Source organism: Sylvia atricapilla, chromosome 14 (assembly GCF_009819655.1).
Source record: "Sylvia atricapilla isolate bSylAtr1 chromosome 14, bSylAtr1.pri, whole genome shotgun sequence".
In the NCBI taxonomy this organism is placed as follows: domain Eukaryota; kingdom Metazoa; phylum Chordata; class Aves; order Passeriformes; family Sylviidae; genus Sylvia; species Sylvia atricapilla.
Genome location: NC_089153.1, coordinates 7528513 through 7600601, shown reverse-complemented (window position 1 = coordinate 7600601; position 72089 = coordinate 7528513). Strand labels below are relative to the sequence as shown.

The 72089-nt window shown below is 40.0% G+C and overlaps 1 protein-coding gene across 1 annotated transcript; it reads right to left on the bottom strand.

Moving 5' to 3' along the window:
• Positions 1–24999: 24999 nt before the first annotated feature.
• Positions 25000–71052, bottom strand: ATP10B (ATPase phospholipid transporting 10B (putative)). Its single transcript, XM_066328966.1, has 21 exons — positions 70188–71052; positions 59564–59768; positions 57097–57182; positions 54776–54882; positions 51118–51249; positions 48614–48741; positions 47219–47471; positions 46023–46258; positions 42163–42342; positions 41022–41607; positions 40405–40511; positions 39626–39752; positions 37944–38128; positions 34354–34666; positions 33108–33184; positions 32433–32558; positions 31113–31313; positions 30436–30516; positions 30224–30328; positions 29585–29772; positions 25000–26684 (listed from the first exon to the last, which is right to left on the bottom strand). Exons 1-21 carry the CDS (start codon positions 70688–70690, stop codon positions 26186–26188), a joined length of 4425 nt encoding a protein of 1474 aa, XP_066185063.1. The 5' UTR covers positions 70691–71052; the 3' UTR covers positions 25000–26185.
• Positions 71053–72089: the final 1037 nt, after the last annotated feature.

Here is a 72089-nt window from a genome sequence, read left to right as displayed (position 1 = left end):
ACACGGACAGTGGCCCTGAGGGCGCCCTCAGCGGGTCCCTGAGCTGGGCACAGGCTGCGGGAAGGGATGGCAGCCAGAGGGACCTTGGCAGGCTGCAGAGTGCTGTGAGAACCTCCTGGGCCTCAGCGGGGCCAAGTGGAGGGTCCTGCATGTACAATCCCAAGCATAAACACAGGCTGGGTGAAAGATGCATTGAGACTGAGATGAAAGACTGGGGAGTGTGGTTTGACGAGTTTAACGTGACCCAGCAATGTTTACTTAGAGCCCAGAAAGCCGGATATGTCCTGGGCTGCATCACAAGCACAGTGGCCAGCAGATGGGGGGGAATTCTGCCCCTTTGCTCCATTTTTGTGACACCCCACCTGGCGTGCTGTGTCTGGCTCTGGGGTCCCCATCAGAAGAAGGACATGGACTTACTGGGTTCAGAGGAGGCCACAAAGATACTCCAAGGCCTGGAGAACCTCTGCTATGGAGACAGGTTGGGAAAGCTGGGGACCTTCAATCTGGAGAAGAGAAGGCTCCAGGGAGACCTTAGATCACCTTTCAGTACCTAAAAGGGCTTCAAGAGGGTTGGAGAGAAATATTGGACAAGAGCATAGAGTGATAGAAAAAGAGGAGTGACTTTAGTCTGAAAGAGAGTAGGTTTGGATTAGATGTTAGGAAGAAATTTCTCCCTCTGAGGGTGGTGAGGCCCTGGCTCAGAGAAGCTGTGAGTGCCCTATCCCTGGAAGTGTTCAAGGCCAGGCTGGATAGGGCTTTGAGCAACCTGGTCTAGTGGAAGGTGTCCCTGCCCATGGCAGGGGGTTACAACTGGATGATCTTTAAGGTCCCTCCCAACACAAACCGTTTTATGTTTTCATGATTTTACTTTAAAAATACTAAATTTAGCAAAGAATTTATGGGTGTAGTGGAACAAGGGATAAAGTCAAAAGGGGGATGTTCTCAAAACTGTTACTTTCACGGCTGGGTGAAAGTACTGGGCATTTTCCCCATTCCTTTCTAGAACGCAGCAAGAAGAAAAATTCTGTGATCTCAGGCTTATTTAGTCAAAATAGCTCTGTGGTTGCCTTGGCTTCAGGAATTGTCTGTTTGCAAAGAAGATTCCTGAGCTGAACCTGAGAAACATTTGCTTCATCTCCTTCCCCCTTCCCTGAAGACTCCTGATTTGTCAGTCCCTTTTGTGAAGCTGCCTGCAGAGCTGCTTGGGAAGCCAAACACAACTCTTCAGATTTATCAAAATGCATTGCTTGCTTTTTGTCAACACTGCTGGTGTCTGTACGAACAACAGGGCAGAAATATTAATATTAGGCAAGCCAAGTCTGTGTGTCTATCTCACACACACACAGTTTGGATTTGGCTCAGCTACTGCTGTACAGGCAGTGGTGGTATTAGTCTATAATGGTGTTGGAATTAAGGGTAGAAGTCTAGGTGGCTGCTGGGCTTAATACTGAGGCAATTGTCTCCAGGGCTGAACCCTGACCCAGTGCTGAGCATTCCTACAAGTGCAGATCTTTGGGGCAGCTCTGCAGCTAAGGAAAGCTTTTATCTGGCTCAGGCTGGACACAGAGTGAAAGACCCTGTCACCACGGAGTGCTGTGAGGGCTGGCACTGTGTCTGCCGCTCTCCATACACAATGACAATATAAAAGAGAAAGAGGCAGCTCTTCAGGTGCTGTGCTGGGAGAGCATATTACAGAAATAGAAACAGTTGATCTAGCACTGCCCTCCTGTGGGTAGAGCTGCCTTTCCACAATGCACAGAAGCACCAAACTGCTTCTTCACACATGGGAGAGAGAGTAGTCTCCTCTTCTGCCATTACTGAAGAACTGCTCAAATTAGTTAATAATTTTAATGATAAAGCTATTTGTTTTTTCATCTGGAAAGCTATGGCTGCTGTCCAAATCATCAAGGTCTTTTTTATCTGAGTAAATACTACAGATACATGATAAAAAGATAGTCTCACTGAATACTGTCACAAAGAGGCTGAAAGATAGCACTGAATTACTGAAATAAAATGCATCAGTGGATGTAAATGGATCTCACCTGTGAGAATTGAAATTCCTTTTGTCTGAATTTCAGTTGTGACCAGCCAGGGTTTGCAACCCATCTCAGGCAAGGTGGAACTATTTCTTTAAAATGCTTTGCTTTTGTATAGGAGTTGCTCCAGTAATGACTCAGGAGGAGATTGCAGTGAATTGAATCACTACTTAAATTGTCTAATGTGTGAGAAATTCAGCTGCAGAAAAAAGGTCAGTGAAAAGCCTCCAAAGTGTAAGGTGATCACAGCCCAAACTGCTCGGATCATTTTAACCTGGCAACTGCTGCAGTCTGGGCTGAGCCTCACCGCTGATGACATTTTTCTCTGCAGGACTCTTCTCCTGCTTTTCTTTGGATTATATTGGTATTGCCTAGTGTCCAAATACAGGGAGTGTTTCCATTCAGTGCTTTTTGTATGTAAAATGAGTTAATCTGCTCTAAGCAGCAGAGCATCTTCCATAAGCTGATATTTTGACACTTCTTTTGGTCCATAGCTACTTCAGTTTTCTTGAACTCTTTGAAGGGGAAACATGTCTTGGCACAGAAAGCAGAGCTGCAGAGGTTACCCTGCTTAAAGGAACTGAGGCACCTTCAGCTGATGAAACTCTTCTGTCAGAGGAGTCCAGGTCTACACAGACATACTGAAACTGTGGTGAAAATCTTGCAGATGTGATTTCCTTTCTCAAAAGGAGGTGCTTTCTTCCTATCAGGTCAGGAACTGGATCAGAAAGGTGACACCTTTCTCAGAAGGTAGAAATTTTACTCTTTAAGGAGAACAACTTCTATGGAGAAGATAAGGGTGGCAAAGGGATATTTGTGAGCAGTGTCACCAGAGGGTATCCAGGATTGACAGTGACTCCAATCAGGCATGGGCACTACTGCTCACTGATAAGCCAGTTCTCAGCTTTCTGCCCAGCAGAACTTACCCATCCTCCAGCACCTGCATTTGTACCCAAAGAGATGTGCAGCCTTAGAAGCTGTGAGGATGGGAATCAGCAGCCAGCTCTGTCTGCTGTGGGCAGAGCTCCTGGTCCCTGCCCTGCAGCCCAGTCAGCCAGTGCCTATTGTGGCTGTGGGAAGGATCTGCACACAGGCTGTCCTGCTCCTGTATTCCATGGACTTACAGAAGCCTGAGCATTAGCCATCTAAACTTGTTCAAGCCAGGGAGAGTCTTACAGCTCCAAAATAATTTAATGTGGAGACCAAGCATTTTGTGGGAGTCTGAGTAACCTGTTGGATGGCCAGGGGTTGGAAAAATCGCATTTTCCCACAGTGAATAATGAAATAATTATTTCATTATGGACAGAGTTGCTGATTTTAAAGAGATTCTGTTTCCCAAGGGTAATACTATGCTGACAAGCTTTTCCCTCTGGTGTGACACTTACTGCTCTTCCCTGTGTGGTATTTCATAGCAGTTTCTATGGAGCAAGTGGCTACTTAGCAAAAGTAATATGTCAGTATGAGAACTTTATATGGGGTCTGGGATATCATCCCTGAGCTTTTAATGCATTTAAAAAAAAACATAATAATGTCAGGAGAGATCATTTATCTATTGCTTATTAGTTTGCTTCCTAGACCACGCCATGAGACTTATATCCAGAGGTTCTTGCATTGCTCCCAGGAGTTATTGGCAGAAGCAGCTCCCTGGGGCTAAAGTGGAGAAGACAATTTAATGTGACTAAAGTTTTAAAAATGCTTCTCTGCTTTCTAATTCAAACTATATATGATGAATTATCACTCCTCTTTGGGTTAAAATATAAGCCCATGATCTTACACCTGGAAATATTTAATGGCTGCGTGTGTGCAGCCTGTTTGCTCTGTGACCCAGGAGAATGGCTTCTTAATATTTCTCTTAAAGACTAAGTGTTTGTGTTGGCTCTCTTCTAAATTCATAGTATTTCATTAGCAGCTAAACTGCAACAAACCTCACATAACTATTAGAAAGTCTTGCATGTAGATAGGGAAAATGTCGTCACAAGATTGCTAAACAGAAATTGCTCAGTCTTTAAATGATCATGGGCTCTCAGCTGTTCCTTTGTTCAGATTATTATAGACACACATAAAACATTTGATTGAATGCTCAAGTTTTCCCCAGCTAGAATCCAGACGGATGTCTGACAAAATAACAAACACACCCCACTCACCCCTCCCCAAAATCCCCTTCCTGCTTTGCCTGCATTTCTCCCTGTATTGAAGCCAGTATTTCAGGGACTAAATTGGACAAAGCAAGCAAACAACCTCCTTCCTATTGATTTCCAAATCAAATCATTGTTAATCACATCAATATTCCCAGGTGGTTCAACAGCCTTGGAGTCCAGTTTTCTGGCTCAAAAAGCTCCCCTGCATGGATGCCACAGAGCCCCCCTCTGTGTGTGTTGCCCAGGTTAGCTGGTAACTTTTGTTGGAAGCATTCAGATCTGAGTCTTCCACCTCTTCAATTCTGCATGAGACATTGGATTTCAAATCTCTCTGTGAAGGGAAGGGGACACCTGCCTTGTACTGCAGTAGTGATCCAGGGCACTATTGACTCACTTAAAAGGAACCACAATTCCTCAGTCACTGAGAAGTGTGACAAATGTTTCAGCACAGTGACCTGCTAATTTCTGGGGCTAAACTCTACTCTTTTGGAGTGCAGCTCTGTTGGTGAAGGTGACATCTTAGATGGTGTCAGTCTGCCTCCTCAGACTGTGCTGACTATAGGCCAAAAGCCTCCTCTTGCCAACGTTTGTCCAAAGGATTAATTTCAACCCCCTGTGCGTCTCTTTATGTTCAATGAGATGCCTCCCATGCTTTAAATGAAGCGAGTTCCTCTTTGGGGAGGATGGTGATCAGAGCAGAGACAGTGGAGCTGTGTCTGACTGGCTGGTGCAGCATTGGTCCTGGCACTGTGGGAGCTCAGAATCAGCAGATCTGCCCGAGGTCAGGTTTCAAAAGAAGGAAGAGAAGGTGGGAGACACAAACATGAGTGTTTCCAGCAATAACAAGAAACCACAGCTGTGTGCACACACCGGCAAACAAGCACACACAGAGCACACTCCAGTCTCACTTAGAAATGCCTGTCAGGATTAATAGGACAGTCTGAATAGGAGAGGATGAGTCTTGGAGCTCTAAATGCCTTCTCCCAGTTTGACACAGCTCATAGGAGCTCTGTCTGTTCACACCTGGGCACAGCTGGCTGGGAAAACATATGCTGCCCATAAATTTACCCTGTCAGATAAGCAAGACTTCAGGACTATATCTGTAACATCCATTAGCAATGGCAAGGTGTGAACTAATTAACCTTGTTGCTCTCTGCTGGTTCCTTTGCCAGTGCAGTAGGGCTCAGGCAGCCCTGGTTCTGTTGAAGCCCATGTGCTGCTCTCCTGGTCGGAGGACTGAGGTGCCCTCTGCTTAATGAGGCCACTGACAGTTTGATTTTGCTTTCTGTGACAGACTCCCCTGTGCCTGCACTGAAATTGCCTGGGAGTGGGCTGACATGTGGCCCCAGGCTGGTGTCTGAGCTTTAGCGCAGGATCACCAGCTGAGGCTGAGATTGGAATTGGGCTTGAAAGGGTCTCTGCCTTCAAAATGGAAACTGAAGAGGTGACAATGTTCTAAAAGGAGACTTAAATGTCTCTTAAGATGGTTGAGCTGATCTTAGAGAGTATTGGTGTAACATAGAGCCCTTTGAACTATGCTTTAGCAGAGGCTGTGTAGCCTCAAGGAAGCTTTCTTTAACCAAGGGGAAATCGGGGCTAATTTCAACCCTGCCATGGTAAATCTGCCAGAGAGAGACCACAGTGTCCTCTGCCAAAGCCTGCAGGAGCTGCTCAGCACTATAGGACACTCTGCACCATCAGCCCACCTGTGGTGGGTTCAGCCCCTCAGGGCTTGTTTTTGTTCTCTTGCTGTCACATTTCCATGTCTGTAAATCAAACTCCTATGTTCTCTGCTGATAATGTTTTACTCTTCCGAAAATTGCTGTTTGCACAGTGGCATCTGTAGAATCCTGTTTTCCCCTCTGAATAATCATTTTCATTATCTGAAACCAAAAAGAAAACCTAAACATGGAAGAAAGGAAAATTCTCGTGGAATAAATTTCCTTGTAAATGCATATTACTTCTGGATATTTCCATGACAGCAGCAATGAGTTTCAACTCTGTTTTTACCACTGACCCTACAAAACAGTTTCCTCAGCTTACTTTTCAGCATGGCTGCTGCCCTTTTTCCTCCTGGCCTGGTCCTACACCAGCCCTTTCCTCAGGGTAGCTGTGTGATCCTGTTCACAATGCCCATAAATGTCTCCCTCAGTGTTTCCCCTGCTCAGAAATAAGTCAAGAGGCTGGAAAAAAAATTCTCTATTGCAACAGGAGTCAGAGGGTTCCCCTGGGCAGGACTCCCCTGTTGCGTGTGGGTAAAGCCTTATAAAACAAGGGCCTTGTTACCCTTGTAAAATCATAGTTCAGGCTGCTACTTAGGCTAAGTAAAAGGGAGCTGTGGGAGAGTGACTCAGCTGGAATAGGGATGTGAGAGGTGTGAGAGATGTGCTGTGTGACTGCTGCATGTCCACATCGTGGTGCTGGGTTGGCTTGGGCTTGTTGTGCCTTAAAACCAGGTAAACTGATAACTGGCTAACTGCTGAAAAAGGCCTGGTTTTTGCAATAAAGGGCTTTCCTTTGCACCTGCCTTGGGACTCTGAGTCGCTTTGCTTCGTACACTTTCCAGCAGCATACAGGGAAGATAGGAGACCTTTTAAGGAGGGAACATTTGAGAGTATTTCTGCAAAAAAAAAGGAAAATATTTTATTTTTAAAGCCTTGTTCAGAAAATTTGGCTTCCTCTGAAATGGGAAATTGTCTCACAGCAATAAATGCTAATTCATTAGACAATTTTCATTCATGGAAATGGGAACTACAGAAATATCTTCCTACTTTTGTTTGCCAATTGCAATTCAGCCCTAACTATGGCAATATTCCAATTACATGAGGTTGAAGAGTGAGTATAATGTTTATTCTTGCCTTTAACTTTGTAAAAGCTTTTCTCAATAAGCTTCATCTGACCCGCTTCCAGATTTGCACCAGGGTGTAACAGCACCACCAGGGCTGAAACTCTCTCAGACACCTGAGGAGTCCAATTTGTGATTTACAGTTCCTGAGTTTTTTTGTTCCCAGGGAAATTGGGTCTGTCCAGCTTGCAGCAGAGCAGGGGACTTCTGAGACATAACCAATAGCTGTCTTATTCTCACTTTGGTTTAAATTACCAGTTTTTGTGCTGCCTATCTCTGCAGGGACCATGGCACTGAAGCCTCCTGCAGTCCTGGGAATCGACACCTCCATGTTGTGGGCATTTCTCCAGAGATGTGGGAAGAGGAAAGCTCCCCCATGGGGCTGCAGTGATTGCTGGCAGAAGACAAACTATTCCTTTTTGGTTCCTTTTCACCCAAATTGAACTTCTGCCTTGTATCTTAGTTCAGGAAATGGGAAAATTTGCTTGCATTCTGGTTTGTAGTTTGGATTATTAATTGTTCCACTATAAATAAACTCCCCAAATAATAATCTATTTATAACATCAGAACTTCTCATTGGACTGCTTATGAAAATACTGCATAAACTCCTTCACTGCCGAACTCATGTTGAGTAGCATAACCCCTGAAAGGAAAACTAGAAAGAGGGAGAGAGAGTAGTGTTCACTTTCATCCATACATTACACTGTTTCTTAAAAATCCTTTCGATAACACTTCTCCTGCTCAGGGTAGTCTTACCTGTGTATTTATGTGTGTCATTCTCTCTGTTTGAGGCTAATGCCTGCCTGAAATCAGTCACTGAAAGCAATTGTTTTGACATCCCTCCATGTACTTTAAAAGGTGATAAAGTGTGAGGGTTTCTTTATTGCTCAGCTCACACCTAGGTCAGCTCCAGCTCGTGGCTGGCACACCAACCTCACTCTATAATTCACTCGCATTTTTTTCTTCCCTGAGCTCATTCTGTCTGACTTTATCCTGCCAGGTGGGGCAGTCCCAGAAGGAAGGATGTGCAGGGGAGGGCACTCAGGTTTGGTGGTAGAAGATGGTGTGAGGAATTAAAGGTGCTGTTGTGAAAGGGATGGCAACAAAAGCAGAAAACTCCCTCGTGCAGGAGGAGAAACAATCAACTGAGGTATTCGAAGGTGACACATAGGTGTCAAACAGTGACTTTCACACTAAGTTCCAAAGTGCAGTTAATGTCAGCCTAGATCAGAACTGGAAGCTTCTTCACCAAAGCTGCCTGGCAAGGTTCTTCCCATGGATTTGTCCCCATCTGCACTTTAGCATACTGAGCACATAAAGAACAGCTAGGAGGAAACAAATCTTAATGCCTTGCCCTGCCATTCCAAGACCCTGGGGATTTATTGTGCCAGTTCTACATCGTAAAGAAACCCACCACCAGCTTCTCCATGGCAGAGACCATCAGAGCCATGCTCTTGTCAGGCACTGGGAGCTGCCTGCTGGACAAGGTGATTTCCCCACCCTGTAACAACATTGCCCCTGCAGCTGTCACCTGTCTCCAAAGGGCTGTCACTGCCCAGCCTGTGGATGCTGGGTGTAGGCAAATATTTCAAGCTGAGAACTCTGCTATTGGTACAAGAGAATCCCTCAACCTTAAAACTGCTTATGGTAAAAAGCTCTAATTTGCAGATATCACTGTCTAACAGTTCAAACAATCTCAGGCATTTAGTTATAAACCTGGCACACATTGGTGTGACTGTTTATGGAGTAAGGCAAGAGAGGCATAAAATATAAAGAAGCTGTATAAGAGGCATTTTAATGAGCAGTCTTAACCTTTAAGTATTTGTCACAGTGAAGCTTCCTACCATTATTAGAGCAATTAAAATCCAATTACTTTTTCATCTTTACTTCAGTTCTTGAATAATTAAAGCCACTCCACTTCAAAGGTGATCCAAAAAGGAGAGAATTTTGCATGTGAAAAGCTTCAGAGGGTGGGAGACTTTGGGGTTTGGGCACTCAGCTGCCAAGCTGGGACTGCTGACTCTGCATCCAGCTGCATCCTCTGCACATCCCTACAGGATCAAGGAAAGAGGCCAGTTGCCACCATCAGAGTGCTGGTGACATTTGCCTGGCTCCCCAAGCTGTGGTGGGTCACTTGTCCCAGCCCAGGCTCCAGGTGAAGCCACCACCCCAGTGCTGGGAGGTGTCCTGGGACACACTGGGCAGGTTGAGCCCCTGAGGGGGACACAGGCAGGAGTAACAGGACACAGGCACTGGTTCAATAAATCTCCAAAATGGACATGGGCAAGCAATGCAATTGATGCATTGATGCCTAAAGCAATATGGGAGCTTAAAAAATACCTTGAAATGCAATTGTTGGAGCTGTAGCCAGTTCTGGCACATTTCTTAAATGAGAAACATCTTTTTTGCTGGGATAATCTATCATGCTTGAAACATTCTGAAAGGCTGTATCTTTCCCCTAACTATCTTTACCATTTTAATTTAAAAGCTTTTAAAAATTATCACCCAAATGAATGATAAGTAGTGAGAGGGTAAACTGCTCTGAGCTCTCCATTAGTGCAAACAATGCAAAGTGACTCTGCTCTATTTACAGAAAATTAATGAACTTAAAAAAGATGAACTGCATGTCATTCTAGTGATCATAAGTTGTTTTTCATGCAAGAAGGTTTGCAGATTTATACATTAAATGCTGGGACAAGAGAAACATCTGCAATATTAATAATTGTAATAGATGATTGTATGTTGAGGGAATAGAAATAATATTAATTTTCTTTAATGAAGACTAATGAAATTGTTCTGATCTTTCCATTACAGTTTCAACAAGTTTTTCTAATCAAGAAGATTCTGCTTTTTGAAAGCTAATTTTTCATTTTTAACTCCTGAAATGTCAGCGGAACACTAAAATGTAAAGGCAATATCGTAGGATGTTAGTACATTTCCAGTTCTGATGGGAAATTGATGCATTTCAGGGGTTTTGTTTTGCTTTTGATTAAAGTAAGAACCTCAGGCTATTACAGAAAAGTATGTTTTTCTGTCACAGTCCTTTATCTATAGACTGACATGGTAGATACTCTTCCCTGAGCTTATAAACAGCTGGATGGACAAAGTGCCTTTTCCCTGACCCTGACTAGGGCAGGATACCATGCACTTTAAGTTAAAGGATGCAGTCTTGAGGGGTAGGGAGAGGGAAAGAGAATTCACTGAAACCCACAGATAGCACCACAGTCAGCACAGATAGATCATCTTTGAGAAGAACCCCTAGCTCATCAAGCCTGGTTACAGACACTGGATAAAAAGCAGAACCTGACTTTTTTGGGGGTGTCCATGTTCATATTCACAAAGGAACATGGCTGTAGGAGCTCACTTGTCTTTGGGATGAGACAGCTCTGCTCCCAGAACCCCTGTGGGACTGCCTGGGGGTCCTTACTGCTGACCAGGCTCTCTGTCCAGGTGGACCTGGACCTGCCCCATATCCTCTCTACCAGCCGCTGGGTATCAGCACTAATTCTAGAAGGAAAAAATTTGGGGTGTCTGCACAGGATTTTCTTAATTTCTGTCATATATATCTTTTACTGTGCAGTTGCTGCTACGTAAATCTGCTGTCTAACATTTTTCATATCATTAATACCTTTGTTGAGCCTTCAGTATTTTTCACACCTGACAGTTTCTTAGAATGCATCAATTATTTTCCTACCTGTGTTCACAGTTGTGTTGTCATTTAAAAAAAAGTAAAAAGGAACTTTTTGTTTCAACAGAAGAACTGAATTTGTTCATAATCTTTATATAAAGCACAAACCTGATAACTTCCAAAGCTATTGATGCAATCTGAACAGGTGAACTGCCGTTTTCAGGGCAGTAGGTGTGAAGAAGAAACAGGATAAGCAAGTCATACTGAAAATCACTACTGATTAGTGTGATCTTAGTGCTGTTTCTAGCTGCATTTATGTCCCAAAGCACATGTAAACACAGATACAGAAAGTATTTCTTTCCTAAAATGTTTCATTTCTGTGCACTGGGAAAAATTTCCTGGTATCATGCATCTTGGGCTGAGAAACAACTGGCTTCTCCGCTTCCACTTTTCCTTCCTTCCTCAGCAATTCAGCTTTGTTTTGCCACCTGCTTTGTGCCCCAGTCCCTCTCCCCAGCCTTAGTTTATTGTTTTTTCCCTGGTTTCACAGTTAGACACCATGCCTCCCCTAGCTTAATGCTGGAATGATGCCCCAAAGTTTCCAGGTTGCTGAGACCTTCATGGCCTATTCTGCTGACTTGGGTGCTTCTGGAACAGTCCCACAGCACCCAGGGAAGGCAGATTCTTGACAGATGCAGGAGCTTTGATGTCATACTCTCTTTTTATTAAAAAACAGAAAGGCCAAAAGGACTTTTGTGTCCGTGTACTCTGTGCTATCTCTCAGTGGTGTCCTGCACACATTTATTTGACCTGTCCCTTTCCCTTACACATATCAAATTCCAAGACTGCAATTACAATAAGTCTAGACCTTTCTGCCTAATTGAGATTAACACACACAGTTAGAGCATTAGCCCTGGAGCTGGACCTTGGGGCCTTCCAGCAATTGCTTATCTATTTGCTGTGTCAGGTTCTGATTAGTTATTTTAATGGTTACATATTTGCAGTGCTTTGCCATGCGAGAGACCTGCTCAGGCCCTTCAGTGCAGCCAGAGGCCCTCCCAGGTGCCCATGCACACAGATGTCCATGCTGTGTCAAGCTGCCCCTGCTCCCAGTGGTTTACACTTTTTGCATGTGGTCTCAGCTAGCATCACACGTTCTTGTGTGGGCAGCAAACACCAGCCTGCCCATGGGCAGCCCCAGCTTTTCCTCCTGCCTCTGTGTGTGACTCGAGATGCTGCTGCCCACGCTGCTCTCTGGGTGAAATGGAGCCATAAAATGACAGCTATGATACGAAATTTGCAGTGGTTGCAACCCCAAGTAACAGCTGGGCTAATAGCCTTGAGCAAGTCACCTTCATCTGTGCTTCTGCTTTCCCCAGAAACTGTGGGTTCTGGAAGACTCTGCTGACTGTGAAGTCTAAGAGGCAGAGGTGGATTCTTCTAGGGTGTTTTGGTACTTCTGTGCTTTGCAGGTGAACCAGGGTACTGAGAGAGTTCTTGTGCACCCACCACACTGTCTGCAGCTTGACTGGGGGAAGCAGGGCAAAGGGCTGAGATTGCTCAGCCTGTGGCCACAGGGAACAGCAGAGAGGGGACATTTCAAACCCTGCTTTCTGCTGGTTCCTGTTCTGCCTTGCTGGATCCTTCCAGCAGAAACCCAGCCTGGCAGGAGCCTTGAGCTTTTCCAGTGAGTGTCAGCCAGAGGTGGCTGAATACTCCTCATCCTGCTGTGCCTGGCACTGCCTGGTGTAAATCCAGACAAATCAAACCTGACACCCTATCAAACCCCACAGCTCTGCTGGGTTTACCATGAGGTAGTTCTGTCTCCAGCTACCCTTGTGCTTCTCCTTCTTTCTTCCTTTCTCTCAGTTTTGGGAGTGTAGAGGTCTCTGCTCACTCTTCCCATCACGATTTATATAAAATAAGCCCATTTTGCAGTGGAAGCAATTCAATACATGATATAAACCATCAGGAGCAGGATTCAGCACTTGGGAAACTGGGGCCCATCTGCAGCTCCAGCCAGCCTGGCTGCTTCCCTGGAGCTCAGCACAGCTGGGACTGCAGGAGCAGGGGGAAAAAAACCCAAGGCAGTTATTTATTTGACTTTTGTTTTCTGCACAAATCTCGCTCTAAAAAGGGCACAGCTGTCACTCCGTTTGTCAACATCAGCAAGCAAAGAAAAACATCATTGTGTTCTGACTCAGGTGCTTGCTCTGGCAGGCAGAGCCCAATAGGTGGACCACTTGGATCGTGTGAGGAATGGCACAGTGTGTTGTGCAAAGCTGGAAGGGTTCCTCCAGCTAAGCTTGTTATTTTTTTCCCCAATAAAAGAGTGAGAATTGAGAAAAAGGCAGAAAATCAGCAGTAGAAAAATCAGCTCCTCCTTTTTGAATAGAAAATTGAATTTTTTTCCTGAGCACAATGTACCTGAAGAATGATAAGAAACAACTTTGATATCAAGCTATTTATGAAATAAATAAAAAAGATGTTATAAAACCTAATTTTCTGCGGGTCTTACAGCAGTCTCTAATTTATGAGCTTTCATTTAACCAGAGCAAAATTAATGAGAAAAGTAGAGCTATCTGTGATACTACAAGATTTCTTGAAAAGAAAAAGAAAATGTCTGTGAGCTAATTTTTTTGTCTGCAAGTCGCTGTGTGGGAATTCAGAAGGGCTGACCTTCAGGTGAAGCTGCTGGTGGGTGAATGGCAGTGAGGGCAGGGGCCCATGGTCCCCAGGCTGGTGTTTGCTGGCAGAAAACTGGCTTCACACGTGGGAATTTGAACAGTGCTGGGGCTGCCTGGGCTGCTTGGGCTTGGCACACAGCTGTCTGTGCCTTGGAGGCTGGGGAGCAGGGGAGGGGAGGAGGCCATGTGTGCCTCAGCCACACTGACTGGAAGCTCAAGACTCTTGCTGCCATTTAAGGTTTTTTTAATTTTTTTTTTAATTTTTTTTATTATTATTTTCTTTTTTTAAATTTTTTTTTTCTCTTTCCCCCACACTCAAACTTATTCCTCTTTTTTTGGCTCAGATTTGATTTAAATCATTGTAGACATCTTGGATGTATTCTGGAATAGCCTGTTTAGACAAGCCTGCAGGCAGATCCCATTAACACCTGCTCTTTCCCCCACCTTGGAGCAGTCCCTTTGTGTGACCTGGAGGGTGACAAATGTCTGCAAGTACAAACTCAGAGAAAAGCAGACTGCAGGGGTGAGCTGTAGGGACCAGCTAATTCACCTGCAGACTCTGTGTGGGTGAACAGCAATCACAAGTAGCCAGACAATGCAAGGCAATGTGCACCCACCCCTGTTTCTTTCTAGATTTGCTGTTTCCCTTATTTTTAGCAAATGCCCTGGTGCATTACAAGTCTGAAAAGTCTTAGGAAATTTTCATTTTTTGGTCTTCTCTGAAAGCTTTTAATAATTAAAATATAACCTAGAAAATCACTGCAAGGGACACATTTTATTATCAGCTGTGCAGAGGAATACCTAGACTGCTTCATGTAGAACTACTCTAAATACCCTACTAAAATTATTTTAAGCCTGAATTAATTTTACTAATTCTAGTTTTTCGTAGTTTAAGTTCATAGACTACGGACTGGGTGTTTGACTTGATCCTCACCATAGCTGATCCATCAGCCGAAGTCAGCCTAAGTTTTGCTGACCACCATGCCTCTTCGTTTTGGCTGTACTCTTCCACACAAAAAGATTTATCTCCTCCATCAGTCTTGGCCGTGCCAGTGCCATGGGAAGTGACTGGATTTTAACAGTACAGCCCACCATGGTGCTCCATGCCTTGATCTTCATGTGAGCAGAGAGCAGTTCAGTATAAACTTACTGATGAATAAGGGATTGTACATACAAGCCAGTATTAAATACTTTAGACAAAATTTCACAAATGTAATCTTTCCTCTTTGTTGATAAAAGTACCTGGAAAACCATGAAGCTTATCTAAAGTGGTCTACATAGATACATTAATGCATAAATCTTCTGGTGTGCATGTGCACCTTTCAGAGGAGAGACTTTGGAAATGTTCACCTTTACTTCCCAGGGTTACAGCATTTCATTAGTTCAACTCCTCCCACTGCATTATGCCAGCATGGCAATTTTTTGAATTTATTTCTTTCCTCCTGTTTAATATCAAATGTGATGCTTTTGACAAATTTATCAAAAGTATTTAATTTGTAAATTAATGTGTACAGGCTTTTCTGTGTAGTTCAGTATGGTCAAGTCTGAATGCCCTTCAAAAGTTGCTAGGTGACTGTCATACCTCAGTCTGTTGAACAAATGAGAGCTCGTAGTGTTGATGCAGTGTGTTCAACCAAACATCCTGCATTCATTTTGACGGAGGCTTTTTTCCTTTCTGCAAATCATTGTATATATTTTATGAACTGCAAGCAAGTTCAGATTGTATTTTTTACCAGTTGTGATTTAGTTCCTAAAGCAAATGCAGTCTTTCCATGCTGCTTTCATGGAAATCAGAGAAAATTCAGATATTTGCATGAGCAACAACATAGAGTGATTCAGAAAATTTAACAAATTTCACAGCTTCGACCTGAGCTGCATTTATTCTTGTTTTGCTGCCTGCACTGAAATGCAAAGCAGCTGAGCTGAAGTGCAACCTCCTCCACACTCAGAGCACTTGCAAACCCACATGAACCCAGTCTGTGTCACACAAACATATGTATGTGCATTATGTGCATCCAGGACAGATGAGTCAATGCTGCAAATATATACATATTAAACTTATATACATGTAACCATATTAATCCTAACCAGAACAAGCATAGATTTTTCTGGCTCCTTCCCAGTAGCTGGAACAATAATACCTAATACTAGAACTTTATGACAGTGAAAAGGAGGAAAAGAGCAAAAGTCCTTTTAATTTTTCTCTTTGTTTTCCTTTTTTACTTATCTTTTAAACAAATGTTTCCTGATTTCTTTCTTCCCTGTTTTGAAATAGTAATCATGCTGCACTGACTCAGACTGTTCACAAGGTGATTTCACTTACCTGGAATTGGTGAGAAAAGCGTTTCTAAAAATTTTCCTCCAGGCAGGGACCTATGGAGTCAGGAAATGTCTCTTCGTGGACTCCTCTGAATCCAAGTGGTGAGTTTGAAAAGAGAGTGTCAACAATGAGCTTTCAAGGCTTTGGCCAGCATAATTTTTGTGATCCAAACTGGCATTGATTTAAGATGTGTTTCTGTGCAGGGTAAATATAATAGCTTAGAGCAGCTGTTAATTAGCTCAGCTCTGTTCCATTCTTGCTTGTCATGTTTATATGTCTCCTTGAGAAATAAGAAACAGAAGGAAAACATCCAAGAAGAAGAAGAAGAAGAAGAAGCAGCAAGAAGGCAAAGGAAAAAAAGTGGATGGGGATTGCAAATGGAAACTCATTTCATAAAACTTTACATAAATCTGGGCTGCATCCATGCAAGGAACAGTGACTTAGAGAAACCTGTCAATATCTGGGGCAAGGTGCAAAATTTGGTAACTCTTTACTTGTTTATGGCCATTGTGTGGCCATAATTCTCCTCTGAATTCTCTACCTCATCTTCCCTGCCCTAGGTGGGGCTGGGGAAGCCCAGGCACTCTCAGCACCCTCTGGGAGGGTTGAGTCTGAGTGTGAGTGCAGAGAAAACACAGCGTGGGCTCAGCAGGCATTATCTCACACTTACCTGGGGATAGCAAGCTGCCATGTCCGGCCATTATCTTTCCATCCATTCTTCATATACAAACATGTATACCTTATATATATACATATATACACATACATAGATAACTAAAAGCATTCAGCTCCTGGCCAAGAGGAAACTAGCTGTAGCACTAGCTTCCACTAGTGCTTGGAACTACTTCCCCACTTGACTGCCTGGTAAGGATTGACTTTCTGGGAACCTTGGGATCATTTCCAGCATAAGCAAGCAGGTGAAAATTTGTGTCTGCAGAAAGCCATTGCTGCTGAAAAAAAAGCAAAATAAAAAATGCTACCTGTATAGTACAAAAACCAATGGGGAATATTTCTCATTCAGACTTTCAGTTATTGGGTATTGCTTTTCATAGACATTCTCAGAAGAAAAAGATCATTTGTACCTTGCATGCCAAGGCTGAGATTCTCATCTTGAGTGCTCAGTACTTAACACCTGAAAAACAAGACTCTTCACAGTCTCCCTGGAAGAGAGTGTGCTGCATCAGTGTGCTAGTTTGAATGCCACCCGTTGCTTACCTGCCCGTTGCCCTGAATGGAATTTCAGAATGACCTAAAATGAAAACTTTTATCTTCTGTATTAAGGCCATCTCAGTAATACTGAGCAGCTCACGCTCTGCTGTTAATTGGTGTCCAGGTATTAACGCAGTGCTTATCTCTCCAACTTACTTCTCCAGCAGAGTCTTTCACTTAATGTTCAAATAAAGGGATTGAGGCATCATGTGGTATCCCATCACATAAACGTTCTCATGTAGCATCACCTGTTAGCAGTTGGTCTAATTCGATGGTTTCCAAACCAGAGAGGACAGTCCTCAGCCACCTCCCAGAATGGATTTAAAGGCTATAATCCAGAAATCTTCTCCATTAACCAAAGCAGTTGCTTATCACTCTTCAAATGACTATGAAGACAATAAACTAGTCAACTTAGTCTAATGGACAGGTGCAATCTGAGTATTTAGGGTCTTGTTCATATTGTCTGGAAAGACTTAAAGAAATTTTAATGTCATAGGTGTCAGCTGCTAGAGTGGGAGGACATGAAATACTACTGATGAATGTTTGTACTTGCACAAAAGGCTAATTCCAGTGTATTGTCCAAGGTGTTAACTACTGACATTATTACTGTTTAAAATTTCCACTTTGTGAATCTATTCAGATTTCCCTCTGAAATTTAGTTCACGTAAGGTTAGTAGTTTGACATTAGTAAACATTAGTAGAGATTTTCTCCTGATAAATCTGATCTGCATTCTCTCCACATTTGGCACAAATATTTTCTGCCCAGCATCCCCCACTTCTGCCAGCATTCCAGCCACTACAGCTTGAAGCCTGCTTATTCTCATATCACTTGTTCCATGTAGAGGAAAATATTATTATTTCCTCTTACAGACTGGTCGGGTAACCATGGAGAGATGGCTCCCATTTCCTGGCAGGTATTTCTCTCTGTCAGGATCCCTGAGTGGCACCTGTGAGTGCTGAAACCCAAAGCAGCTCATTTATTTACCCCAGAGCCAAACCCTGCTGGGGATATGAGCCTGTAGGGATGTGAGCCTTACTTGGTAGTTTAAGGAATTTATGCATTTTGGTTTTGTTTGAGTGCCGTTGCAGAGAGAGAAACTATTAAAGTATTTGTTGCATAAATAGCTCTGGAAAAAGACATTTGCCAAGGCATATTTTGTTTCTGTTTTAACAGCACAATTATCCATTTTGCTGCTGGCACCTGCATCTTTGGGACCTGGGACCTCTGTGCAGAGGGAAGACCATCCTTAGGAGGCTGGCTAAGGACAGCCTGGGAAGCAAATGACATCTTAACCTCAAAATACTAATTTAAAATTGCTCTTGAGTCAGCTCCAAGTCAGGTAGCAAGACAAAAGGCTCTGGAGAGGGATGAATTTTCAGTAAAGAGCAAGACTAATAAAACCTTACTGTTGGTGACGGACAGAGGGTTTCAATACATGGAGCTTAAAGTCTTACCAAAACACGATTAAAACAACTTATGTACAGTTTCTTTATCACAAATTCAGTAAAATTATTTATTTTCCTCTTCCCAAAAGCATGATTATTTAGCACAGCTGAGCCATTAGTGATTTAACAAAGAAAGAACTATACACAAACTAGTAACAATCCTTTTACAATGAATTATCTGCTTGCCTTTTGTGAGCTGAAACAATCATTTCGATTGTGACAGAGTATTGATTAGAGCAAGATAAAGACTATTAAACAGACAATATATTTCTTGAAGGTGAGCATTTAGGGGATCCTGGATAATTTCCTATGTCTTGTCAACCTTTAAAAAGATTTTCATTTATCACTGAGCTGCAAGCAGATCTGAAGAAATTGCAAAACAGAGGTTTGCCCACAAAATGACATTGGATATCTGCTTTTTATCAAACAAAACTAGTTTGCACTTTAACCTATTTTATGCTTTTACTTAGGTAATTGTAACTTTCCAGTATGAGAATAAAACATTATTATGTGTAACAAATAGAACGTATTTAAGGACATACTTTCAATGAAATAGTTTGCAAGTTTTAGATGTTTGTGGTCGTTATAATGAAGGTTAACGGTGATAGAAATAATAGCACACAATAGGTGCTGAAACTCTTACAATCAAAGAGCAACAAAGTGAATATGAATCTTTAATGTACTGGCATTTATGTGCATCAATTATTCTAATATTTGACTAACTCTGCAAATTCCATCTACTTTCAAGATTTCTGCATTTTTTTTCTGAAAGTGCTGAATGGAAAGATGATGTTTTGAAAACAGACTAATGTCATATTAATTCTGCTCTGAAACACGTACCTTTATTTTAGACAATTTAAAAAAAACACCCTGTCATTTTCTGTATATTGGCGTGACACAGAAATCCTGAAAATCTAGACTGTGGTTACAGTGATGAGGCCACTGTAATCAGAGAAAAAGGTGACACAAACTTCCCTGATTCTCAGGACATGCAGGCCCTGTCTCTGTGCTATTGAAAGACCAGAGGCTTTGCCACTGACCCCACAGGGTGCAGGGTTTTCAGTCCAGCACAGCACCAGCCCCTCCTTGCACTGCTGTCTCTTCTAATCTGCCCTCAAGGCAGGCACATGCTAATGAAATTGCTTTAATAAATCAGTAATTACTGATCCAAATGTAAAACTGTATCTTCCCTCAGCAGAAACACAAGATGATGAAGTTCTCCAGTAAAAAATTCTGTATTTTCAAATACCGTGACTAAAAAAACCAGTTTCAGAAACATATAACAAATGTAAACCAGAGAGAGGCCTTAAAATGGGCTACAGCTGATTTCCCTGTACAGCTTTTCCTGAAGTTTCTCTGGTTGCTAAGATACTACCATTATTATCTTCCACTATATCTCTGCTATTTGAAATTTTATCTTTTTTAACCCCTGTACAACTGTCCTCCATGTGTTTACCTGCACCTTTCCTTTTGGAATGAGCAGGTGGGGAGTGTAGGTGACATTCTCCCCACATATAAAACCCCAGCCCTTCAGTTACTCCAGTGGAGCACTCCTACCTTCCAACCACTTACATTCTGGCCTGGTAAATACAACTGCTTTATTTAGAAATTAACAGTTTTTAGGCTGTGTCCTACCAAATAATGTAGACTCTTCTAAAAATCCAGAAAGTTTCACTGCCTAGAGGTGCCAGAAATTCGGAGAGTTCTGATTTTGAAAATTTAATTACGAATCATATGCTCAAATCCCTGATTTCCTCAATCAAAGTAATGTTTATTTCTAAATGGTTTGCATTTTAGTGCTCTGCCATCAGCCTTGAACCATCAGAAAGCCTCTAGGCTGAGGAAGTTATTTTAAGGATTTTATAAATGATTTTCAGAACTGAAGATGGAATTATTGGAAGGAAACTCATTCCCTAAAGTTCATCACTCTCACCAAGCATGATTAAACACTATATAATTTAACATTATTTGCTGATAGAAAATCAAAGCATTTGCCCCCAGCATGCTGACATTTAGAGCAGTGGGGAGCATTTGCACATTTTATGCTTACAATAACAGATGAGGTATGAAATAGATTCTGATAATGTTTTGAACACCATGGAAGTCTTGTCATTTATCAGAGCATATGAGCTTGTTCTGGATCCCTACCATTATTGTGATATATTTCCACAAACTAGGAGTAAAGAAAAGCTTTATTTTGATGACAGATAGTGGATAAATCTTCAAAACTCCAGTAAGCAGGTTCTGCTCAAGCATGCACCACTGTAGGGCTAACCTCCTTTCACACAGGGTTTGATTATGGTTTTTTTGTTAATAAAGACTTGTGTAAAAAGACAAAGTCTTTTTCTCCTGAGAAACTGGACTGCTGTTTGATTCTGTGAAAATATATCACAAATAACAAGTTAAGTAATCTCAAGAAACTGCAAATAATTTTAAATTTTAAAGAACTTTTAAAGTGAAATGCACATGTGGTGCCAGAACATTCCTTTTAAATAACCTGCCTTCAAAATCAGTATTAGGACTTAAAACGTTTATTTGGTGTGGTGCTTGGACTGCATTATTGGAGAGTGTTGGAGAGTTAGACTCCTATTGGCTCTAAATTTTAGCTTTGGGTTTTTTATTTAAGAACTAAGAGCTCCAAGCACAATTCTGCCTCTTTGATGTCTGTGTACTATATTCCCTCCCTACCATGATATTGAAGATTACGACATTGAGCAAAAGATCTTAAGAACAGATTCCCAGTACTTACACATTTAAAATCTTTGAGAAATCCAATTTGAATCTTTACAGCATTACCTTCTCTCAAAACATGATTAAAACCATGTTTATTTGAGCTACTGCAAGAGTGTGGCCATCCTTCAGAGTCCTCTGCACTTAACCACAAACGTGCATGCCTGCACACTTTACTCGTTCTACTCATAAAGCATGTTAGATGGACACTTAAAGCCCTTAATGATGTCTGAACAATTATAGAAAGCAGTTCAAGAATTTGTTTGGAAAGCTCCAGAAGGTCTTGGATATGTCCATGTTCTTCCTTTATCATTACAGTGCACTCCTGGTACTGATAATCCACCTCCCATTCCATCCTGTGTACATGGGAACAGAATGAAGAGTCTCCTCTGCTCTTCAGATCTTGACTTAGACCGTGAAATTACTGGCCACAAGCTGCCTAAACATTGTGAAAGAGGATCCATTCAGATTGAGCTTACGTAGATGTTTGTCCTTCCTGGCAAAAGTCCTCAGAATTAGAGTATTACCAAAACAAGATAGGCACTAATAAAACTCCAGTAGAAGCCAGCTGATTTCAAATGAGCTCGACTGACCTGCCTGCAGCCTATTGATTTCCATTTGTCCTTTTTTGAATAAAACCAATAAACGTCTGGAAGTTCCCTAAATGATCTGTTTGAGGTTAAATAGAAAAATGTTAGTAAAATAGAGGGGAATACAAACATACAAAGGCAGGAACCATCTCTGTTTAGACTCCTCCATTGTATTGTCTACTTACTGCAAATGTTTTTACTGCTTCCCCTCCCAGTTCCATTAAATTTTTGTCTCAGCTTTATGGTGTTGTAAAGTAATGGGTACAGGAAAGCAGCAGCATGACGTGGTTTCTGTGAAGGTCAAAATTTAAGTCTCTGTGAGCCAAAACTTGACCCTTTTGTCATTTATGTTGATAATTTACAGAGCTCTGCTCTCCTGCTGAAGAACACAGTAAGCACATCAGTTCTCTGGGCACTAACACGGAAAGTGTGGCTGGACATGGAAGCATACTTCAGTAACTGCACTGGGAATGTGGGTGAATAACTTCTGTTGCCTTCTATGCCTTCAGACAACAGATCCTCAGATCTCTTTTGAAAAACAGTGATTCAGGCTCTATTCAGTCTCAGTCTTTTTCATGTAAATAAGAATAAGCTGGTGTTACATTAAAGAGCCAGACAGATAATTCTGTTTGCAGTTGTCTCATGTACTGATAATTGCAGCAAGTTCCAGTCACTGGCAATGTCAAAAGTACTTTATAGCTCTTCAGTATTATTTGGTCATCTCTTTAAATCCCACCCTCTGTGATCATTATCTTCAAGAGTCTCTTGTCTCCACGTTTATATTTTTATTCATCAGTGCTGCTTACAAGTATCTAATCATGCCACATCCTGCCTGCAGCCACCTTACCCCTAAAGATAATAGCTCTGTACTTGTACACCAGCTCACACTACAACCAAAGAAACGAATTAAACGTTGCTGCATCAGCCAATGAAGAAGAAAGTGTATGCAATTTATCTTCCAGAAAAGTAGCTGTTCACTGTGCTTCAGCAGAGAACCCACCCCACAGAGTGTTAAAAGTGAGATAGGTAAGGAAAGAGAACCTACTGGCATCCTTCCTCCCTCACACCTGAATAGTTCTGGGTTTACACTGCACAGTTATTGCTGACTTGCAGCAGATTATCAGCAATAATTGTCAGAGACATCTCCAACTGTCTGTATTGAGACAGACATGAACAAGGTGTACCCGTGTTTGCACTTCCTGCATCTCGTGTTAAAAGTGCCCAGAACTTGCCTGTTTTGAGAACATGAGGGATGGCTCTTCACTGACCTTTGCAAGCAGCAGGGGACTGCATCTGTTAGCCAACAGACCTGGCAGGTCAGTTCTTGCCCACCTCTGTGTGAGATGTCACCTCCTCAATTTCATGTAGGTAAAGCTCTGTATAGCTCAAAGCACTGCTCCAGATGCAGTATCATTAAAAACACATCATAGACAAGAATAAAAAGAATGCAGCCATTTCCCACATCCCTCCATTAATTTTAATGCTTTATTGTCCAAGCATATGAAATATTGAATATCACCAGAGGATACATTAAAAATGAGACACCTGTTCTATTATGAAGCATTCACATTAGAACTAATGGAACATGGACCTTGACAGTATTATTAAATATGTCATGAAATAAATAAATAAAGCTACCTTGGAAATCCAGTTAGGTCTAAATAACCCATTTAGTAAAGACACTTCCCTTCTTCCAAAGAAATTCCTTAGGAGACTGTCTGTCTTGCTGTAGGCTTGTTTTCACTGGAAAAAAAAAGTTTTTCTCTTGATCTTACATCCCCAAAGGATGGATAGTCTCAACTAATTTACCTCATGATCAAAGGGATGTAAGTGCCTGTTCAACATTTTTTTTTTAACATGAGATAGTTCATGGTAAGTGCATAGCCACGAGCAGAAGGAAGATCACACTGCTTAGCAGTTAATATGGGTCCTGAATTGAGACAGCATCTGCTTCAGAGGACAGCTGGCAGCACTGACACCCAGGAGGGGAGATATAGAGAGCTCTGGAGCCAGCTGGAATGCAGAGGTCAAGCCTTGCATGGTGCTGCCTTTTATTTCTGTTTATTTCAGCTTTCTCTCTCAAGGATCAACGAAAATGAAGGGGTGATTTTCCTCTGTGTTGCAAACTCTTCAGGTAAATTCATCCATTGGACCATTTGTGGTAATCTCCCACACAATAGAATTATCAGTTTGTATGTGAAGTACAGAATTATTTAAGACATCCATGCAAAATTAGATTATTTTTTTCTTTCTTTTCACTGACATAACTATTTTTGGTTAAAGCCTAGAAGCTACTTAGAAAAGGACTCTTCCACTTTTTTTATTCCCAGACATAACAGGAAGTGCATCACCAGCTTTTAGGCATTATTTTGATGGAGTTCCTAATCCTCTTTTCCCTCTCTTTCTTAAGACAATCCTCCCCTCTATGCTATTTCTGACCCTAAACAAAGGCAAAATGCACGGCAGAACCATTTTGCAGAAACTGATGAGAAAACCTGAGATTAATTCTTGGCTTTCAGTTCAGAAAAGGCATACAATTGGCATTCAATTCAGGAAGTCTTCCAGATTTGGTTAAACACAACCTGTCTAGCCCCTTGCACATTCAGAGACATTTGTCATCTAGTTCTTGTGAGAAGTGTTCCTACTATGCAGAGGAGCAGCCTCTGGAAACAGGAGTTTGCTGCTCATGGGTGACAGTAGGAAAAGCACTCTTTCACCTCTGTTTTTGTCCTCTCAACAACACAGCAAGGCATGATCTTATCACACTTATTTCTATGAAACACTTCACATTTTGTAGTACAATGTGTAAGGAACTGACATCTTTAAGTTCAAAGGAAATGGACCATTTAATTTAAAAAATGCTATGAATAGTAAAGGATTGATCTTTAGTCTTGTTGCCCCAGGTCCATTCCCAGCTGGTGAGAAACTATCTGAGCAGTCTCACTCTCCATTAACAATAATTTCGTCTATACCTAATTTCTTTCATTTTGTTCATCAAGGGAAAAAAAAAAAAAAAAAGTCTTACTGAATTGTTTAACTTCTGACAATTAATACTCTAACAAAAGGAATTCTTAGATGTTATGCTCTGGCTACCAGAAATCCCAGTGGGAGATATGCCACTCAATTTTGCCTGAGTTGTTTTAAAGTAGTAACTTCAAGACTCTAGCTACAGTAATTATTATAACATACACAAGTTAAATTTGCATTTGCTAAATAGGTTATTAGAAAGATCACATATTGTCATAGGTAGTAAATCGCTAAAACCAGCATGTATAAAAAAAGGCTAAAAAATTATTAAATCAGAACCAGTGGTAGATTCACAAAAGTATCGATGGTTTGAATTTTCAACTAGGTAAGATTTCATCCCACATTGTGAAGAAAAACTTGGGAAATGGTCTTACTAGTCAACATTTCTATAAGAAATATCAAAGTCACCTTTCATTGCATTGCAATAAGTAGTTATGATGGTGACAGCTTACATCCTGCATCTTTTTGCCCTGAGATACCAAAAAGGGTTATCATATTATGCATATTTTGGTCATTTTCTACCATGTACTTCCTACAATGTGATTAGTGACCTTCATATATGGCTTGTCAAAATCTCCATTATTGAGATCCATCAACTAATGAATGTGACCAGCTGTGTGGAGGAGCATGATTCATACTTGATTGAATGGAGCAGCACCACATAACAATATAGGGAATTGAAATAAGAAACTGAATTTCTAGAGGAAAAATCAGGGACAACTTTAGAATTCTGGGACCTAAATCCTTGATGGTGACTTGTTATATCTGTCTACTTTTGTATGTGGGAAGAAGTAGACTCCACGTATCACTGAGTTGTCTTGGCAGTTCATGTAGTTCAGTATTTGTATTCTTCATCTTTATAAACTCATATGTCCTTTTCTTAACAATATCAGGTCAAACTACTATCTGCATAAAAATCCTAAGCTTACTCTTCAGGCCAAACAGTCTGTAGAGCTGATATTGTTGTATGTGTAAAGTCCGTATATTAAAACTTGGAAGATTCTCTATTGTCTCTCCATTGCTCTTATTCTGCAAGTACCTTTAGTATCTGCAGGTAATAATTTTTCATGCAGAATTATAATTTTTAAGTTAATAAGCTCTTTTAAGGATTTTGATAGCAAAAATCTAGAGTGGGATGCGTTTCTTTAAGACTTGGTTTAGTAAAGAATGGATTCTCTTTCTATTGGCTCAATAGCATAATAATAATGACATTGAAACTTCACAAGTATTCCCTATTAATATGATACAAAAATATTTGTTGAAAGAAAGTAATTGTGCAATTCTCAGCAACTGCATAATGCTCATGTAATGTTCCCATAACATGACCAAACCATGAAGATCAGAAAGTCATGTAATGATAAACACAGATGATGCATTCAGCTCAAGTTACATATTGGAGTTGCTACTGCACTGCTCCAGTCACCTCTCTCTCCATTTCTAGTGAGCATAATGGCTAAGCATGAACCTTTTTCTTTTCTCTGTTGAGTCCTTCTCCACATGGGCCGTGGGTTCCATGTCTGAATGTTTCTTCAGAGTGTCACTGAACTCACTGACCGCCGGTGGCTTCCATAGTTAAAGTTGTTGGGATAATCTTTAGTCAGTTTGCCTCTATCCTGCCCAGGAGCTGTTTCTCTGCTGGGCACGAAGGAGTGATTTCCGGAGAAAGGCCCTGCTGAAGAATCAGCGGCAGCAGATTCTTCCTCTGCCCACCTATTAAAGAAGAAATAGCCTTCATCATGTGTCCTTCCTCCGAGAGGACCAGAGGCAGAAGCTCCTTGATTTTCTGTGCCCCCGTGAGACAAGGCTGCTGCTGGATGTAGAAATGGTGACACACATAAGTGGCTGATGCTTTGGTCAAGGTCATCATTAGATGCAGGGGATGCCACATGTGCACGAGAAGTAGCTTCTTTCCTTGATCTTAGTTTCTGGATTTCAAGATCCTGTTGCTCCTTGGGAAGTTTATCTACTTGCTGTGCTTTCAGAATAAGAGATGCTCCAAAGGTTCCTCGTAGAACAAAGATAAGGAACCTGATGAAGGAAGAAGGGAATGTGTTTTTTTAACCAGTAATCTTAATCCATATTCTACATCAGTATCCCAAATACAGCTAATAATTTTCTATTGCTCTACAGACATCTGGTAGACAGTTTATACCTGGCAGATGAAAGTTGACCCCTGGATCTTAACACAACATGTTACTATGTATTTAGCTTGACCTGTATAAAGTCAAGTATATGTATATATGATCATTTTTTAAGTATTTATAACTACTTGTTTGCTGAACAGTGAAGAAAAATAGAAAAAGTCTCAAGAGATGCAAATATTTGAAAATATGGAAGTTGTATTTATACTGCTAAAACAGGGTAAAGAAGAGATCCTAATTTGTTAGATTAAAAAACCTGGAAGTTTAAAGCCTCAGCTTTTAGATTTTTCAGAAAGCAGCAACAGAAGTGTTCTACCTGCCCTTTGCAGGATAGAGAACGTATGTAACTAAATATTATTAATATCCTCTCTCCATCTCATGTCAGCTTTGTGTGAAAATCAAAGTCTCTTTCAAAGCATCTTTTAATTAGGATTTGACCTTTACATAGGTGTCTTCAACATGTATTTTAAAACAAACGTGTGTACTCTGTGAAATTGCATTTAGAAAGGTGCCATCCTCACATCCTGCTGCTTAATGTATGTATGAACAAGAATTACAAGATAAAAAGGCTAACAAGCGACACTCAGGACAGAAAAAGCTTTTAAGGCAATGGATTTCTTGGGCTGGCACAAGCAGAAATGGATAAAGTTTATTTGCTGTGCCTGTGCTCAGGGTGGTCAATCCCAACAGAATCTCAGGTCCGGACAGGAAGTTCAGAGCATGGGAGAGCCCAATACTTTCTGTGTAGATCTGCTGTGGATCACATTGTCCTGTCTCTTTCCCCTCAGCTTGTTTTCTGTATCTTTTGTGCAAGTTCCAGGTAAAGCAGACAGGAGGACAGAGGAGGGATGGGAAACTGTGTTTCCTGTCCTGTAAACTGCTCTCACTGGCTCCTGCCCTTCCCACAGCCCTGCAGAGTGTGAGACCTGATTACCTGTTGGGTCTCTGCAGGGTGTGAGACTCAGGTACCTCAGGGTCTTTGCAGGTGTCCTGGCAGAGCACAATCTGCCTTCCACAGCTGAGGAAATGATCAGGTTCATATGTGGGAAAACTCCAAGAAACACAATGCGTTCCCTTGCCAATGGATAACATGAAAGTCAGACCCCTTTCTCCTACTCACACTTGAGGGCTTTTGTACTTAATGCTGTAGTTTGGATCCCAAAACACAGTGCAGAGGCAGTTTTGAGATGCAGATGTGCAAAGCATTGCCAGATGGTGCTCCAGAGAAAGCCTGGAGTGAGCAGGGCACAGGCCAAGCCTCCCCCTGGGTGCTGCAGCTCAAACAAAAGGCAGTAGTGAGGGGAAGAACCCAAGAAAGCAATTATGTTGAAAAAACCTGTTAGAATGAAAGCAGAACCTCAATACACCAAGTGAGGAGATAGGGAGCAGGCAGCACAGTGTGATGGACCATGGAATGGAACTTAAAATTTTAGTGCATTTTAGCCAAGGGTGGTTCCACCACTGCTGTGTTCTGCTGGCACGGCTCAGTAATAGTGGAAACTGGATATTCTGCAGATGAAGGACTGTGCAGAAAATAATCCAGGGGATCTATACAAAGGAACAACAGTTATCAAAACTTTGAAGATATGAATACATAACTTAGTAACCTGCTGAGGCAGCAAGGATCTTAACTGTGCTAAATTCCCAAGATGGAGACACGAGTTCTCTAACCATGTGTTTGATGCAGCTCTCAGTAGAGAGCTCAGGGTCAAAAATGACAGTGAATGAAGGCTGAAAGGAAAACAAAAGTGATGCAGGAGCAAAACAGACTGGAAAAGGATGCCCTGCCCAGAAGACATGAGACCTTGCTGAATTGTGTTGTTTATTTTGATCTGAACTTATATAACGAGAGCATCTCAACTCAAATGGGAAAGTAAATGGAAAGTTTGAAGAAAAACACCATCTATTCTTGAAAAATTCCTTTTCATTCAAAGATAAGGTTTAGATTCTAATGCCTTAAAGCATTTAAAAAATCAGATACTAAAAATATTGTCCTGAATTTTGTAATACCAGTGTGCTGCATTACTTATGAGAATTAGGATGAGAAGGAAACTAGCAAGGTAGTCAAACCAACCCATTTTTTTCAATGTCCAAGCAAATAAAAAAAATTTGAAACAAATGGTGCAACTCAAAACTTATCTGCTTTAAGAATTAGTAATGTATCAAACACCAAAAGTAGTAATGTTCCCATATTTGTATATGGGAACAGAATCATTGCATTTTTTTCAGCAACACATCACAATAATTATCCTTTTCCCAACATTATCCAGTCTCAATTAAAGTTATCTTTAACATATCTGATTTTTTGCAATACAAAGTAAAAACTAAAATTCTGCATGCAATGATTTTTTTAATATAGAAATGCTCTTAAATTCAGCTTAGTAATGCACCATAATAGACTTAAAACCAAGAATATATTTAGTACCTCTTAAACATACAGGAATATTTCAAAGATTTGCTTATAGTCTTATCTGCTCAACAACATTGTGGTTATGACAGTGAACAATTACATAGCAGATCTGTACTGGTAAAATTTGATGCACCCCAAAAAGAAAGGTTTTTCCTGATGGGAAAAGAAGAAGATATATGGGTTATACAACTGACCTAGGGTTATACAACTGAATAAATGAATGGTTCATGAACTGGAAGGTTGAACTCAGCATCTGACTTCCATGCTGATCAATTATCCCTGTCTGACACATCACACATCCGTACATGTCATTACTGTTTCTTCACTCACATATCTACAAACCCACAAAAGGAAAGCTGAGAGGGAAACATTCAAACCTTGGTAGGAGCGCGATGACAGGGGTAATAAGGCACAGAAAATAGAAGATGGGTTCCTTGAGCTGTCTCTCCATGATCCAGTAAGGGTTGGTGGGAGAGTTGCAGGTCAGGCAGGTAGCGTTGTAGCTTAGTGAGAAGATGAAGTATAAAGCCACACTGCAGATCATTGTCACCAGCTGGAGCTTGGTCTGCAAGCACAAATGATGCCTGTGAGACCCTGACCAGGTGTAAGACAGGAGGAGACAAAGGTGGCTGGAAAGAATGCATCTAACAGTGCCTTTTACTGAAATCTTCAGTAGGAGAAATAGCCAGAAATTAATTTAGAGAACAGCAGTGAATACAGTTCTCCAAGTAACACTTCCTCATATATTGAGGTATGCAAATATTTTGTACTGTTCTGTCCCAAAGGCATGATAGAGACAAATTCTCACTGTGCACATGAAGGTATTAACCTGGGGCTAATAACAAATTTTGGCACTTTGTGAAATCTTAGTGTACCTGTTACTTACTCTTTGTAACCCAGAATTCAGGTAAATTACTCTGAAAGAGTATTCTGTGCCTACACAAGATGCAACATTCATAAAAAAAAAAAACAAACCCAAAACCCAGAGCTGTAAAGAGGACAGGTCAAACACATACCCATGTTTTCATTTCTAGAGCCTGGTGCAAGAGAATGGTCAGGAGGGAGATGGTGTTGATGGGGTTTCCAAAGGAAAACACATCTATGTCAGAGTCTTTGTATGCCTACAAAACAGGCAGAGAGACTGTGGTGAACCCTGACTATTCAGAACTGAATTTACTACTTCTGAGTAGGACAGGAGAGTGAGAATATTAATAAGCCTGTTACTTACCAAATAGGGGACAAAGAAGCAAATGAGGCTTTGATAGAAGGCATCCAACATTGTAATAATAAAAGTTGACAAGTTGTATATCTGCAGGAGTTTATAGATAACAGTCATTATGATGGGATATAAATCTCTAGCCTGTCCTGTAAACATAATTGCTGTCTGTTTTTCTTCCATTCAGACTAGTAATTATTGCTAACTGGACTCCTTCAATGAGTAAATGCCTCCTGAGCAGCTGATTAAACCAAAGGCTTATCTCTAAAAAGACGTTTTATCTGTGTTAAGTAAAGATAGACCTTAGGAATATTGCCAAGTCAACCAAGAGTCTTAAAAGCTGAATTTTGCCAATGTTGCATCTCTTCATAAGGGGTCTCATTCTCCAAATTCTTTATCCAAGCTCTTTCTAGAGTTACAAAAATCCTTTCTTCTAATGAAACACTTATTTTGTGCAATTTTAATTTTACTATTTGTCATATTTAAACTTGTCTAGTGACCTATGGTGTCACAGCTCCCATGGAGAATGGGAGAGCATTACTGGAGAGACAGAAAATTTGGCTCCTATTGTTTCAACGTTCCAAGTAAGCCTAAACTCTTTCCTTCCTTCCCTCATTCCTAAACAAAGAAACAAAAAACCCCCTGGTCCTTTGGATGATCAAGCAGTTCTTTCAGCAATCATGACAAACCTCTGAATTTTGTCCATTCTTGTACAGCTCGGGCAGACGTAGGAGTGTTTCTGCAGAAACATCTTTATCAAGGACTCCAAAGAGAAGAGGGGGCACTGAGGTGAAGAAGAGGTTGAAAAAAATCATCTGCCAGTAATCTACCATGGAGCTGCCTGAGAACCCACAGAAGAACTGGTACCAGAAGAGCAGGTTGACGTAGCACTGGGGAGAAGCAAATACAAACACATAATTCCTCCTGTGATGCTCATGTGAGATACTGGTCATTAACAGAGTTTCTTAGGAGGATTTTGGGTAAAGGCACTGCACTTCATTCAATAAAACAATATACCTTCAGGGTCTGTTTCACAGTGATCTACTGTGATACAGCTTTTTAAAAGCCATTATGGTTCTTTAAGAACATATCAGAGAATAATTAAGTAAACTGTTCACAGCCCTGAGCACCAGATTTTAGAATCCTTTTAGAATCTCATTGTCCATGTGGAATCAAAGGCGTGCTGCTCCCTAATGCTACGGGGGAGATTAAAGAACAGCAGCATCCTAGTCTGGAGAACTATTTCACATTGCAAATAGCCTTTGAACTCTAAAAGGATGTCCAGTTAAAAAAGGGAAAGTGTTCATTTGCACTACAAATTTTAACAGTGATAAGAAGTAATCCTTTTTGAAAATTATTAAAAACTCCACAAAACCCAGAAAACTTGAATTCTAAGTAAAAAGCCTTTCAAGCTCAGAGTGTATTTCATGTCAAATGGACTTGTTTGCCCAGTCTTGTAGAAACTAAATTACTTTATTTTTTCCACTTTATATCATACTTCAATGCACAGCTCATTTGCATACACATTAAATTTTAAATAAAGATGATACATAAGACTGCATCATTACTTGCAAGTGGTTCTTATAAAATTCAGAGGTTTCACAGGCAGGCAATTCTTAGTGCACACTCATCTACATTTGAGTGCTAATAATCTGATCTCCCTTATGCAAAATTTTGTTTTGAGGCTCATGGGTGTTATTAATAAAGTTTCTTGTGCTACCATATAAAGTTACTAGGCCTTGAGTCCTTTTTCCCTCTAGAATAATGCTATTTCAAAGTATATTTAGAGCCTGTATTTTCCTCAATGCTCTATGCAGCACCTTGCTAAGAAGGAAGGGGCATACAATACTGTATGTATATGTGTGTACTATACACTTCTGAAGTGAAGAAACATGAAGTGTAGCTTCATAAAAAGTAAGAGTATAACCTACAAAAACGAAACCAAACAACCCCCAGACCTGTAATTAACTTTTGCTAGGATGAAAACTTCATAATTTTATTCATCTTACCACATTTTTGTAGAAAAAGTAAATCACCATCTTTGCCAGGCGAGTATAGCACCAATGTCCATGGACAAGAAGGAGCTTTTTGAGATGCTTAAATTGGGATATTGCAAAGTCACTGGCCATCACAGCCTTTGGGAAAAGGAACAGAAGGTCATTTATAACACATCCTTTTCACACGCTGTATAATGAAATTTGAACATCAACATTGAAATAATTTCCTACTACTGAATATTGTAGAAGAAACAAACCAACAAACCAACCCTCAAGAACATAGCTGGAACTTTCTGTCTCTGCAGAACTCTCCATTTAAGGAGAATAAGGAAGAGGGATGTGTGGGAAAGGATTCAGGGCAGAAGACAGTGGAAGAGAATCCACAAAACCTGGAAACCTAGAAATGCACCAGCTGAGAAGATTCAGAAACCAGATGTTCACCTAACACTGAGCAGACATCTGCTAATTTTCCAGTCTCATGAGCAAACACAGGTTTGTCCTCACATGCTAATTTTTGGCTCAAATTTTTTTTTTCTTTTTTTTGGCTGGACCCATAATTACAAACTGTGTGCTAATTTGTGATGCCAAATTACATTTTTAAGATGACTTGAGAGTGTCGGGCTGCTATGAAAGTTATTAAGCCTCAAGGGACTACTTGACAAAAGAGGAAAGAAACTGAGAGGATACCTGCATGCTGTCTTGGCCAGATATTCCAATTCCAACATCAGCTGCTTGAATCATACTGACATCATTTGCACCATCCCCTAGAGAGGGAAGACAGGAAGGAATGATAACAGTATAAGAAAGGTGCCTCCATCAGAAGGAAACAATCTCAGCTATGCTGATTATTTCAAATATTCTATACTGATGTATGGCATCAAGCACGACATCAAAGCTCTGGTCTTGGTCTTGGTCTCCCTCCTTCTCAGGAGACCTGGATCCACCAGAGCAGAATCCAGCATTGGGACCAGCTGGGTGGTGACACAGCAACCCCCACACTATTTACATCACCATCATTTTGTGTTTCTGCATGGTCAAATCCATGGGCTCAAGAACATGTTTTACGATACCTTATTTCACTGAATTCTCTGAATCTATGACAAATTTGATTGCAGATGACAATGCAACAATGTAATGTTTCAAGAATTATTCTGCTAATTTCAACTCAAAGTAATATGTTAAATATGTTCTTTCCAGGGAAAGAATAGTCATGCTTAATCCACATGCAATGTGGAGATTGTAAATTAGGTTACATTTTACAATCTGTAAATTGTAAACCTTATTTTTAAGTTTTACAATTTTTAAGGTTTACAATTTCCATCAACAGCTGAAATCTTATGGTTTGAACTTTAAGGCAAAGTAATATTTCAAAAATACAAGAGACCCTTCCTTTTCTGTGTTGTCCACAGAGGTGTGTATTTTCAGTTTGGAGTCATCTAAATCAGTTAATCAAGGATTAAAGTGGCATCACTTAGCAAAAGTGTGGAAGAAAATCAAAGCATTTCACATTATTTGAGGTAAAAGGCAAATAAGTCTGTGCTTAATACCAATCTAGAGATAATTCTGTTTTCATCAGCTGGGAAAATCTGACAGGAAAAGGGCTTTATGTAGAGATAAAATAGTGACTAATCTTGAGTGATTTCCAGGCCCAAAATAAGGAAATTTTGAAGTTAATATGTACATGTGTTTGTAATGATGTGCATGAAAGGGACTGCTGGGAGATTCTGAATTTGGAGTGCCTTCATCAAAATTTGCTTAGAGAAAGCTGAAGAAGGACTTTTATGTGACTTTTGATCAGGAAAGATTAATCAACGCTGTTTCCTCCCTGTGTCTACCTGAGGCACAAAACCTGCCCTGTACAACATATCCCACACATTTCTCCTAAAGAGAGAACCTGCTTTCCCATCTCGTGTGAGAGGCAGAGTGGAGGTACCTATGGAGAGGGTCATCACTTTGAGCTGCCTGCGCACCAGTTTGACCACCATGCTCTTGTGCAGCGGCGTGGCGCGGCAGCACAGCACGGAGCGGCAGCACCGCGCCAGCTCCAGCAGCTTCTCCTCCAGCCCGCCCTGGAAGATGATGTTCAGGGTCTGCCCATCAACCACCAGCCCAAACTCGGGGCTGGGGGCCTCAGAGACTGAGGGGGATGTTGGGATGATGCCAAAAAGTTTCCTCTGCGGCTTGTTGTGCTCGTAGTTCTTCTTCACCTCTTCCAGGGTTAAATTCAAGAGAGATTCGCAGGTTTCCTGTGAGAAAACAGACGTGGTTCTAGAAATAGTTATCTCCATCTCCCTCTGCAGCACAGCACCTTGCCAAATGTGTGTTTGTATAATCACGCCAGTGGCTTTAAGACTATCAGATAAACATTAGGGGAAATTTACTGAGAAATGCACTGATTCATCTGATTGGAGATTATTTCAATATGACACCATCCAATCCCTCAGTGAAAACACTGCACATTTTATCAGCCAGTTAACTGAGGTAAGGAATCATTTTAAAAGAAAATATAATAACCTTTACATCAGGAAGACATATGTGCATTTATGCTAAGAGTTCAGGAATTAAAAAGAAAATTCTTTTAAAGAGACTGAAAAATCGTGTTCTGATATGAATGATGTGAGACATTGCAGCACTTGCTTCCATGAAAAATAAACTGTGGTAAGAGAAACAAAAGGTCCAGATTTTCAAAATCAGCCAGTAACTTTTCAGTGTTCAACATTTTCTAAGTCACATATCAGGAGTGTGTGACAATTAGGAACAGAAATAAAACTTCATATTTTCCAGCACTGTGCCTCAAACACAAAGGCCTGTCTTAGGAAATCTGCTTCATGTTGGATCAAGTCCCCCTTTAGATGCCAGCAACCAGAACTGACTTGGTAATAGATAGAAACAGATTTAAGGGAAAACTATTACCTCTCCCATCCTTAATTTAGATCTCCTAAATTGGCACAACACTATCAGAGAAAATCCAAAATGATATCAAAAGTTATTTTGCTCCCTCTTAGTACTCAAAGTCCTCCTTCTGTGGCATTGCCCTGAATATCTGAGGAGCTAATCACTTCTTTTTCTGCCTTTTCTGTCAGCTTTATTGAGTGATGATTCAGTTCTATAATGTTATTTTCACTTTATGTAGCATAAGGTACATGTGTAGGATGTTTGCAAGATTTAAATTACACTTAAGTGGGAGGTTCTGGAATCAAATGTACCTCTGACATCTAATAAATCCTGCACCTAGCCTGTACACTTGAAACCCCTAAAAATATTGAAGAAATATCTTTCTGTGAACAAACCAAAAACAGTAGTGGAAATTCCTGGTTTGCCTTAACTTGCCTTTTGAAACAAATCCACTAAGCTACCTAATTACATTGCATCTTCTTGGAAGATATTTAATTTTTGGTGTTTGAATAATCTGCTGGGCTCAGGGGTAAGGAGAGCCCCTTCACAGTGACGCCACTTCAAGACCTAACTTTGGCAAAATTAACACTTTAAAGGCTTTGTATACATTACTTGTGTTCCTCACTGCTGCTATTGGGAGCCTCTTTCAAAGAAGTTTGTCTTTGGTTTAATTTTGAAAGTGAGGGAACGAAATCTTACTGTGGAGAATCTCCAGTGCCCCTGGATGACTGTGGGGATTCCCACAAGTCCCCATGTGCATGCAGAGTTGTCTCTGAGCCTGGACCAGGGCCACAGAGACTGCTGTGGGTCAGCACCCAGGCCAGCATTTCCTGGAGCCAGGGTGGTCCTGCCTGTAGCATGTTTGCCCTGGCAGAAAACACCTTATCATTTCCATCCTAAATGTATTCATTCTGCTTCCTGTTAAAGCAGAGATGCATTTCAAATGAAATTTCACGTGGGAATGTTTTCCTTGCCAGATTCGACATCATCTTCCCGTGTTTCTCTATTTCCATTACATTAAAAGAGACAGATATTTGCATAGGATGTTTTTCTCGTTTGGAGAGCTACTAGCTGCAGACAAAATCAGTTAGAAAGTAGGCCATCTCACTGCTCCATGCAGTTGCCTACCATAAGGAAAACAGCCAGTATTTTAATAATATTTACTTACACAATTATTGAGGATTATTTATTAATTTATAATTTACTGAGAAAAGCAAGCTTGTATTGGTAACCCTGGTTCTCTGGGGAGAAAAGCTGAGGCAACCCAGATGGGTGACTTTTCTGGTGACACAAGGAAGCCCTGCCTGCCCTCCACAGCCTCGTGGCAGCCCTTGGAAGAGCTGAACTCACTATGCCTCTTGTTGTGGCTGAGTGAGGGCCATGAGTGATGCTGCAAAAAAAGGAGCAGGGAAAAGGCAGCAGCTGCTCTGAAGGCACCTCAGGGGCTTCCATGTCCCAGTGGGAAGTAAGAGGTCACCAGCAAGAAAATCGGGCATCAGAATGGCATTTTGGACCTTTTTGTGTTTATAAATGGTCAGGGCTGACCTTCCTTAGGAAGTGGGTCTGGTTTAACCACAGTGCCTGGACATGGTGTCCCCATAATGCATCCACTGGGCAGCCTGTCCCCACCCAGATGCCTGAAGGGGTGAGGTGTGAGGCTGTGCATAGTGATGGCCAATCCACTTCCTGACATCAAGGCATGATCCTCCTGGTACCTGGTTTATGTTGCTCCACATCCAGCAAAAGCCAAGTTGGCTTGTCTGAAGCCTTTTACTTTCACCATGCATAATGGCATTTACCCTCTTTGGAAGTTAGGACTCTATTTTCTCTCTTCTGTTTGGATGTTGTCAGGAATGTCCATAGATTGCACACAGATTGCTCACTGTGGTTTAGTGACTCACAGGAACTGGCAGACCTGCCCTTGAAGTGCTTATCCTTATTTTGGACTGTGTTCCCTTTGCCTACAGCCTGCCCTTCTTGCTGCCCATGAAAATTGAGGGAATTTTTGAACACATCAGCAGCAACTGTGTTTGCCACCATGGAATGTCAAGAAAGTGACTATGTTTTTAACTGGCTGCAGCTTAAACAAAGATATACTGGCTTAAATTTTTTGCCAATAAATTTCTGAGTAAGGCTAATCCTTTTAGGGAACATGCAGTTAGAAAGTTCTGAATTTACTTAAATCCACATCTTCATACTTTTTCTTGGCTGACTCATACAACACTTTTCAAATGTATTCTAACAGATCTCACTTAGGGTTAAACTGAAATTTCCATTGTAAGGTGGAAATCCAGATATCCATGTTGCTAAGGAATTAGGCACTTAAATTGCTTATTAATTTCTTCCTAAAGATACTAATTCAAGTAATACCTATCAATTCAGGTAATTTTTGAAAACAGCATTTTCATTTGGAAAAATCAGTGTATTCTAATTGAATGAAACCCTACATTAATGTCTTATATTTAAATTAATTCTATAATATGTTGTCGACAGAGTTTCTAGCCTAATGCTGTTTGGGTTTTTTTGACTGTTTGTTGAGTGAGGTCTAAAGCAAAGGAATGCCAAACTGTAAGACACAAAGAAAGGGTAAGATAGCAAATTCTGTGTATTTTGTCTTTCTTTACTCACCTTATTTTCAGTGTTAATGGTGAAGACAGTGTCCCTTTGGTTCAGAAGTTTACAGGAGTATGCAATGTTAACTGCTGTCTCCTGTTTGTCCCCTGTCAATACCCAAATTTTTATCCCAGCTTCTCGGAGAGACACAATGGTGTCGGGTACTCCATCTTGCAGACGATCTTCAATCCCTGTTGCTCCTGGGCAAACAGGAAAAGAAAGGAAATAGTTTTCTTTTTCTTGGAAATCAAGTTGCTGTTTTCTTGTTTAAAAAAAGCTCTTTGCTTTCCAATCACACTCCTGAACTTATTGAGAATTGAAACAAGGTTTTGTCCAACAAATAAACACACGAGCACATGATCTGCATTTGGATTAAGGTCTGAATGTGTCAACAATCAAGTTCTGCCTCTTCATTTTGTTCATTGCAAGAACAATGCATTTCATTTCTTCCTAATAATCCAAAGTGACAATGTGCTGGTGGAGGAATCACACCATATGCATCTTAAAAATACTGCATTAAGTCCCATCAAAGCAACCAGAAAAGATGAACTTTGACTGTTTAAATGAATGCTGTCCCTATTGTCAAGTCAGATGCTTCAGCCATCAAAGGCAGAAGAAACAGTACAGTACATTTTCTTTTTGAACATGCACAAACTTAGAAGCAGATGCCAACACTCATCCTGATGATGATGTTGGGAAACACCATCTGAATGTTACAATGCTCTTATCCCTTCCACTAGAGGTCAGTTTGGAGATGCTGTAACTGTGGCACATTAAAGATAGATATTGATTTAGGCTAAGGGAACACTTTTTGTAAATTAAAGTGTGAAAGCACATAGAGGCTTAGTAATTGGCAAAGGTAATAGATTCTGACAAGCTCTACATTACCTCTTATGTCGTCTGCTTATGGCATTTACCATTATTACTCTAATTTTTTAAATCACTGCAGAGATTATGAGAAGCCATAATGCAAGTTATTGCTTGCAATTGCAGAAATTTAACGAAGTAAAATTGGGCACAAATTGTAGTCAGAGAAAAATGAGACTGAGACAACTCCAAAAATCAAAGTTGTGAAGAACAAAATGTTTGCAAACAAAATAGAACAGAAAGCACTGAAGTGCTCCATAATTTAACAGAATGCTGTTGTTAGATATGACAGTAATGAATGATGCAGACTTGTCAATCAACATAAGTTTTAATGCTAAATGTCTTTGTACAAAGTGCACAAAGCAAGCACAACAATGCAACAACAGCAGGAACTGAGTAGCAAAACGCCTACATGTTTAAGTTACTGGATTTTATAATACAGATCAATTACTAAAGTTCCCTTGGAATTTTTGCTCAAAACTGAAGTTAATTTATGGTATTTTATCTAAGGATATGGACACACAATTGAATTGCGGGAACTTCATTATCTGCTATGGCAGCTGAGCCACAGTAAGAGCTGACGTGCATGTTCTTTGCTTGGGGCACACAATAGTTTCAGTACACTTTTTCAAAGATACTGCTGCCCAAAATGCAGGAGAACTTGTATAGACACTATCATTGGATTTTATGTCCCTAGCCTGGAGATTTCCAAACCACAGAGGAAGTCTTTTAGATATAAATTAGTATAAGCTGTTGTCTGTCTCACTGCCAAGACTATCACAGGAGAGCAAGTGATAGTTCACACAATGACAATTCTTATTTTTAGCTACCCAGCAGGGTGAGTTTGGTCTCCAGATGCTGTGCTGTCTCTATTAACAGCTCCTCTCTGTTGTCAATCGCAGCTTCTGCCTCCCGACGAAAATTGGCCCATTTTTGAAAGTCATCTTCATTCAAGACCTGCGTAACACAATTTAAACAGTGGGTATTTGAAATTTAAATAAGAGAGAAATGCCAACATTCTGGATCATAGAGACTTTACTCCTATCCAAACTGGTAAAGTACTGTGTCATCTTTAAAATAATGCTGACTTTTCCAGGAGAAAACTGCAAGAACAAGCAGTTTGTACAAAAATATGACGTAGAGAAACTCTTGCTCACACAACTCTTGCTTAGCTGAGAGCACACATTTTCTGAGGGTGGATCTACATTTCACCAGAGACTGACTATTTGTTGCATATTGACAACTTCTGTATGAAAGTAAAACACTAGAATAGACTGACTCAGGCTGAGAGTAATATTTTTGAAAGCTGAATGCCAAGCAAAAGAGAAGAAGGTTGGCTGCTCTGCAGACTCTTTGTTTCTTGCTTGGGAGCACTGTAGAGTAGGTCAGCTAGAGTTACTATACAAGAAACAAAAATAAATATTTGGAGACTGATGAAAAATTCATCATTTGGTCACATTGAGGAAAAAGAGGAAAAAAGTACTCCATACAAGGCAAATAGAGGGACAAAAAGATGGGCTGTATCTAGCTGGCTGTCTGGAGCAGAATTAGAACCACTATCTTTTTCTAGTAATTCTATTGACATGTACAGAACCTGGTGCTCTCCCACCTTCTTGGCTATGCACAGAGTTCGCAGTCCATCATGGGCATAGTAGTCCAAATGCTTCTGTGTTCTTTCTTTTATTCTTTTCAGTCTCCTCTCTGTGCTAATGTCACCTGTGAAACACAAGGAAAAGATTCCATGTTTTAAGCACAGATAATTTTCTATCTAATGGCCTAAGATTAAAAAAGAGTGGGCATTAGAGAAAAGGGGATTCCATTATAATACCAATTTTTTTAAAAGCTCAAAAGTGTTGGTTGTGCAGAAGCTGAAACATTGCTAAAAGTTCTTGTTTCCTTTAAGATAACATTTCTTGTTTTTTTGTTTGCTAATATTATAGCACTCTTGCTGGCAACCTGGAAAACAATGGCCAGGCCCTTATGACAGTATTATTGCAGAGTACACAATCCACATGGGTTAGTATTATCAGTAGATTTTAATGATTCCATTCCATATTCTAAGCACTTCTGAGGTTAAAAAATTACCTCATTCTGATCCACAAGGACAATACTAGAGAAAGCTTACTCCTTTTTATACTTCTAATACCCAGATATAATATTTCCTGCAGAAATACTGCAAACTTTTTTGTTAGGAGACCCAGCAGAAATATCTCCCTGGCTAATTACCTTTGGTGGAGTCGTCCAGCAGGTCCATTATCACAGAGTCAGCACCTTTTGTGTAGACAACAATCTCCTTGGTTAGAGGGTGTCTCACCACTACAGACATCCTTTTCCTGACTGAGTCAAATCCCAGCGTGCAGAGGATGTCAAAGGTCAGGAGTGTGCCCTGTGGCAGCTGCACAGTGACCTGCTCGGGTGTCCGGGACACAAGGATGAAGCTGTAGGCCTGGGCAGCATAGACAAGGGCTGCCTCATCCGGGCTCTCAGCCTCGTAACAAAAGTCTGTTGGCAGAGAACTGTTAGTTGCAGACCTAAAAACTTCATCCAAGGAGGCAGTACCAATATTTGTGCTGCCCTGGTCCTGGAGTTCCTGGCCTTTGCTGCTGGCAGAGCAGTTGTTCTCATTGTCACAACCCTCCAGCACAGCAAGAGGCTCCTCCGTGTTCTTTGCGCTGAAGCTGGCACCAAGCTGTGAACTAGACTGAGATGATGAAAAAGATTGGCTAAGGCTTGCTAACTTTAGCCTTTGAAATATCTGATGAATTTTCTCCAGGGTGATTCCTGAAGGTTTTATCGGTGGTGGGATTGTGACCTATAAATATGAGAAAAACCAAGGTTAAACATAAATGAATGTGAACTTCAAGAGCCTTCTCAAAACCTCCCTCGACTTTTCTGCATCTAAATGACAATAATAATAACAACTGCAACTTCCCCCTTTCACCTCTCCTGCCATTTAATTGTGGTGGAAGCATTCAATAGAGATGTCACTTGTGAGATGGCATCCAAATTTGATGGTGATTTGTATCTCTACCTCTGAAGCAAAGATGTAATTAAGCCCCAGTAGTTCTGTCAATGGCCTGGCAGATCAGAGAAAACCCAGTGGATTCAACAACCTTCTTCCAGCATATTTAATACAAAACCTAAAAGAATAACTGCAGACCCTGTGGTAGCCTTAGCTATTCATCAAACATAAGAAGACAAGCTAGGAAGGGACACACAGGCAGAGAAGGCAGTGGTTATTACAGAAAAGGTAAAGGAACTAGAGGAAAGCTCTCAAACAATTTTTAATCACTTCAGTTTTCACTGAACACTATGTTGTTAAATGGAAACATGAACCATTTTCCTCATGCATTTAAAGTTAGATTACCCTTTGTCTTGGCTCAGTAGCAGTGGAGACCAGAACTGTATTGCAAATGGCGAGAGCAAGAAAAAAGTCAGTAAAGGATGTGGAAGTCTTCATATGTATAAAAGGAGAAAAACTTTCAGTCTGGAGGGCAGCTTCTCTCACTCGCCTCAGCAGCCTGCTGTCAGGAGTCACATACTTTTCCTGGAAGAGAAATTACTTAGTGAGGATTATTTTCATTTACCCTTGTCCTCAAGGAATAACTGGCAACTTCATAGACTTCTTGAATTTAGACCTAGAAAATGCCTTTTGTACTTAACATCTACGGAAAAAAGGTATCTTTCAAAAAGCTGCAGAACTAGATAATTAGAAGGCAATACATCTTCAAAAGGAAGATGATCTCTGAGTTTTATTTCTTTTAAGATCTACTAAAAATCAGCAAAATTTATATTGTATCCCTAAACTTTGAAACTGCTGACTCCTGAATTAAAGGTCATTCTAGAAAAATGTATACTTGGGGTCTCCCAGTTCAGTGTGGGAGCTGATAGTTATTTCCACAGAGAACATTTTGTGCTTATGATTTAATTACTCCAGTATCACTTTTTGTTTCCAGAGCAGTTTCATTTTGCATCCAGAAAGGGAAGTGGTCTCAAACTTTTCTTCTTCAGTTTTTTGCAATAAATAAATAAACAAATAAACAAATACGTATTTACATGTTCCTGAAATATTTCTGTAATTTTACTGCCACTCTCTCTCTAAAGAAACCTAAATTTGCAAGCCAAACTACTTAACAATGTTACTTCCCTACAATTTAATTTAATGTAGAACTATGGGGGTATTACTTTTAATAGAAATTTCATGTTAGCAGAATCTGGTTTGGATTAAACTCAGGGCCATATTTAACAAGGAAGTCCAAATTTAAAAGACATCTTCACATGAGCCAACAGTTCTGCATGCCTTCTTTAAGGAACAGCCAAAGTTATTTAGCTGCTTTCTAGTTCATCTCAGCTATTACCCCCACCTCATTCAATCTGGCACAGCTTTCCCAAGTTCTGTAAACATCCAACAGAAATCACCCAAGCACCTTTTTGGCTGTTCTGAGCCGAATGTTACATTTCATCTCCTGCTTGCTAAAGTGACAAGCAGTTCTGAAATAATCCTAATAATTGCAAATGAATCTACTGCTCATTTTTCAGCTCAACTGCAATCCAAAGCTGGAACAAGGCTTTGCACTTTCCCTGCTGCAGAAAATTCTGTTTTTTCGGGATCAGTATTTTAATGCTTTTTTACTTCACATACAGGGACATGTTTGCAGTATTGATGCAGTCCTTTCTCTAACAAACAAAAACATACTAAGGATAAGCTGATTTTTAGTTATCTTCTCAGGTCTCCTAAAAAGAATCAGAGGCTGAAAAATTAAAGCTGCTGATTTTGAGAAACCATTTCACAATATTGGACTGCAGTGGTTCTGTGGTTTATGGGACTATACCAATGCTATGCTTTGTACATAGAACAATCCCAAACAGCTTAACAGGACAATTCCAATGAACAGCACATTTGTGCAGATACACCTGTCCAAACAGTTATGTCAAACAGTTATGTTGGGAATTCTATTAAATTTGAAACATGAAAGATTAGAATCTCACCAACACCTTGCACAGTTTTTCATCCAATTTCTTCATGCATTGCCACAATTAGAATGGACATCACAAACACCAAATTATTATATGTGTATCTCAGCCTCTCCTATCTGTCATCATCTCCCTCAATTCCTTTTTCATCTATATCCTCAATGTCTGTGCAAGTTCTTGTCAAAAAGGACAATGCACTATTAGTTATTTCACTTCAGCAGCAACTTTCTGAACTCAAAAGTTTCCTCTGGAAAAATTGAAAATTGTCAGGCTAATTGTGGCCTCAGAGACAGTTTTTTAAAAACAAAACAATAAAAAAAAATCAATATTTATCAGAACAATTTTTCTCATCTTCTTTTTCACATTAAGTGAAAAACTGTGCTAACCTGAGTTTTCAGCCTGAATATATATTAAAAACCCTAACCCAGCAAAAAAAGAAAACTGAATAAAACAGCACTAATGATAATAATCACTTAAATTTGCCACCTTTTCAGTGTTAACAATCTTGTTAGTGAAAATGTTGATATAAAATGGCTAGTGCCATTCAGTTTTAAGGTTCTCTTATTAATTTGATTGCATTTCATCTACTTGATGGCATGAAAACCTGATACCTATGGGACAATGAAAATCTTCATTAAATGTTTCTAATAGCGAGGCACTACTTATTGGAACTATTAAATCTAGAAGGAAATGTACTGTCACTCTATTAATTCATAAGAACACCTAAAGGTAGAGAGAGTAAATGTTAATTTTCTATTGTGTTCCATTGTAGAAAGATGAATTTTTCTTACAAAGCCCTGTCTGCTGACATACACACAGGTCTACAAACACACTGTGTGTACCAGGAGTACTCAGGATGCTGCAGATTTGTACCAAAGTAAAAATGCATCAGATGAAGAGATGTAAGTTCCAAAGGGCAGGAACCAAGCATAGAGACACTGAAAAATTTATTATCCCCGTTTTATTAATAGGGAATTGGCTCAGGTGGCAAAGAAAGGTACTACTATGTCTCATTTAAAGGTCATACAGGGCAGGCTCTGTGCAATATCTAAATGTCTCTATTTTTACACCTGCACAATTGTCATAAGGTGTTAAAACAATTTATCCAGATAGAGTGACACCTGTGCACAGCTAAGGCTGGCTATTTCCATAAAAGCAGCTTCATCTTCTTCTACAAAAGAGGCATTTGATACTAGTTCCTCAAATAAATATTGCTTTACAGTCAATTGAAAAATATTTATTTATAGAAGAAAAAGAAAAGGCCTGGTAGTAAAAAATGTAATTGGAAAATATGAAGGCAAGAAATTTCTTTATCATCCTTCAGTAGTCATGACCTATAAGAAATTCTCAGAAGTCATTACTCATGGGTTCTTGAGAATCCATGGAGATGTTCTCAACAACTCATGAGGTTTGGGCTGGAAAATTCTTCTTACAGAACTCCTGTATTCTAAGAATAGTAGGAGTTCTGAGTGGTACTTACCACTTACTTGAGGTAAGTAAGGATCTCATAACAACTGCAGCAAATAAAGTTCTGAGTATTCTGCATTTATTAGACTTTTTTTTTTTTTTAATCAAGATTTGGATGAGTTTCCAGGCCTTTAATTTTAATTCAAATTCTAAATTTGAAAGTGTATTATGTTCTTTTAGTGTTCACAAAAGCCTTATCTGAAACATCTGTTAAATAACTTTCAAGAAGAGTAGAGAAGTCTGACTTTAATTGGGCTGTGTGTGAATTTGGGAAGTTTCAGACCCAAATTGCCACAGTTTCTGCTCCCCCCTGACTGCAGCCTGCATGCTCCAATTGAAGACTCTGGTTCTTTGTCTCCCCCTTCCCCCTCTGTCGCAATAGGACATGAAATAAAGGTGCCTGACTCCAGTCAGGAGGCAGCAGAAATCAGAAGGTTTATTTACAGTTCACTCAGCCCTTTTATAACACACTGTGCTGCTAAGACAGTTATTGGTCCATAGGGCTGACACCTCTGCCATTGGCTCAATGACAGAAATAGCAAACAACTCCTGCTGTTATGGGGAAGGAACATTTTTTACACAAGGTTGTTTTGGGAAAAAGAAAACTGTTAAAAAGTTTCCCTTGGGGAGAGCTCAGCAATTCACAGGCTCAGAAAATATCAGGTCCACACCTCTCTTTAACTCCAACAAGGCTTGGGATTTCTCTCTCTACCTATTGGCTTTCCATCACAAAGTGCATCGGAAGGGGCAGCTTAGGAGGTGTTATGTCAGGGTGCTGGTACTCACGATGGGGCTGCTGAATGCCACTTGGGACTGGTTGCTGTCACGTCGGCCGACTGACCTGCTCCTCGTGTGGCCCTGGACACGCGCCCGGGCGCTCTGGCTCCTGCGCAGGGGCCTCGCCGTGTGCTGCTTGTGGGTGCCTGGGCTCTCAAGGTTCATGGGAGGAAGAGTGAAATGCTGAAGTTTTGCAAAGTCCTCGTTGTCTAAATCCAGCTCTTTCTGTATTTTTAGTCGCCTGTCTGTAAAACAAAAATGAAAAACCTCGCCTTTGATTTTGTTACTTTTTTTTTTTTTTTTTTTTTTTTTTTTTTTTTTTTTTTTATTATTATTGTTTGGGAGGAATTCCTTGATCAGTTAAAAAAACCTGAAACAAACTAAACCGAAGCCAAAACATTTCAAAAGCCATCACCAGAGAAATTTCACTGTCCACAGCAGTTTCTGGCAATTGCCACAGTCATTTTTGCAAGAAAATAAAAATGAGTTTTCAAAGTCATCAGTCACTTTTATGGGCTTCTCTTAATGTTTTGTCTCTTCAGCTGCTTTTTGCAGTTGGAACAGGAGAGCAAAATATGGTAATTAGCAAATTTGCTAATTTTCAGTCACAGAATACAAACATCTTTTTGTCAGCTGCTTGCCAGCTTAACAGGATCCTTTCTGCTACATAGACCACAAAAGTGATGATGAAGAAGGGGCTGAGTCAACACCATCCATTCAGAGCAGCAAGTGCCAAGGTCCTTCAGATCCAGACTGCAGCCCGGATCCACTCCAGGAAAAGGATATCTGTATTTTTCATATCACTCAGAAGTGTACCTTTACATATTCACAGCAATAATTCCTTTTGGACCCACTGAGTTTAAATATTAACTAATATCAGTTTGTGAGCTTATAAAAGGTTGTCTGGTGTTCATTCAGAAATGAAAGAGAAAATGTTCTTTTTGTGTGCTCTTTGAATTCAGGGTAAATCCTGGATGTGCCTGCAGAGGGATCTGGAAAAGTTTTCCCATCTGACTTCTGGATAATTTAAAATGCCCTCACTTTTGTGACTCTCTGTAACAGCAGTCCCTCACAAAATAGTGACTATTCCACAAAACTCTACATTCATTCAGAGGTCTCAGTATTTTTAGGGTATTCCTATTTAAGTCAATAACATTTAATTGCTCAGACCAAAAAAAAAGCAAGTATAAAAAAGTGTTTCTCACCATTTTCCTGATGGGAAAACTCAATTCCATCAACAGTACAGCGTCGGAACACCATTTTGTTTTCTGTGAGTGTCCCAGTTTTGTCTGAGAAGATATACTGGATTTGTCCAAGGTCTTCAGTAATAGTGAGGGCACGGCACTGGATGGGCAAATCTGCTTCTTCATCATACAGGTCAATGTCATTGTGAATTAAGAAGACTTGGCCCAGTTTGACCAACTCAATTGACACATAAAGAGATACGGGGATTAAAATCTGAAAGAGAATTGAAATTCTTAGTGAGGGGTGAGATAAATTTCACTGCTTTTTACTGGCAATGTCCTGGCACAGATATACTAATGATTTCCAAAGAAATGGATCTTCCTGTAGAGAAGATTCTTTCAATAGAGACATATTGTAGAACTGATGAATAATTCAGGGTGAAAAGAAATCCGGGGAACAAAAGCAATGGAGAAGCAGGGATAAGTGGCCAACTTAAGACTAAACTCCTAGTGTAATAAATTCAGAAGTGGGTCTTTCAGAGGATGCCCTTACAAAGCACATTTTCTGGACATAGGATCATGCTTGCTCTTACCCTTCTGAAACTCTGAAAGCATGGACTAGCACAGACTAACTCTTAGTGCAAAAAGTTTCACAAACCATTACTTTGCAAGCAACAAGCTTCCTTGCCCTGAAATAATAATGAACTCCCAAGATGCACAAATACTCTGTTTCAGTAATGAAGAATAATCCCCCAAGGAATCTCTGAGCAGCTCTGAAAGTTGTATTCAGATTTTTTCCATATTAAAGAAATTGTGTCCATTTAAATCTCAGCTCTGGCATCAAGAAATTGGAAAAGTAAATGAAACTTTTTCCTCACTCAATAAAATATTCTTTCCCAATTAGGCTTAATTACACTCAGGTATACAAATATCCTACTTCTAATTTAGCTTCTTTCCTAGACCAAATGAACATACCTAGTTATTATTCCCCACTGGCAAATTGGCAATTTTTGTTTCACAGTTTTTCTAAGATGTTAAGTGGCCTTCTTATTTTGGAATTCTGGATATAGGCAGAAAAAAAAAAAAAAAAAAAAGCTGACTTTTGGATGTAAATATCTTCTTTATTGCATCTGCTAGATATTCTGAATTAAAGATATTATCTGTGTGATTCCTATCTATATCCTTGTGGGGTGTCAATAGCAAGAAAAAAAATCTGCAGTTAGAAATAAAAAAAAAAAAAGATAAAAGAAGAATTATTTCACACTTGGATGATTTGAAACACTCCTAGCAGTATTTTCAAATAGGATTAAGAGGGCACTGCACAGCTATTAGTTGATATTAATTGCTCATTAGTGATTATACTCAGTTTTGAGTAGCTTCTTCCTTGGAGGTAACAGAGATGTTTTTGTCTTTTACCTGCAACAGGATTATCATTGTCAGGAACATGTAGAAACCAGCAAGAACTGGAGACACAAAAGTGCCATTGCTATCTGGGACATCATAAGGTGGATGCTCTGAAAAGTTTCCTGTCCAAATGCCATGCCCTGGGAATGAGATACAAGACTGAAATCAGCTGAGCAGTGAAATGAGTGACAAAGCTTCTGAAATGTGCAGACACGAGCTGCTCTGCTAATAAAACAGAGAGAGCATTTCCAAAATAATGCTGAAAATCTTTAGGAGAATGCAAAGCACCTGCAGAGATCTGTAGCACATGCACAGTATTGATATGCTAGTGAGAAATAAGTATTCAGGGATATTTTCATTCACCTCTGCTTCATCAGGTGTTTCCCATGGCTCTTAGCTCTGCACAGATCTTTCCTCATTCTGCATTTCCCTGCTGGAAGGCTCTATCACCCATCCATAAAAATCCTCAGTGCTGAAGACTCTCTTTCCTCTCACAGAAATAAACCTTAGAACCTTTGTATATAGGCAAACTAAAGTATTTCTTATTCTCCCTGACCATTCTGGATTTCAATCTATCTTTGTTAAGAGTTGACAAATCTCCTAAATTCAGTCTGGGCAGCTCATCTTTACATTCCTTCAATTAAATCATATCTCAAACTCCTTCTCCCTCCATGTTTTAAATGCCAGTAGATATCATTGCACTGCTACAACAAAGCCTCTGTTCCAGAGCTTGACAACATCCCATCACAATAGTTTTACCACTTTCCATACTGTCCTTATTGAAATAAACTTTTGTCAAGGAGTTTACTAAATTTACAGCACCAGAAGCTCCCCACTGAGATAAGGCAAACAACTTGGTTTCCCTCATTGCGTTATTTGTCCAGATGCCAAACCCCTCTATCAGTCCACTTCACAGCTCAAATAAAACTTCCATTAGCACCAGTTAACCAGGCAGTTATTTTGCAGCATCTGCCTACTAAAATGATGCCAAAAATATTCAAATTATTTCAGCAATGGTCTTTGGCTGCTTCAGACCACAGTCACATCAGAACAAGAACTCTGCTCTACAAGCCACTTCGTACCCCAATTTATCACTGTGTGCAAGAGCAGTCCTGATAACTGATCCACCAGTGATGCTTTTCCTAGAACCCTACATTCAGACAAGGCTGCAAAGCAAGAACTCATGGCAGAGCCTCTGGACATTTTGGATGGATGAAAGCTAATGGAGCTTTTTACATGTTTCACTTAGACTATGAATCTTATTTTTTAAGCTGAGCAGATAAATTATTTTTAAATGCTGATTTTTTCATCTGAGATTTCTTTTAATCTTAAATTGAAGAACCTTATTACTCAGGAGCCCCTACACACCAGACAAGGCAAGCCTCTAAATCCACATGACAGCAGCCAGGGAGCAAGGGAAATAAAATCTCTCTCTCACACAGAGCTCAGTTGTGAAACTGAAATCCCCTTTCGGTGCCAAAAAGGCCCGCTGCAACATGAAGCAGTAATACTAAAGAAGTGATCAAGTCAGTTCAATTGTTCATCTGTTTTGGATGGTCCTTACTTCCCGTGGTATTACACTTGATGACTGACTGGAGTGTCACATCACATACCTCCAGGGCAGGCTCAGGAAAACCTGATTTGACTGTTGCTTAATCAGAGCAGTAGCACTAAGCAAGTTCTCACTGAAACAAAATCCATTAAAAGAAAAAGGGGCTCTTGGGAGCCCCTGTTATCTCTTTAAAGCATGGCCCCATTCAAAAGTTGGTAGACGTAAAATTTGGTCCTTTGGTCCAGATGATGAGATCCTGTTCTGGCCTGCCTGGGACGGATTGCAATCGGAGCTGGAAGGCAAGCAGGTGAAATGATTTCACATGCAGTGAAATGATCTTTGTGAGAGTTCCAATCCAGTAAACTCCAGTCAGTTAACAAACACCAGTCGCTAAATTGACATGTGCTCACCTGCAAGGATGCCAGAAAAATGCAGGCTATTCCAATGTAATCAATTATTCCTTTTCACAGCCTGATGTAAAAGGGCTTTTGAGAAGGAAGGAAGCCGTGGAGGATGTAAACTGAATGAATTAGTTATGAGCAGCTCATGGGTTCTAAACTGAGTGTATCTGTTTAAGATAACTCCCAAACATATTAGAGGAATACACTGAAAAGCAAAATCATTTTACTTTTGCTCCTATGCACCAGGAACAAACACCCCCTCAGGAAGCACTCAGAAAGGAAGGAAGATCTCAGCTGACAATTATCGATTCCTACAATGCAGTCACAGGGTGGCTTTCTCTAGTTTTACATGTGTTATACCATGGTGGGGATGAATCCTGTCTGAAACATTTATAGCCACGTTTTCTTCATCTGAATTGCTCAGATTTGCCATTTTAACTCACTTATTGGAAAGACCAAGGAGCATAAAGACCACAAGAGCATTCAGCTGGAGATCTCACTCGTGTTTATAACATCAATTTTAATCACCATTTAGGAAAAAGCTTTTTGTCAGTGCTTCATACCTACAGCTCCAACAAGGCACATCACAAACAGGAATCCCACACATAAGAAAATATCCATATTCATCCGCTGCTCTATCCTGCTGCGCTTGTAACGAGGACCTCTGTTATTTAGCATGGCCTTTGTTTCATGACCTTCAAAACACAAATGAATATTTTCAAGTTTATGTAATACTTTGTATTTTGGCTTGTTTTTTTAAAAAGTATTCTCTCCCCAAATGAAAGGGGAGATGAAAGTGAAAGGATGACTAATGTTGACATTCAGAACTTTTCTTGTCTGTCTTTCTATTTGACTGACTACATCAGAGTTTAAATCATGAAGTTTACCAAACACCTCCATTATATCATGTTTCAGCTGTCACATACATTTTTCTGTCCCAATGACAGCAGATTTAGTAGGATCATAAGGTTTATATAAATTATCAAAAGCCAAATATCCATGGGAAGAAAAAGAAAATGAACAATAGTATTATAGTTTTACATTTTATGAACAAATTGTTTAGATGCTATACAGGTTCCTGAAACCTACATTTGAATATTTTTCAGCAGCAATTCAAAAGCCACTAGATACATTTTGTATATTAAATAAAATTCAACAAGTCAATGAAAAACAATAATATTTAGCCTTTCACTATTTGGTTGTAAAGTGCTGACAAAACAGTTGGATGAGAAATAAAAAAACCCCAATCCTTAAACTTAGTGAGTTAGAATTGAGCTGCTATCCTACTAATGAAAAAAGAGGAGTGCTGCAAGAAGTCAAGAGGCAGAAATTACTTTTTCAATTCTATTAATGTTATCTAAACTGTGGCTCCACAACAGGGATATCTGGACACCATCTGTTGTTGTATCGTTTATGTTTATTTCGACAGTCCTTTTCCCTGAAAATACAGCCCCTTCAGACTTGCATTTAGTTTTCATTTGTATGTGCATGATGTGTGTGACAAGGACTGTTTTCCAAGCTGCCTTTTAGCTTTCTCTAGGGAAGTGATTTAACCCAAACCCTGGAAGTTAGGTGCAGTTCAATCACACCTGCTGGATTCATTCCAGGTGTATATCAGCGGTTATTAATTAAGAAGAGAGCTAGAGAGAAAATTACTCTCCAGCCTTATGTTCAGGACATTCACTCAAGAGCTGCAGCTCCTGGCTTAATATTCCAATGAATACCTAATTATTTACACAACTTGGAGCTGTGTCAGAGGGACCAGTTTATACCACCAGTGCTCCTGCCTTTCCAGCTCACACATAGGTACAAACCCTCTTGTTGCACTGGGGCAGGAACTGAGTGTACAGCTTGTGGAGCAGGAGATGTGTGTTCACTCCCATACAGGCAGAGCTGGGAACAAGCCCTGAGCCTTTGGTGAACAAAGTCTCTTAACCATGAGCTACACTGAAGGGGAGGCACTGCTGCTTGCATTTCTGTTCCTCCAGCAGCTCTGTGAATCTTATTCCTCACTTTCTTTCATGTCAGGTGTAATGGAATGGTTTGTATTGAAATCAAAACAAGCCAAAGCCCTCGAATCCCTCCCAGAAAACTCTCAAGGAAGCATTGATGAAGTTATTTCAGGAAGAAATTGTGATGAACTTCTTTCCAATTATCAGCTCTACCATTCCTTTCGATTTCAGGTAATCATCAGGAAAAGGACACTTCTATATGAGAGTTTTCACCTTGTAAGGAACATAAAATCAGAAATATGAGGATTAATCTGCTTTGTTCTCCTCTAATCCTCAGTGTTTCCAATGCTGTGAAACACAGCACCTCACCTACCACTCCATTGGTACCTTCTCTCTCTATTTCTAGATGCTGATGGGCTCATCTAAAACTTCTTTCTGGTACTTTAGTATATGAAAAGCATATAATTCTTACTGCTGTCCCAATCACAAGGAGAAAACTACATTGACTGTCGCTCTGTAATGAGGTTTTTTGTGTTTTAGTGCTATTGCTTTGTGTAGAACAGTTTGGGTAGCCATGAAGAGTATAAGTGTCCTCGGGTCAGATGAGAACTGCACAGCCCAAGCAATTGCTCTAAGTGATGCCTCTACTCCTCACAAAGGCTTCCATTAGAGATAAAGTTTGAGGAGTAATAGAGTCATAAAAATGGAAAGTGTGCCATCTTATTATGTGACTGATCTTGATTGTTCAGAAAAGGTCACAGATGATGATTAAAAGCCAGAGTATAATCAATGTCAAAGAACCCTAGAAATGAAGCTGATACTGACTGCAGCCAGTCTAGTTTTAGGAAAAAAAATTAAACTTTTATGCTGACATTAACAATAAGAACTCAGTTGGAAATTGATTTGAAGACCTACTCATATGAAAACGACCATGTCTTGGGAATAACTTTAAAATTCCAACCTTTGCTACTGGTAGCTTAAGCAACATAAACAGAGATCCACATTAGGGTCTGTGCTGGTGGTCAAGGGGACATACTGGGAAATCTGAGCTAAACAGAAGAAAATTAGGAACTGCAACAGCAGAAGGGAAGATAGATTATTCCAATTATATCGGGATTGGTCTCTGCTGAGTTTTTATACAGTAGCTACTCTGAAAAAAGAAGATTGCTGAGTTTGGCTCTGGCTCTCCTCTGGCTCTCCCTTGTATGTGGTGAAAGACCTCCAAAGGCAAAGCTGCCTGGGGAACATTTGGGAGCCACAGACATTCAGAGCCCAGTGGTGTCATAGTGAAAAAGACAATCTGTTGACAGGTAAATTGTTCCGGGCTGTGGAGATCAATCTGAGCTAAATGACTCTTGTAAAGGTGTGACTTCCCTTTTATCTTAGGTGACTCTCCTCTGAACCCCTTGCTGCTGATCAGACATAAAACATTTCATATAACTTTACTGGAAAGATAATAATAGTTCATGGGATTAATTGTTGTGTTTGAACTGACTTTTATTTAATCTACAAAGAAGAGGATAGCTGATACACTCTGTCTGATGCAGAAGAGGGCACAGCTGGCAAAGCCAATGATAAATCATGTTTACTGAGTAAAAGCAGTGGTAACACTCCAAAGGCAAAAGATGGTGAGAAACAGATGAACTGACCCACTGCTGAACCTGGCACTGCTGCATTTGATCTGGACACCAACACAGTCTTTCTTTATCCATGTGTCTCCTGCATGAAGTTCATGGTTGCACAGACACACTATGTCTATGTCAGCACAAACCTGTGCTGCTGCTGCCTTTTCTGCCACCTCCAGCTGCTGCCTCACTGGCTCCTGTGTGCTGGCACTGGCACAGACTGACTGGATGAATGAAATTCACAGATGACTTTTTTTTTTTTCCTAATTAGATCTTCAGCTGCTCCAAGTTTTACCCTGAGGACCAGTGAGACGTCCCTTAGGGCAGCTGTGTAGATTTTATGACAGATGGAATTAGTAGTATAGCCAGAGCTGAGGGTAAAATACACCTGAGCAATTTTTTACTTGTCTGGATATTTTTACAGGATATTTGACATGCACAAGGATCCTGTCACTTGCCAAAGACCCAGAGCAAGACTTACTGGCTTTGGAGATGGATGAATAATACCTCCACTTTAAAAAAATTATATACTTTTTCTGTGTACTACCAGTTTTTAAAGCAAAATGTCAAATTATATTGCAATATAAAACTATACTTATTTACAGGGAAATTCTCAGTTTACCTAAATAAAAAGTACATCTTACCTGCATATACAACAATTCCTATTGCGGCCTCAGTATTTCTGATTGTACATCCACGAAGCAAGAGGTTTTCAATGTTGAAACCTACCTGTTCATGGTTTGGCTGCTCCCTAGAAGAAATATAATCAAATAGAGCAATTAATTTTTCTGTTCTAATGTGTTAAATAAATTTTTTGTGTGCATGTCTGTTTCAAGCTGAAATCAAGTAATTTTGTAGGCCTTATTTTGCTTTTATTTTCCTCAGTTTCAAGGAAGACTCCAGCAAAAAGTTACAGAGAAATCCAAGTCTTTGAAAGACTACTTGCACAATGTGAGTCGTGATGCCAATACAAAGCAGGTTTGGCTTTCACTTGGAACCTTATCTGGCAGATTCAATATCTTATGAAAGAAAACAAGAGTCATTTTGGAGCTTCTTACAGACAAATTCTTTTTAGAAAGATGAGCAGAAGCTCAGGCAAATACATCTACAGCCTGCAAGAGCCTCTGTTACTATGTCAGCCACCAAAGGCCTTTGTGAATCCCAGTTCACTCGAGCAGCCTTCAGGCTGAGGAGCTCCTCCTCATTCTCATCCTGGGTAGAAGATTTCCATCCTGGCTCAAGATGGCCCATCACATACCAGATCCTTCTGCTTGCAGAGCAAACTGGGGACCACCATAAGGTTGGTGCTCCATCAGGCAGGTAATTTGTTACTTGCCTCTGAAAATTAATGACACCCCTACCCACCCCTACCCCTACCCACAGCTTTTATTTTACACTGGTAGGTTTTTCCTGAGATCTTTACCACAGCTAAGAGCTTCTATTTCAGGCACTTTGTCTTGTTTTGTAATGTAAAGGTCAGAATGGGAAAAGACATTTTTTTCCTAGAATAATAATTTCTCTCTACTTTCTATTTGATATTTTGCATTTCATTTACCAGTAAATAGTCTCATCTCTCAAATGAAAGGCAAGGCTAGGTGTTATATCAGAGCTAAGTACAGTCCTATGTCTAACTGCAACTGCACATGATTACATAACAAACTGGACAAGGGAAAAGGTGTAGATGCCAACAACCTACAGCCAGTGGAATTGTAAAAACATAATGCCAGAAATCTGTTTCTTGGAATCTAAATTCAGCCTTGGGGAACTCATTTAATAGAAACCTTCTTGCATCCCCTTGAACAGAATTTTCTGTGATCAGGCATGTCAGATGAATGTCACTAAGTTATTTCTTATCATTTTTAACAGAGAGTATTCCTGCTACTTTATAGCAAGGCAATAGAGCCTCAATAATTTATTAAGAGTTCTTGGAGAAAACGGTAGCTTGCTCCAAGTAATTTGTGTTTACAAAATAACTCAAATCTCAGCAGACCAAAGACAGAAACTCCACTAACTCTTAGCAAGTAATTTTCCCCAGCAAATTCTTTCTTCTGTCCCTGAAGAGGGGAGAGGAAGGCAGCTAATTGCATGTTCTATCAAGTGAGATAATAGGCATTTACCAAAGAGATTTCTGTAACAGACTTTCAGTTGAGAGTTGAATATTTTGAAGCCTGTCCCACGTCCTAAGGGTGTGTATTTGTGTGGGTTTTCTTGTGACATGTCTCCTACATTTCTATACTCTCAGTGCTCTTTGCTAATTGGAGGGATTGCTTCAATTTGGATCATACCCAGTGGTCCTTGAAGCCAACGACCATAGCCAGCAGTCAATACTAACTTGACCTCTTTTTCCCTTGTAAGATATTGCAGCAGAGGAGAAATGGCATTGCTGTTGGAGGCACTGTTCTTACAGGGCACAACCTCAAAACCCAATCAGATACTGTCAGTGTTGATGGGAGAGAAGAGAATGGTTTACCTCGTCAGAGAGCCAGCCTTCTGCACCTCCTCCAGGTGCAACACTCACTGCTCCTTGCAGAGCCATTAACTCCTAGTTTAGCTCCTGGCAAGCTTAGCAAAGCTGGGGCATGGATGAGGATTCATGCAGTTAAAATAGAATAATGGGGCATGCATGTGGTCTGGGGCAGCAGGTATTTTGGACAATTCTCTGCTGTGCTGTGGGAATAAGGACAAACTGCTCTGAAGAGGGCCTTGGGAAAGGCTGCTCTGTGCTGGAGGGTAAGAGAATTTTAAGACATGATCCATGACATAGAAATTTGCCTTATAATTCATAAATGGGGTTAAATCTGCTGAATTTGATGTTATGCCTATGCTGGAATTATTTAATGAAGAAAGAAAAAAGAAACCTATTACATTTTTATACTAGTCTAGTGCATTGGTTCAATAGCATATTCCTCCAAGAGGAATATCAAAGGATATATCCAAAATGTGTTTGTGGATAACAAGTACTTACATATAACCTTTAAATTTATTGAGATCATTGTTTGGCATTTCACAGATGATGGTGTTTTGGAAAAATTCTGGTTCAAACACAGTATCCTACAAGAAAAAATACATATATTCCTTTTTTTACTATATGCATACTATATATAAGTACAAAAAAGTAGAGAATATGATAAAAAATTAAGGAGGAAATATAAAAGCTTTTGGAATATAAGGGCATTTTGCATAGCTTCTGACTCATCTGGCTGAGTATTTTTAGAATGTCTGTCTGTTAAGAGAGAATTTTCACCTCTGCTAAATCTTGTTCAACTCCATGAACCCAACAGGAAAATCAGTTCATATTTGCTTTTGCTAGAAATATTTGTACAACAGGAAAACAGGAAGATACAAATGTCACCTGGAATGTTCATTGATAAAAAAACCCCAAACTATTAGGCTTCTAGATAGACAGGGGTACAGAAGAATGTTTCTTGTCTCAAATTTTGTCGCTTTTGATGACAAGAATTTTATGTTTGAAAATTCAAGTTAGAAAATGTCATAAAAGGAAAAAAAATTATAATCCTTTCTTTCAGTCTTTTACAAAGAATTGTATTCAATATTCCTGAGCATATCACTGAATCACAGAATGGTTTGGATTGCAGTGGACCTTAAAGATCATCTTGCCCATGCTGCCCCATGGGCAGGGACACCTTCCACTAGACCAGGTTGATTCAGAGCCCAATTTAACCTGGCCTTGGACACTTCCAGGGATAGGGCACCCAAATCTTCTCTGGACGACCTGTGCCAGGGCTTCACCCCCCTCACAGAGAAGAATTGCTCCCTAACATCTCATTTAAACCTACTCTCTGTCAGTTTGGAGCCATTCCCCTTTGTCCTGTCCTTCTCTGTTCTTGCAAATAGCCTCTCTCCACCTTTCTTGCATCCTGAACTGAAGAACTAACCCGAGTTCATATGTGTTTCCTCTCTGTTTAAAGAGTCGCTTTATAGACGGAATTACATCTGAGAGGGTTTTATGCTGTTCATAAATCACATAAGCAAAGCTCAAAGAACAAGGAAGAAGTTGGCACACTACAACCTGCACTGTTTACACAAACACACCACTCTACAGGTGGTTTTGTCAGCTCTGACCTTCCTGAGCACTGCCTGCCACCATGGCCAGAATCGCATTTCACCCTGTTAACGTAACAGGAGTTCTTAAGCACAGACATTTGTAGGCATACAGTTTATCTCAATAACAACTCAAAGTCTAAAGAAAATCACTATGAATGGGCAGTCTGGGGCATAATTTAGCATGTAGGTATTTTCTGATATAACGGGAGACTTCCTCACATTATGAGCAACTGAGGCAAAAGTTTGCATTTTGTGTAATGCTAGAGCACCCTGTTCTCCTCTAAAAGGAAAAATAGATAGATAACCTAACACATAAATTAGAACTATATGACAAAAATGAAACATTAAAAAAAATGTGAAGTAGCCAGTTTACTGTTTTTTTGCCAAATCTCTACATATTAAATTTTCCAGTGTTTCTCAGGAAGGAAACCTCTCCCTAATTGTTACTGGAAAAGGCCTATGCCATGTGCTATGGCATCCACAATATGAGAAAATCTTTAATTGTCTTTGCAAAGTGATTTGCATTTGAACATAACACTGGAGCTAACAGGAGTGCAGCAGCTGATCTCAGCTGGCCATGGATATGGTGAGCTTTTAGTTAGTGTCTGGTTGCTCCCTGGCAGCTGTGTCCCACACACCAGTAACCCCAAAAGATCTTTCTAGTGGCACTGGTACTAATGGATAAATAAATTAATTATTTCCTAGCATTATCTATGAGGTTTTATTTCCTGTCTGCTGGAGTGATTCCAATGGAACAAAGTTTTCCTCCTCTCATGCTACCACTCCTTAAACTTGTTCTGGGTTAAAACTTGTTCTGGCAGTTTGAAAAACTGCCCTGTTGTGTTTTTCAAGGTACTTGAAAATGTAGCAATTCTCCCTAAATCATGTTTTTTAGTTTACTTCAGGTTTGTCCAATCACGAGCCAAGTGAATATAGCAGTAAAGTGTTAAAAGGAAACAATACTATCTATGAAAAGGAAATGGTGATTTTGAGAATTGAAACTGAATAACAAACTGATGTCAAACATAACTTTTATTTTAAATTTTAATTTAGTTTGAGCTCCTATTAAAGTGCTCAATATACTCCTACACTGAATTCCGTTCTTTAAATTTTTTCCCACCCAGTGTGCCTTAGAGGAGCTCCCACTAGAGCCACCACACCTCCACCTGCCTGAGACGTGAGCTGGGTGTGTCAGCCACAGCGGGGACACAGAATCCATAAGGAAACCCACAGATGCTTTGGCAGGGGACCATGAGCTTTCTTCCAATTGCCATGCAGGAAGAAATCCCTCAGTGCAATGGCTTTGCAGTGGCACAGTGGCTGTAGCTGGAGACAAAAGTGCCCAGGGGCTGTGTTTTCAGACTCACCTGGCTGCTGAAGCCCATCACCACCCGGCGCTGTTTGAGGTTGGTCTCCCCATCGAGGTTGGCAGTCTCCAGGTGGCAGATCCCCTTCTGGTCAGAGGAGTAGAGCAGCAGGATGTCTGCTGGGATGATCTCGTTACACTGCAGCTGCACAAAGTCCCCCACTCTGACATCTTTCCAGCACTTCTCCACGTAAGCATGTTCCTCCCTGTTGCATTAAAAGCATTTCATGGGTGATGAGTGACTTTAGGAAGGCAGGACTGCTGGGTCGTGGGGCTCCAAAAAGAGAAAACAGGGGATGGGGCCCACTGACTTTTTTTTAAAGGACACAGCACAGAAGCTAGAAATCAGTGATTCAAACACTTCCACAGCAGCACTCCACCATATGTCACATTCAAACTAAACCTTTAGATGGAATAAAAAATTTACAGCAGTTCTCTTTCATTCTAGCACTAGTCCTATAATCTGCACAGCAAAATATAGAAGGCAGTACAGACTAACAAGGTATTTTCGAGTGTCTTTTGAAGGAATTTGGTTTTTTGTCTGTGACTGTTTCCTAGATACTGTCCAACATCGGCATATAGGTCCTGAAAGAAGCAAATTGATACCTCAGTTTCAGGCATATTGATACTTGCTTCAGGTCTTTCCAGTTTGTAACTCTCAAGAGGTAGTTACAAATCTTGAGCTTAGTGCACAGAAAAAACTTCAAAAAGTAGAAGAGCTGACAAATGATCCCTTAGTATTAAGAAAAAAAAAATACAAGAGCCCAATTTTAATAGAAAAGTTAAAGTGAGAAACAAAGAGCTTCTAAATTAATAATAATAATAAAGTAAACCAAAAGAATCCTATGGGGTTCAAGGAAAAGAAATTACTATTTCATCAACAAACTAAGTTCAGCAAATAGCCCACTTTTTTTGACATTGCATTTTTAGTAATTAGTCCTTCAACTACTCTTAATCATCTAAGCAGACCAGAAACTACTCAAAAAGCTTTAAAATAAGTTAATGAGAAAAATGCACTGCAACAATGGCTTGCTTCCTCTAACTCCTTGAGAGGAAATTATTTTTTCAGTATGAATAACTGAATCACCTTGCTTTTTGAGAGGGAAAATGCTCATGATACTTTACCAGACAGACAATGAAAGTCCTTTTGTAATGACTCAGAGTCTCAATTTTTGGTTAAGTTTTTAATCATCCTCATCTATTGCATGGAGAATACTATCTTTCATTGAAGTGTTTGTATCATGAGAAGGGGAGCAGTGATAGAAGAGATCAAGTGTTTTGCTACAGTTCAAAGCACACATCCAAGCACTGCTTCACAGGCCAAGGGCTCCTCCTGATAACCTACTTTCCTAGCTTTCTGCAGAGCAGAGCCAGCCACAGTGCTGCCAGGCAAACCCTCACACTTGGCTTGTGCCCTTATCTGCAAAACAGCATCAACTCACAATTACCTGTACAGGTTATGCAAGAAGTTAAATTCTGCCCATTTCCCAGTAATACTCACTTTTTAGTAAAAAAAAAAAGGAACCCCCCAACTTAATTATTTGAATCCCTTTACTGCTGCTTTTGAGGCACTTACTAAATGATGGGAGTAGTAGCAATATTGTTTTCATCTTACATTCATTTTTTCTTTCCTGAATTTTTCATTCTTATTTATTCTGACTCTTCTTACCTGCATGTCCTTTTTATTTTCCACAACAACAGATATAAAAGACCACACAGAAGAACAGAGGTTTGTTGTAAGTTAATTAGATGTTCCTATGCATTTAAAAAAAATCTAGCTAAATTTCTATTTGAAAAGTATTTTAGCAAATGTATGCTGAGTGTTTAATGCTCTACAAAGCAGATACTAAGTTATTATAACAAATCAACTATGTAAGTAGCAATCCTTTCCATACCAAACATCTTCTGAATAGAGTTTCTTAATTTGTTTGTTTAAAACATGAAAGAAAAGAGTACAAAATCAGTTTAGAGGAAGTAGATGTCTTGTATTGCCATCCTAGACATTTGGATGCCATTTACAGTTTGCATATGATGTTTGCTGCGGCTTCTGCAGGGCAGTCCTTCCTCTCTGTACGTCATGTCTTGCACAATTCAAAAGTTTACAGAGCATATTTTGGATTTTGCCCACTCATAAAATGCTATAGACGGGGCTTGTCCAGCTGGCTGTGTTCCACATCAGCTGAAAGAAACCAGACTAGCCCAAATAATCCACAGAAATCACACATTTGTAATAATTTTTCAATAACTCCCAATGAAATCTACATTACACATAAAGCTTCAGGGTTCAACCCAATCACTAATTACAGAGGAGATGGTGAGTCAGAAAAGCCAAATGACCTCTTTCAGATCAGGGGAAAAGCCTTACTTAGGGACTTTAGTAAGGGATTACAGGGACTACAGTTGAGGGATTGCTACAGTCCCAAACCTGCATTCAGGTGAACTGCCACTCTATCCCAACAAATTCAGAGAATACACATTTTCTGCTCCTGAAAAAAACTCTTCATCTGCATCCATAAGATTAAATTTTTTTTTTATAGTAAAAAGATTTTCTATGACTTTGTAGGGAATTGCCAGAGGATGAAAGGAAGAAAAGAACTTCACAATGGAACTGGTGCACCCCACGGCAGCACTGTCCTAGTTGTCTAACAAGATTTTTCAGATGAAGCAGTTTCCTTTAGCAATTCCTGTAACTGGGAACACTGCCCATTTTCTGCTCAGTGATTAAAGTTAATAGCACAAGCTCTGGTTGCTAAATAAACAGAGGAGCATAATAAACCCAGAATGGTCTGACGGGAAACATGTAAAAAGGGCAAATATATTGAACCAATAAAATAAACGAGATGTGGTGATTTTCAATAGGTGAGAATCTGGATACTGGGTTCTTATAGCATGGGGTATCAGGGCTGTGGAACACTGAAGACAAGATATAAAAGTTTCTCAGTCCCTTCTCTCTTCAACCAGGCAATTTATCAAAAAACACATTCAAAAACTGTTCCCTTGCTAATAGATGTCATGATGATGCCCATCAGAGGATACTGCCAATGAAAAGAGGCCTTGAACAGTCAAAATGATGTCTGCCAGAACTGTAATTGAACTCATCAAATCTGAACAGAAGGCCAGAACTAAACAGATTTTATGAAGTCATTTCTGGGGAAAAAAAAAAGGCATCATAAAAACATCCTGCTGCAGCTGGAGATTACGGGGGAACTTGAATAAATTATTGACTTTGTGTCAACAATTTGATTTCACTTTCTTGGATTCAATAATGATAAATTTCAAACAAAAACTGGATTAAAATGCATGGTGAATGGAGGGAAATAAAAATTATTGTTCTGCTATACAGAAGAGAATAAATAAAATTAATTTTTCACATGCACTCCACAACATGTGTGTCTCCTTGATTGTCTTAGAAAAAGATCTTCAGAAGTCTTTGTCATCTAGCAACATTTTATCAGACAATTAGTCCAGTGGGTCTTGTTCCCTAGAATTACTGCAAGCTTCATCTCAGGATCCTTTGCAGTTCAAAATAAAGATATTGTTTGCCCTGCATTACACCATCCCCACACTGTCACCAGGTCATGGCACTAGAAAAATATATCAGTGTCATTAATACAGAAACCTACATATTGGTATTTTGTTATATGTAAATTTGCTGGAATGCTATATTTGAGAATGGCCTCTTTCAAGCACCACCTATTTTACAGAAAACACCTGTTTTATAGAAAACACCAATATTCTGGGGTCCTAGTTCTACATGGGCAACAGGTTGAATCACACAGCTGCTTACCTTTCACAGTCTATTTTTTTTGCAACTAAATCTTCTCAGTTTTATGCTAGCAAAGATTATATCAGCCTTTATATGCAAACCCCTCGCAAAATATTTTCAAAGATCACTTCATGTCCATGACCTCACCATTGGGAGCTACTGCCACAAAGCAAGAAAACTGACAACAAAGGAGCAGATTTGGGAGTCAAGGAAGGCAAGAACTAGATCAGACAGGAACTAGATCAGACAGGAACTGATTCTGAGCAGTGTCCATAGGTCAGAGTACAGCACAGTTGGCTGATAATGTTCTTGGGCTGCAGATACTGCCTGAGCATGGCAAGGTGCCATGGTGTGCGTGTGGGTTTGTCACTGCTCCTGCCACGACCCCATCCCACAGCAGGAAGGGTTTTTTGTGTCAGCACATCAGCCCAGCATTGAGCAGTGGCCAGTCTGTACCCAGCCCCAGCCTTCCCCCACTGCACCAAACTCTCAGGATGTGAACACTATGTTTAGACAGTAAAAGATTCTTCTAAAAATAGCTGGAATGAAATCTTTCTAAAGTCTAATAAAGTACATACAGTTATATCACACTGGCATTCCAAATTCCTCGATACTAATAACAGATCCTATCTTATGTGCTGCCCATAGCATCATAACAAGTAACTTAGTTTCTCAATGATACAAGCCTATGCTCAACTTCTGTAACCAATTGAAGCTTACATAAACTTTAAGTAAATACCAGAACTTTATAAATGTATTATTTGTTCATATAAATGGTTTTGGATTTCTTTTAACTCACCTTTGAAGAAATAAAATAAAATGTAAACAAATGTTACTTAGACTTTACTAGGTTAATTTTGTAAATTTTAGATTATTGTATTTAAGAAAATGTTGGGGTTTTTTTCACTGCCTTGCCCGAAATACTATTGTTAGAATTCTTCCTGGTACCAGCTGGAAGGAGCAGATAATTCCAAGGTCACTCAGTTAATGTCTCCTAATGATTAGCATTATTTTCTAGGGACTCTCATTAACTGGTGAAGTTTCTGGAAAGCACAGCCTACATCAGCTTTATTGATAGTCATATCCTTATATGACCATGTAGCTATTGAGGTCACATTGTAGAAACTTGCCACTCCAGGTTTTAATGTTATTTTAAAAGTTTGGACAGTTAGGATGAATCTTCATGCCATGAAACCATGATTCTGCAGGTCTCTGAGCCAAAGCCAGATTCTTATTTATTTGGTCTTAATGTTTAGTCATTAGCTCCTGCTGCTGTCAGCTAAGCCATTGCACCTTTTCTGTGAAGCAGCTTTAAATGCCTTGGCAGGTAATAGATCTTGAAGAAAGCTCTGATAAAGCAATACACAAACCAGTGGTAGCTTTAGTAATGTGTTTAATGGATTTTCCTCCGCAGAGACCAAGGATCCTCACTGTAGTGATACACCCTGACTGACAACTACTAGTTCACTGCTTCTTTCAAGTTAATGCTGCCTGGATCTGCTGAGACTTGGTTTGCATTTAGTCAGTTCAGCACGTCCCATAACTCTTCACAATGCAATCATCATATCCCACATAAGGTGTTTCAATTTCTTAATGATTTTGGTACCACTGGTCTCAAGCAGTGTCATGGTGACATAGCACATCTGAGTGTACTGTTGGTTAAAGACTTTTCTCAGCTCACTGGGAGGCTGAAGAATGTCTCAAGCAGAAGGCACTGTTTGTACCTTCAGTCAAACTCACTGCTTATTCAGGTATCCACAGCTAAACTTGGCACAAAATTTCCATAGTACATGAAATAGAGACAAAAACTATGGGGCTGACAGAGCAGGGAATGCCCATTGCCAGAGAACAATACACTCATGTTTGATGTTGGGCAGGGGGATAGTAGCTTGCAGCTAACCTGAGTACATGCTTTGTGGCCGTCACAGGAATGAACCTGTTCAGGAGGTCTTCAGCATCCAACTGATGACATTCTTGCACTGTTCAGGGAAGGTACCACTGAGGTGTAGAAGCCTTGATATTGCTATGCCCAAGAAAGCTGATTGCAATTTTGCCTTGTGGTGAGGTTTGGAGTGGGATACAGGCTTTAGACCTTTTCTTTTTGCATATAAAATGAGGCCACTAAAGCCTCTAGCAGGCTCCTAGTCTTTAAAGTTATGATTTGTCAGGAAAAAAAGCAAAACACCGTAAGGCAGAAAGAAAAGGCTTTTTAACAAGTGAAAACTCAGTGCAGCTGATCAACACTTTAATTTAAAAGTGTTGGCAAGAAATCTTTCTGCTCACTGTGCCCTTGGCAGAATTGGATTTTCCTCTCATCCTGCTTTCTACTGTACAAACTTTCAGGTTCACCTTGGGTTGAATGACTTGCATATGATATTTCCGAGTCCAGAGAAAAATTGTTTTTCTTTACACTCTGAGATTTGATAGTAAGTCAATTCCTGTCTTCAAGTATGTCCCTCACCCTTTTCTCTGCTTTCTTCCAGATTGTCCCACACCTCTTGGTCACTGCATCCCTGGCCAGTCCCAGGCACTATCCCAGACAGGGACATCCATGGGAGGTACAATCTCTCCTCTGTTCAGAAATCCAGCTGAACAGAGCATATGAAGGAGGTTCAAACAGAAGGGCAGCCTTTGTCTTTGCTGCCCAGCTTCTCACAGAAAACATGAAATACCCTGTATGTATGGACACCTGCAGGCAAGCAAATCTCCATTGCTATCAGAAAGAAAATTGCAGCACAGAATGACAATACTTGAATCGACTTAAAAATTTTAATTCTCTTTCAAAACAGTGGGTCCAGATTAAGCCACTTTCACTTTTCCAGCTGTTGGCAGTTCTGATTTCATGCAACACAGATATGAGCACTTTGGTTTTTTTCCTTTTTTCATACCTCTGCTCTAGGGTTAACACAGAGTTAGTGCTGATGCAAAAATCTTTAAATGTTCTAAAACCCTACACTAAGCAGACAAACAGTCAGAGTCAGAATGAAGGCCACCCTAATTTTTTGTACCGCAGACATCAGTGGACTTAGAGAGGAGGAGGAGATTGATGCTTGTAGGAACTACCTGAAAATCACAGTGCCTGAAAGCATTACAGAGGAACTTATTATGGAAAGAGTAATCAGGCTTCTTCATTTATTGGCTTACCTACTTCTCCAAATGGTTCACAGGATGATTCAAGGCATGTAAACAAGGTTTCTCTGAGTCACTGTCTCAGATATCTGAATTTAGGTTCTTAAAATTAAGAAGTATGAATAGCCTAAATAATGTTAATGTTTTTGTGGTTGCTGCTGTGCCACACTGCACTGTGCATAGCCCTTGCATTTGTATCTTAGTGTCTACTAAAATGCTGAGGAAAAAGTAGATTTAATCTTCCAAAAATGTGAAAATGATGCAAAAACCTGTCTGGATGTTATGGAGTATTTACATAAGTTGATATAACCCCTGGGGTATATCACAGCCAAGCTGTATAATAATTACCTATCAATTAGTTCCTCGAACATTATAGAAATTTAAGAAAATGGAATAATAGCTTTTAGCACCTATTGCATTGACATTTACTTTCAGGTTTGTGTACCACATTCAGTGCTGGGCCCTGCTAGTGAGTTAATGACAAGATGAAGAGAGTTTAGAGAAAGATAACCATTGGAGGTTTGGAGGGACTGACTGACAAGAAAGATGGAAAGAGCAATCTGTGCCAGTCTTGACTAAAATGTCTCTGGGTGTTGCATATAGGTAAAGCCTTATAAAATAAGGCTTAAAGAAAAAAAAACCAAAAAAACCACCAACCATGTAAAATCATGGCTCAGACCTGCTACTTTGGCTAAGTAGAAGAGGACTGTGGGAAAGAGACTCAGCTGAATTAGAGGTAGAAAAACAAGTTATATAACCATTGCCTGTTCACATCGTGGTATATGGTCATTGGTTATGTTTGTTATGGTTTAAAACTATGCACCTGATAATGGGCTAACTGCTTAAAAAAGCCTGGTTTTTGCAATAAAGGCCTCTCATTTGCAACTGCCTGGGGACTCTGCACCACTACATCCACATATATCCACATCTGGGTGCAACAAAATGAATATGATAAAAATCACACATATTTGAAGATTGTAATTAGCTGTTATGGAGTCTAACTAATTAGGGTTCCATGAGATCAGCTGACTTGAGAAATTTAAATGTAATTAAAGAAGGATAATAAAGTATAGTATCATAGAAAATGCCTTGGCATTTTGTAGTAATACAAGTCCACCTTGCTTGCAAAATTTTAAAGTAGGCAAAGTATATTTTAAAGAAGACCATGAAAAAGCAGGCATTTTAACACAGGTCTGTAGCTTCTGCAATTCAATTTTTTGTACTCTCCTTTTGGTGTTGTGTTATTTGTTCCAACAGCACAGCAGTTTGTCTACAGAGTATGATTCCAAAAGATTTGGTTCCAAAAGTACAGACTCCTCAATCAAACACCTAGGTCATTGCTTCTCCCCAAGACACTTAAATACCTATTAATTGTTTCTCATTTTTTCAATTAACCATTCTTTAAATACATTACAGGAAGTGTCTTTTCTTTCACTTGACCAGCACACTAGATTTCCCATTTCAGCTGATCTCTGTGAAAAGAAAATTAGAACAAATATGTTTACAGGCCAGCCTATTTAATTTTAATTTCTCTTGCTCTGTGTTGAAAGAAGGCAAGTTACTGCATTTCCCCTGGTCTTCAAGAAAGTTTTGGAGAGCATTCACCATCTGGAAAAGTTTGGTTTGCCTTTGTATTTCTTTGGAACAGGTGCCACAGTTCTTATTAAAATCTGAAATTAAGACAACATACACTCCAAGACTACCTCTTAAAATCTAAGTAATATTTTATCTAGGATGGAAGAACAGTTGTTCTGTTAGAAATAACTTTTTGCTGCCATAAGATTAACAAAATTTGCAGTGTTCCAAAAAGACTTTCACCTATGTTAAAACAATTATGTATTTACATGATTCATATGGAAGAAAATTACAAGACATCATGCCCTTCCATGACTTTGCAGCTAGCAAGAAGAACAAGAAATATCAGTTTCCCAAAGCACCAGAGAAGCCCGACTGAAATTATTCATAACATAATAAGCTGTGGTGACTGATCTGATGGCAGTTGTTATTACCCACAATTTTCCCAGACAGGATGAATGCTGTAGTCTAAAGCCCTTTTCATTTTCCTTTACCTTACACCACCTTTTTGGGCCATAAAACTTTGGTGAAAGACAAAATCCAAGACAAGACTGATTCATAGATCAGAATCTTTTTAATGGGATGGAATAACCAATTTTAAGGCAGGTGTGTCTCGTGTTTCTGCATAACAATCTTGAATCTGGATCTGAATATATGTTGTAATTCCATGGTGGATATTTTTCCCTTAAACAAAATAAGTTCTACTGTATTCTCTACATCTCATGTTCCCAAGGTAAAAGGCTTTCAGATCTAGACTGACATTGTTTCTGTGGGTAAAGAGGAAATAAGTAAGATCCCTTTGCAAATTTATTCATTAGCACTTACTGCCCCACTTATTCTGTCCTGTACCAGTTTCACCAAGTATTAACAAATCATCCACTGCCAAATAATCCATAGGCTAATGCAACACTGGAAAAGCTAGAACACTCAAACGGATTGAAATTCCATAGATGGTCAGAGGAGGCATTTTGCCACCCTACCCAAAGAGCTACAATTATTGACATTCTTCACCACGGAAGAGATCTTAAATACATAATATTTAGAAACTTGTAAAATGCAAGACTTTTTAAAAAGATGGCAAGGAGAGGAGTGCAGTCTTTTTCCTGAAAAATCATTATCTATATGTGGGCCTAAGTTTAGCCCCTAAACAAATAAACTTATTGCTTTCCTGTTTTACCAGCAGGACATGAAAATAAACATCCGACAAACTTGCAGGAGAAACGAACAGAAATGACAGCCCCATGTGATAAAAGCCAGAGTTCTGCAAGATCTTGCTCATGAGAGCGCATGTTATATAAAACACTGTTGGTTAATTTGAGGGATGACAGGCACATTCACGGAGATGGAAAGTTTTGCACTTCTGACTCCCAGATGTGATATTTTATCAGGGAGAAGTCATTTGCTACTCTGCTGAAAGAACAGTTTTGATACAATAAAACATAATTTTTCAATCTTCTGAATGTCTTAAAAGCAAGAAGTCACAAAACACTTTGAAGAAGTGAGCACAGACACTTGCAGTTAATTCATTTAGAGGTGACTAAACAGAGGCATACATTACTATCTTTCATTTCCAGAGTGTTTTTAAGGTTCATTTTACATACTACCTAAGAAAGAAAAAAAATTTCAAAGCTAGTCAACAATGTGGAGTATAAAATAAAATGTAGTTCAAAGGGCCAGGTTTTTAAGTGATTTCTTGGCATCTAAGAATGCAAACAAGTCCCATGACAGATCTTGTTCTGTGTTACTTTATATTGATAGAAATGAACCCTCCTGAAAATGCCTTAGAAATTCAGCTGCTTGTAGCTCTCTACAAGTTTTCTGTGCATTTTAGTGCACTGCATGTTCAAGAGCCTGAAAGAAACACCAATATAATGAAACTCAAACTTAAATTCCCAGTACAAAAATGCTTAAACCGCGCCCCCCCCCAAAAAAAAACCCCAAAAAACAACCAAACAAAAAACCCCCAAACCCAGAAACTTTCTCTGTGTGAGAACAAACACCAGGTGATATACAGTGGCCATGACTTTTGCCTATTTCACCTAATGGCTGTGATTTTTCAGCAGTTATTTATTAATTTTTTTAAACAAAAAGCCTCACCATTGATAAAAGGTCTTGAGGCAATGTTTTTTGGTAATAAAAGCTATTTGAAGCTTACCTGCTGTAAATGTAACATCCCATATGGTTGATTTCTTTGTCCAATTTGTACCGCCTGAAGTCCTCCCAAGCATCTTTAATGGCTGTAATGGCCATTATCACACAAATTGGGATCACAGACACCTCTGGTTGGAAAGCATTCACCATTGGCACAAAATTCAGCAGTGCAATGAACACAAAATAAATGTTGGCAAAGCGGTGAAACTGCTCATAGATATTTTTAGGGAGGAAAGTAAAGATGGTGTATTTTGTGGTCTTGATTTCATTTGAGTCATAGTATCTGTTAGGATTTTCCTTCCACTTCTTGCTTTCAAAGAGCAAGTTGGAGATGATCACACGTTTATTTTCATTTTTCTTCTTTCTTTTCCTCACTTTCCCTCTCTTCTCCAGCTCCTCATTTTGGATTTCCACATCTGAAGCACCACATTGGCAGCAGGTTTCCTTGAAAAAATGTTTTTTCCATATCATTGAAGAGAAGCAGCCTGGAACAATCCTCCTTGACATCTTGTTTTTCTTTCAAAAAGTAGTTTCAAGTTAAAAACGAATAAAGTTAGAGGAGCTCAATAGTCCAAATGAATCCCAAATGGTGGAGAGAAGAGTTGAGATGTCTGAAGCCCGGGGCTGCCTCCTCCACTCCAGCCTTCACCTACCCAGGGACAGGGATCATCCTGACTCAGCTGCACCAGGTCCTAGAGCCTGCTGGGGCGGCTGCTCCTCACGTATGCCAAAAGCATCTTGAATGTTTTGTTCTTCCTGTCAGCAGATGCCTGGAGGCCCTGGTTAGACCATTTCCCTGGCAGTAGCTCCCTGCTCTCCTGAAGTGTCTCTGCTCTAACACGGAGCAGGGGCAAACCTGAGAACATACACACGATGTTCACAGGTCACTCCAGGAGCTTCGCAATCACTTTATAACCCTGGGAGTTGCCAGGAAGCTCAAAGGTAATGGGCAGAGCTTCGTGTCCCAGATGTCAACAGAAGATTGCTACAAGCTTCAGTACAGACAGTATTTCTCTCTTATTTCCTCTACCTATTGTTTGTTTTCATGACCATAACATGGATTATTATTAAGCAAACAACCAACCCCCATTCCCCCAAGCTAAGTAAACCTTTGATTTTGTAGTCAGAGGAATCATACAGACATAAGCAATGAAGTGCAATATTCCTGCATTGCCCCTCAGCCTGATCCCTCTCCCCAGGAGACCCCAAACCTTCCTTTCTCACCCAGATACCCCTGCCCCTTTGATCCTTCTTCCTCTGACACGTCACCACAGATGAGGGCTAATTTCCAGAAGAGCTAATTACATGTAGGCAAACCATAGCCCGTGTATTTCGAGTCCAAGATTCCCCTAATTAGGGTTTATTTTTGCCAGGGTTTCCCATGGACTAAGGTCAAAAGCAATGCTTTCCTGGAGTCCCAGCAAGAGTCTCAGAGCCCCCAGGGCAATTTGAGGGGTTTTCCCTGATCCCTGGACTCCAACACATAGCAATTTCTTTTCTGGCCTGGGCTTAAAGGCAGGTGAAAAAAGGAAAGCAAACAAATATTTAAACTTATTTTAAACAAAAACTCCTATTCACTTCATGATGTAGAGACAAGTTAAGCAGTCTCAGTCTAGTACTTGGACAAGACTACTACTTGGACTCTGATGAAATTGAAATGTTGCAATAAGAATTGCAGGGAAAATATTTCTTCCTTCTGAGTCAGTATTGAGCAAACAGCTTCCTGCGGGTGTTGCACCAGCTCCAAAGCCAAGCCGGGTAGTATTGATCTCTTCTTACTGGAAGATCTACAACTTTTTTCATCTCCTGATTATGATTAACCTTGATTGTAGTTGATCATTAATTACTGGTATTACTGGTTTTAGTGGAAACATCTGAAAGACATTGTTCCAATTTTCTGTACAGC

Bases quoted from the DNA above. Each gene is read 5' to 3' on its own strand.
- ATP10B (XM_066328966.1), bottom strand. From the start codon at position 70,690: ATGTCAAGGAGGATTGTTCCAGGCTGCTTCTCTTCAATGATATGGAAA. The intron at 40,512-41,021 runs GTAATTAGCCAG...TGTGTTTCACAG, and splicing joins GCTGGACGACTCCACCAAAG to GTGACATTAGCACAGAGAGG. The intron at 31,314-32,432 runs GTAAGATGAATA...GCTTCTCCCCAG, and splicing joins ACTTTTTCTACAAAAATGTG to TGCTACGTCAACCTGCTCTT.